The sequence below is a fragment of the Centruroides sculpturatus genome, unplaced genomic scaffold (assembly GCF_000671375.1).
Source record: "Centruroides sculpturatus isolate CEXI.00-Female unplaced genomic scaffold, Cexi_2.0 scaffold421, whole genome shotgun sequence".
Classification (NCBI taxonomy): domain Eukaryota; kingdom Metazoa; phylum Arthropoda; class Arachnida; order Scorpiones; family Buthidae; genus Centruroides; species Centruroides sculpturatus.
Genome location: NW_019385018.1, coordinates 281,006 through 353,094, shown reverse-complemented (window position 1 = coordinate 353,094; position 72,089 = coordinate 281,006). Strand labels below are relative to the sequence as shown.

At 26.4% G+C, this 72,089-nt stretch overlaps 3 protein-coding genes across 3 annotated transcripts in view; 2 read left to right on the top strand and 1 right to left on the bottom strand.

The window, feature by feature from the left end:
- LOC111633497 (MAP kinase-activated protein kinase 2-like) overlaps positions 1–9,200 on the bottom strand; it is a 57,262-nt gene extending 48,062 nt beyond the window's left edge. Inside the window, exon 1 of the mRNA XM_023378076.1 lies at positions 8,818–9,200. Coding sequence (XP_023233844.1) covers positions 8,818–9,189 — 372 coding nt within the window. The 5' untranslated portion in view covers positions 9,190–9,200. The remainder of the gene's footprint in view (positions 1–8,817) is intronic.
- A 26,090-nt stretch (positions 9,201–35,290) lies between these two features.
- On the top strand, positions 35,291–43,537 carry LOC111633502 (40S ribosomal protein S23). The gene is made up of 4 exons (XM_023378085.1): positions 35,291–35,406; positions 40,366–40,525; positions 41,618–41,738; positions 43,344–43,537. Exons 1-4 carry the CDS (start codon positions 35,403–35,405, stop codon positions 43,488–43,490), a joined length of 432 nt encoding a protein of 143 aa, XP_023233853.1. The 5' UTR covers positions 35,291–35,402; the 3' UTR covers positions 43,491–43,537.
- Positions 43,538–50,424: 6,887 nt separating this feature from the next.
- On the top strand, positions 50,425–62,201 carry LOC111633506 (ribonuclease P protein subunit p14-like). Its single transcript, XM_023378088.1, has 5 exons — positions 50,425–50,603; positions 53,480–53,567; positions 54,994–55,070; positions 59,736–59,814; positions 62,044–62,201. The coding sequence occupies exons 1-5, from the start codon at positions 50,539–50,541 to the stop codon at positions 62,080–62,082; spliced, it is 348 nt and encodes a 115-aa protein (XP_023233856.1). The 5' UTR covers positions 50,425–50,538; the 3' UTR covers positions 62,083–62,201.
- Positions 62,202–72,089: the final 9,888 nt, after the last annotated feature.

Genomic DNA, 72,089 nt, shown 5'->3' with positions numbered 1-72,089 from the left:
TTCAATATTACATTAAAACAGATGATTTAAAATATTGTTCAATGTCAAAGCTAAAAAGAAATCTCTTTCCAGAAAAAATTACTTTTATAAATTATATACACTACAACTCTTAAGAAGTTCCCACATTAAGTTTTCCCATATAAGAAACATTTCAAAAGTTCCAATTTTTTCCATATTAGAGATGGGCATTTTATACGAAAAAATTTATACATAAAGAAAATTTCCTGCTTAAATACACTGAAATCCTTGTTAATAACCAGAAAATGGACTCAATTAAAAAGATTTTTGATTGCTCCTACAAAAAATTTAACACATTTAATTACAAATGAAAAAAACATAAATCATGTATTGTTCCAACCTGCCCTGGTCTCCCTACCTACTTTATATTTGACCTGTTATGTTATCCAAAAATCCAGCAATGTGTTGCTGGATTTTTGGATAACAGTGTTTTTTTTTTTGGATAACAAAATGTGTTGCTTAACTTTCCCAGTAACATTTAGTGGCACCATCTGTTGTTATATTTTATTAAAAAACTTTTTATATTTTTAACTATTATAAAATGTCAAAAAGCTTAATTTTGAGGATATGGGATGGGTTTTAAAAAAGAATTCTAAATGCTAATAATGATTTTACTCATTATTGGCATTTACAATTTTTTTTTATAAATCCTGCTAGAGATATGACACACAACTCCCCTTTATCTCCCTACCTTGTCGACTTTTACCACCAGAATTTAATAGCATCAATCCTCCTAATACACAAACCTCCATTCAAACTTTCAAAAATTTTTCATAAAAAGCACAGGAGTTATTTAGCTTCAAACAGGCTGAACAAAATCATGTCCCCCTCCACACAGAAAAATCTCCAAATTTTCTCAACATTTCATGGTGTTGTGAATCCAAAACTGTAAAAATCATGGAGGATCATTTTCTGACTGATCACTATACTTTCCCTCTGTTTTATGTAACAGCCAAGAAAGTAAAAATGGCTCTCTAGCCTGATGAAGGCACCTGAAAGTAGCTGAAAACATTTGTGCTTCCATTAAATATTAATGTGCTGGAGTAGGTTTGAATAGTTGCAATGTCTTTAATCAACTGTTCCAGCTTTGGAGAGTGTTTAGAAGTTTTTTAATTTGGACCCAGAAAAACTTCTTAACCAAGTTCTATTGTATTCATATTAAAACTTTCAATATGTAGAATATAAAAATATTTTAAAATAAAATTTAATTTATTGTCTGAACAGCTTTAAATGAATAAAGGCATGAATATTTAAAAAAATCTATTAACACAAGAAATTTTAGATTTTCAAATATCTATGCATATTTCTCAATACTTAATTTCCCAACACACTGGGTTGAACATAAAATTGACTTACTTAAACCAAATAACCAGAGTGTTTATGTTCTATTATGTTCACAAACATTCGCAATAATAGAACAAACTCTCCGGTTATTTGGTTTAAGTAAGTTGATTTTATATTTCTTCAATGTATATCTATTAGTATATAATTATGTTACATGGCAATCTTCTCATGCTATTAAACAACACATGCTAATTTGATTAAANCAGTAATTATCATAATAATATAAAAGAAATTTAATAGTTGCAAAAAATTCTGTAAGATTTCACATATGATAATTTTAAAAACCAGTTTCTGAAATAACTCTGTTACCTCAATGTAAATTTTTATCCGATGCAGACTGCTGATATATTTAGTGAAAAGAGTTAATAATTAGCATCAGAAATATTCAAAAACATTCTAGCAATGAGTTGCATAACTTCCCTGGCAAAAACTTAAAACTGTGTGTGCCACCATCTGTTATGAGATTTTATTAAAAACTTTTTATATTTTTAACTATTATAAAATGTCAAAAAGCTTAATTTTGAGGATATGGGATGGGTTTTAAAAAAGAATTCTAAATGCTAATAATGATTTTACTCATTATTGGCATTTACAATTTTTTTTTATAAATCCTACTAGAGATATGACACACAACTCCCCTTTATCTCCCTACCTTGTCGACTTTTACCACCAGAATTTAATAGCATCAATCCTCCTAATACACAAACCTCCATTCAAACTTTCAAAAATTTTTCATAAAAAGCACAGGAGTTATTTAGCTTCAAACAGGCTGAACAAAATCATGTCCCCCTCCACACAGAAAAATCTCCAAATTTTCTCAACATTTCATGGTGTTGTGAATCCAAAACTGTAAAAATCATGGAGGATCATTTTCTGACTGATCACTATACTTTCCCTCTGTTTTATGTAACAGCCAAGAAAGTAAAAATGGCTCTCTAGCCTGATGAAGGCACCTGAAAGTAGCTGAAAACATTTGTGCTTCCATTAAATATTAATGTGCTGGAGTAGGTTTGAATAGTTGCAATGTCTTTAATCAACTGTTCCAGCTTTGGAGAGTGTTTAGAAGTTTTTTAATTTGGACCCAGAAAAACTTCTTAACCAAGTTCTATTGTATTCATATTAAAACTTTCAATATGTAGAATATAAAAATATTTTAAAATAAAATTTAATTTATTGTCTGAACAGCTTTAAATGAATAAAGGCATGAATATTTAAAAAAATCTATTAACACAAGAAATTTTAGATTTTCAAATATCTATGCATATTTCTCAATACTTAATTTCCCAACACACTGGGTTGAACATAAAATTGACTTACTTAAACCAAATAACCAGAGTGTTTATGTTCTATTATGTTCACAAACATTCGCAATAATAGAACAAACTCTCCGGTTATTTGGTTTAAGTAAGTTGATTTTATATTTCTTCAATGTATATCTATTAGTGTATAATTATGTTACATGGCAATCTTCTCATGCTATTAAACAACACATGCTAATTTGATTAAAAACCAGATTTTCAGTAAAGACATATAGTGGAAACTCAATTATCCAAAATGGTTAAAAAAAAAAATGAAGCTTGCACATACCGTAGAGTATAATATACAGAGACAGAACAGTCCATGAAACTGGAAATCACTATGTCATCTGTTAACTGTAGTGCTGTGGAACAAGGTTTTTTATATATATGTAAAATATAGCATAAATTAATTTTTTCATAAAGCATAATGATATTTTCTAAAGTTTCTATTGAAATCAAACACAAAATCAAGTAGAGTAAGTTTCTTCTTATGTTTTTTTTTCCCGTTCTCGGGAATCATTAAACTTTTCTCCGCATTTTTTTTTTTCAATATATTCTGCAGGGCTCTCACCGTAACGAACAGCCAAGATTTATTTGAATTATGCGAGTTAAGATAAAAGAAACGAGATAGACCGTCTCCTAAACGTGACCACGCCAAATCCTTTCAGACGTGACGTCATGACCCACTTCGTCGAAAGTTCGTGACCGTTTTACTTAGACACGAACGTCTTGAGGACAGAAGTAAGAAGCTCAGTAGCTAGCTGAACCATCCAGACTTAGTTACGTAAATGTTTATGCTTCTTAATCATATACAAAAATCCTCAAATCCGTTTCAATAGTGAAAGAATTGAAAGTAGAATTCGTACCCCGAGGCATATGAATTGAAATACTTTGTAGCTCGTTATGTTTTCTAATAAAAAAAAAGTAATTATAGATCACGTACCTGAATCCCAAAAGGCAGCAAATTGTAATAATCAACGAGACGATAGATAAAGAACAACATATGTATGTTAAGTAAGTCATGACTGCATTGTCTTTGTCAATGTTCTTAAAAAAAATAATAATCAATAGATTAAGAAAAGCTTATAAAATTTAAAATAATAATAATAATAATAAAAGAATAATTTACTCCAGAAATGTCCATCAAAACTGCAAAGTTAGTTAAATGAGAGCAACCGCATTTGGTATGAGTCTTATTCGATTTTATTATCGAGCAATTAGTACCATCCCATCTTAACCTAAAAAAAGTTACAAAAAAGAAACATTCCTTGAAAGATAAATAAACTCATAAAGGTATAATTATCACACATTAACGTGTGTGTATATATATAAATGTACACAACTTATTTTTCTCTGTCTACTTTATTCCTTCATATGAAAGTTACAGGAAATGCACTCCTGGAGTGTAGTTCCTGTGGGGAAATTTAGGGGTTGCTACCATTGTTAAAACAGGTTAGGTGGAAACAAGATTAGATTATAGTCTGACAGAACACTTTGTACTTTCTTGGAATAAAAAAAAAAAATGCATTTCTGATCTTGTTTCATATTATTGAGAGAAAGTATATAATGTAGATAAGCTACAACTCGTCGGTTATGTTTTAAAGATAATTTGTTTTTGTTCTNATATATAATTTATATAATACTGTCCAGACGATAGAAATCTCTCCGTAGCGTGGCGCTACGGACGGCGGGAAAGTAGTTCGGCTTCCCGATGACGTTTGAGGTGTTTATAGGGAACTTTTACTATTTTTTACGGATACCGGTAGCAATTTTTTCGTAGTTTTATAGGAATCGTAACTATAGGGACCGTAATTATAGGGGGGTCGACTGTATATAAAAAAAACTATATTACATACAAATAAAAACCCAGCAAAGCAGGTCCTTGCAGCTAGTTGTTCATAAAATTAAATGCACAGTTCTTGATCTTATACCTAAAACACAAAAAACTGAGATTTTGGATTATCTGAAAGAACCTGTGGTCACATCTAGATAATCAAGTTTCCATCATATATAATAGCAAATAATGGCAAAATGTTAAATTATTACAGGTATTTTTTTTTAGTTTATATTTTTTTCTATTTCTCGAAAGCACCTATTAACTCAACTTTCATATTTCAGAAAAACTGTATCACTTGAAAAATTTAAATTCTTTTTAAACAAGCATAATAAACTTACAAAATCAAAATGCTAAAGTTTTTAAAATGTAAAAAATCCTTTAACTTCTTTATTGAAATTTAACTAACCACAATTGCACTAACAAAAAATTGCTTTTTATCACATTTAGTTAGTTAGCTTATCTATAATGATAGATTTTTTAGATGATACTATTTTCAACAACCATATTTAAAATATTACATATTTCTAATATTAAAAAACAAACTGCTTTTACTAATAGTTCAAAATGGCACTTAACTGAAGCCAACTAATCAGTAGGCTGAAAATGTTCCTAATAAATTATTTTTTATTGTAGAAAGTAGTTTGTTTTAATTTTTAAAAGAAAACTCAAAGTATAACTTTTTATAAATTACCCTAAAAATATACAAATACAACTCATGGACAAAATAATTGATAAAGCAAAATATCATTTTATTAGCTTTAATTAGTCTGAATACACAACAAATTGTAAAAATTGAAATGGCTATTGTTCCGTATGCGTATTGTTCCAACCTGCCCTGGTCTCCCTACCTACTTTATATTTGACCTGTTATGTTATCCAAAAATNATGGCTATTGTTCCGTATGCACATAGAGATGACAAAATTTTCAATTGAATTCATGTCTAGACTATTTATAATGTGCTGTATATATTATATAGCACATTATATATATATATTATATATATATGCTCTGCATGCCACTTATATACAAGGTGCATTCCATAAGTAATGCGACCAAATTCATAAAAAATAATTTATTAAACATATTAGTCAAAAATCTTCGAAATAGCACCCTCCTGCATCGATACACTTGTGAAGGCAGTGTTTCCAGGCCTGGAAGGCATTCTGGAAGGCCTTCTCCGGAATGTCCTTTAGAGCTGATGTAACATAAGCCTTGATGTTTTCAATCGAGTCCCAATGTTTCCCTTTCATGGTCCCTTTTAAGCGAGGAAACAAAAAAAAGTCGGTGGGAGCCAGGTCAGGACTGTAAGGTGGCCAGGAAATCATTGACAATGAGCATGCTGTGGCTTGGTGCATTGTCGTGATGAAGTTTCCACATGTCCTTGATGTCACGTTGGCAACACGCGACCTTCCTTTTCAGTCTTTTGAGCACTTCCAAGTAGAAAGCTGCATTTACAGTGATACCTGCTAGGACCACTGTAAATGCAGCTTTCGTGGTGGATAATGCCTCTGACGTCAAAGAAGACGATGAGCATGGTTTTGATCCTGAACTTGCTCATGCATACCTTCTTGAGGTGGGGCAACTTGTGCCATTGGAAAACGTGTGATTTGGACAACAATCACTCCCAAAGGCCTGCTGAATTAATGTAAAGGTTTCAGTGGTGGACTTCCCAAGTTTAATGCAAAATTTGATAGCGTAACGATGCTCCACAAAATGATCCATTGCGCCATGTTACATTATCTCAAAACGGGGTTCACAGGAACGAACGTCCTCACCCACCAGCAGCTTAGAAGCAAATGAGACCAAGAGAGTTTTGCTAACACCCATGCCATCTAGTGAAGCTAACACCCATGCCATCTAGCGCAGCAGGTTAGAACTAGATATGGCATATCATTGCATCATGAAAAAATTGGTTGCATTACTTATGGAACGCACCTTGTATATATATATATTACACAGCATATATAAGTGGCATGCACCAAGAAAATCATTCATACATTTAGTCTGAATACATGGAGCATTGTCATCTTGAACCATCATCTCTTCATTTTCATACTGATCTTTAATCATTGATAACAAGAAACATTCCAAAATTTACATATATAATTTGGCTGTTACACTTGTTTTAAGACTAGCAGGAAAGGACAAGGAAAGGACATTTTCCTTGTCCTTTCCATGATATTTATCTTTATATCAGAATGAACTGCAGAAATTTGGAAGATTTCTTGAAGCACAGCTTGGGGAATTTTTCTTGCTCTTCCTCCAGTCAAATACATCATTATCATCATCATGCTTCAAGTAAATGTACAATTCATTGATAAAGATAATATATTCCTACCTCTCAGGATTCATTCTGTACACTTTTACCCATTTCAGTCTGATACATAACAGTTTCTTCAATATATCTGGTCTCTTCTTTGCCTTTCAAGTACTATAGCCTATTGCTTTGCTATCATCTCTTACTGTTTTAATCACTAGCATTAACTCCACTCTGTCTATTCAAAATTTAATTCTTTTGACATCATAAAATAATTGTTAGAACAAATTCTTTGTAACAGCCTGTTGTCTTTCTCACTACTCTTTCATTTTCTGCATGACCTTTAGATTTATACTGAACCAGTAAGTTGATCTTCTTTCAAGGTTGATACTGAACTTTGAGCTTATTCAAATGCTTTTGTAACTTCTGTTTGTGAACATACTTCCTGCAATAATCTTTTTGCATTCTCTGACAGTTATGATATGTAAGCCATTTTGAGGATACAACCATGAAGGTAAATGGTTTATAAATACTAGCTAATTTACACATCCATATATAACAATCAAGCTAATTTGCATGCTTATTTACACAGGAATTACTAATATCAATTACTTTTGTCCAAGGTGTGGCATTACAATTTTGTGATTATAAACATTAAAAGTGTTCTTTCAATACAGTTCAAACATTCATTATGTTATTATATCATTGCTATAAGGATATAATAACAGCAAGTTTAAGTGATACATTTTATTATGTATTCAAAAAATTTAAAACTAACAAAGTAATAGTTTTTCATTATCAACTATTTTTGTAGTCAATGTTGCATTTCTTCAGAGAACATTAAACAATGTAAGATATCTTATTTTAAATAAGAGTCTTTGAATTATTTAATGTTTACTTTTTTCAATTTTTATATTCTACAAGTTCTTTTTTTTTATATGTAATTTAAACATATAAGAATTGAAGTGTTTTAAATTACTTTAGATATAGTTTCTATAATAAAAGAATACATTTTTATTATGATTTATAAACATATATAACAACTAAGAAAAGAAAGTTGCATTAATTAATATAGAATTGTTTTTTTTCCTTTTACACAATATTTAAATTGGTTTTGTAGATTATTGACATACATTCATGCTATTAACAGTGTTGTATTAAAAACTGATTCATCCATTCCTATTAAAAGACTATTTACTATCTTCAGATAAAACAAGAGAGATTGATTATCTGATGAGAAACTAAGTCACCCTGAACAAGTTGATATCAAAGCAAAGAAAAAAAAAGAGAATTCACTTTTCATATTATTATAAATTCTTACACTTTTTACGAACCAATATATTTACAAATAATTAAGTATTACATTAATATAAACACACAAAATCAGTAGATATCTCAAATAAATAAACTTATATGAAATATCTACCAATTTTGTGAGAGATTAGTAATAATAATTCAAAAATGTTTGTATTAATTTAATTAACATTATGTGATATGTAAACAATATAATAATTTTATTACATTATGCATACATAATTCTAATTGTAATGTTTGTAATTAGATTCATAACTATAACAAATTCATGAATTTATATTATTGTGTTACTCAAATAATACATTATTAAATAGTGAAGTTAATTATCTAACATAAACATAGACCCAGGATAAGAGATTTCTATTTAAACTTCCATTACCAATATATTTACACTAATATTACTCACAAATGAAATAATCTCAAACTTATCTATAATATTACATTTTTAAAATATATATGTATTTGAACGTTCAGACATTTTATTACTCAATTTAAAACGAAATAATTGTTCACAGCAGTGATGATGACTAACATTAATTAAATTTGGTGAGCCATTACTTAGTTGGATGCTGATTAGTTGGAAGTAGCATTACTAAATTATTAAATATTTCAGGAAATAAACTGTTTTATAAATGAAATAGACGGTTCAGCATGAAAATAACCGAGTTAATCTAACTTCCGCCAACAGTAACTCAATTTCTATTCTTGATGTGAAAGGATGTAGAACTAATTATTACAGCCTACTTACCTTAAGTGCGTATTTTTGTCTTGTTTTTTTACTATAGCATTCTACAACTTTCCCGTTAATTCCTAAACCGAGTACTTTTTCCGAAATAATATATTCCTGCGTGAGTGGCGATGATTTAGGAACAAGAGTCGATCGTGCATTGCCTAGTTTGTCGTAATCGCACATTGTATTAGAATTTATCTTGGGTAATAGACACACACAAGCACTAAAAACCAACTGAAATAATTCACTTAATAAACGAAATAAAGCGACGACTTTATATTCATGAATGACAATTGGAAAAGGATCAAAAACAAAATACAAATTTAGAAAATACACATCACTAACATCCATCCACGGCTGCGAGTTTTCATAGCAACTCGCCACTCGCATAACCCCCAGAGGGCGACTTGTTCTCGTTGGTAGACGAAACGATTGCATAAGAAATTTCTCTTGTGACGACACAATATAAAACTGCCAATTGCATATGCTTTTTCTGTGTAGGACGGAATTACAGTATTTTTTCATTTAACTCTATAATTGGAAGTGTGAATATAGTCGATTTCTTCTTCAATTTTTATATTTTTTTACAATCCTTGACATATTTATTCAACAAAAATAAATCGTATATTTCGAATATATTTATTTTATTTCGTGTTTATAACAAGATATTTTCTACGCATTATGCTAGTAAAAAAAAAAAAAAACTTTTCTTTATGTTAATAATCTTCTCGATTATTTAGAATTTATAAAATACTTTAAAAGCAATCGAATTTAAAATTTTGTTTCAAATCACGAGAAACATGTTTTCTAAATTAAAAACAGAGAATGTTTCCAAAAATAATTAAGTGGGATTTTTCTAAATTTCTCTCGAAAATAGTGAGTCAATTTTTTTACTTATATATTTAAAATAATTATAATTTTTATTCGTTATAAACTTCCTTCTATTGTTATTGTGCCAACTCTGCGGGAATAATAGAAGGTAGTGTGCATTTTACACCAGATACTAGAAACTTTAAACTAACTTAATTTGATATGACATCATTACTTCGTTGTATACGTATTTATGATTTAATTTATTGTAATCGATTTATGATACATCTAAAAATTTGACAAATGAATAGAATTTATTCATTTCCTGAACTTACACTCTTTATGAACATATCTGATATTTTTTTCTCTTTTATAGATATTTTTGTTCATATATATTTAAGTTTTAAAACAATTTTACATTATTTTAAGAAAGTTTTCAAGCTACAAATCCATTTTTTTTATATATTGTGTAGGCTAATAAATTTAAATTTTATTTTTTAGACATTAATAGTATGTATATAAATATGTTTTGGTGTTTATATACCTGCATATACCTTCGTCTGAGTGCATAAAAAAATGAAATGATAATCTTATTTTATGTATATAGAGAAAGCATGATGAATATTTTCTAGCATTTCATTATTTATTTCATTGTAAAACAATCTATATAAGCTTTGATTGGATATTTTACCTGGAAATGTGACTTCAAAATCAGATTAATTTAAAAATTGAGTGTTATAAAACAGAAAATTAAACTTTCAAAGAATGGATAAGATCAAAATCTATAAAACATTTTACAGATTATTGAGCATATAAGTTTTACAATTTATATTCAATAATTTGTTTTTATATAATCTCATTCAGTAACAATCTTTGTTAAATTTATAACAATGAGGTGAATACCTATACTTATAATTGCGCAAGAATTAAATGTATTGCTTGTATGTTCATCTGATCTTTGTAAAAATTTTTAATAAGATATTTAATACAAAAATATCTATCCTTATTTCCTATTAATTATATTATTACACTATGCAAAGTTTTATAGAAATGTGCAATTGTTTTTTTTTCTTTTTGTATTTTATTTATTTTTGGAGTTAGGTCAACTTCACAAGCAAATCATTTAAATGTTATAGAAGATGAATCAAATGAAAATATGTGATTCAATTTTATAATTAAATGTAGGCTAATTAATATCTGCGTATGAAGTATGTTCAGTATAAATTATTTAAAAAATGTTTACACCTATCAGGAAGTTGTTTGACTACCGTGCAATATTTCTCGAGCCGAAATGTTAACTAATTCATGTTTAATAACTTAAAACATGGATTTTTTGCTGGACGATTCCATATTGTCGTCTCTTAGAAACGAGGTAGGGAAGGTTTATTGAAAGAAACTGATTCGCATCATCCCATAGCTAATTTTAGTAAATCGAAAAATGCTATATTTTATTAATAATAATAACTGTATTTACGCGTATATTAGGCTAATGCAATACGCACAAAGTGTGCTATTTCGATAATTATCTAGGTAACTAAGGTAGAGTAATAAATAATTAATCATTTTCATTATTTTCATCAGGAAATGACGAGAGAAATGCGAAAGATAAAACAATTGTTTATTCAGGTGTTTTTTTTTAAATGAATTGTATAAAATATTTTTGTTCAAATCTTATACATTATCAAAGTTGACATTTGAAAGCATCGAACATTCATCATTACCTGTGCTTTAAGTTAAGTACGGTATACAATACAGGAAAAGACGAATTATATGTATTAAAGTAAAATATTTTTTCCTTAAAAGAGCAATTTATGAAAAGCATAAGAAGTTTAAAAACAATCGGAAACACAAAAGTCTTTTCAAATCTATCAAATTAGAATTGTTATCAGCAAACCGTTTCTCTCGTTAAATAACAGATTACAAATAATAATACAGTATCTTTGTAGAAATGGTAAATTCATATTAGGCCTGTAGTCCGCGCAGAGAAAGAGTAGACAAGAGTCAGTCCGAGAGGGGAGGGTTAGGTATGGAAACACGTAGGAGTTGATGCATGATCACAGTAATAAAACTTGTAAAAAAAATAAAATTATTTATGATAAAAACATTTTTTAAATGTAAAAATAAAACAGCTGAAAGAGATCAGATCCATGTGTTAACTTTTACATGTCCCCTTCCATTCCATTCATCTGGCATAGACCCAATCAGGCTGATTCATGTCTACTCTTTCGCTATGGTAACCATAGCTATTGTGTTTTTAATCAATAGTCCCATGGGCATGTCTGTAAACTGCTTAGCACAGATATGGGTGAGTATGCAGTTAATCGTTACGATGCGTTACAAGAAAGGGAGATTAATAAAAGCGTTAGGTAATGGTAGGGACTTTAGGTGGTTGTTTATTAAATATGTTAGAATTTAGCTACTGGTAGTTTTTGGCCAAATAGCAATAACTTCTGATTTGTCTATAACTTTTGCTGTATAATTCTCCAAAAAACGAACATGAAAGAAAAAGGCGTTGCATAGCTAATATTGATAGTACAGTACCGTTCATGTTACTACTTTGTATATGTAATTAATTAATAAAATAATATAACATTCAGTGCCCGTACTATGTGCTATTTCTTAGTATAATTAAAGAAATTGATAGAAAAAATGCAATTTATAATTTTGGGGAGAGTTTTTATTAAACTTTTTCTGTCCTGTTGGTAGCAAGAGCACCTTTTAGTAAGCCCATTATGGATTCGGTCAATGGGGTGGCCGGCAGGTGTCCGACAATTTAGACGGACTACCCCAAATTTCCTGAGGTGTTTTGACCAGTCCGGATTTGATCCTGGGTTCCCATAGCGGTAAGCTATTTACCGCTTGTCCATCCGGCTGTCTTTTGCGGATGGTATGCGTGACAGCGTATGAAGGGATTCCAGAGGGTTGGGATGTTAGTTGAAAAGTATAAAAATAGCTTTACGTAATTTATGGGCAATCTCATATGTAATAGGTGCCTGCTGTGTTTTTATTAGTTATTATTTTACTAATTTTCAGTGATCCAGAACCATATATTCCTCAATTTATGAAATTTAGATATGATATAATAAAGGTTACTAATGAAGCTTTAACAAGATTAAAATTTAATGAGAAAATATTTAATAAAATTTAATTTTATGTTTCTTATTTGTTTTCTGGCTTCTGCTTAATGTAGACAAGATTTTTATTAGAATCTTCAATATTTATAAATATTTCAGATTTGCAGTTTAATTTATCAATATTTGTAATATTTTTCACGGACACCTATATTATGTATTTTTAAATATAAAATTCAAAAATGTAAATTGTGAACAAGTAGAATGGCTCACTTCTTTGAGAATAATGTTATGAAAGTTTTTGGAGTATGGCGACAATAAAATGCAGAATTATCATTAATTGATCGTCGAAGAATGTTCTTTCCAAATGCTGCTATTGTACGTATTGTGGAAAACTAATTTATTCTATCATTTGAAAAACATTTATTTTCATTTAAAATTTTAAACTGATATCGATTGAGAAAACTTCATTTTAATTCTTGTAAAGGAATGACAATGCAGTTATTTTTCAATCGCATTATTTGATTGATTGAATTTAATATTTAATCGTTATCTTCCAGAAAGCATAAACGCTGCGTCAGTAAATGTATTGTAGTATTCTCTGCAAAAGATAATGGCTTTATTAAGAGTAATAGTTTAGTTTATTTGTTAAAAGTAATATTATCTATAACTAACTACATATGAAAACATACAATTATTTTATTACTTTACATAAGAAAAAGATTTAACGTAATGAAAGCTCAGATGAATGGGTAATGAATAAGCTATTTCTATTTTTAAAAGAGAATAATTTTCTTGTTATTTCATTTATTTAAAAAAAACGTATTTTTGTGATAGATTTTAATCGTTTTATTTCTATGATTATGTCTATTTATTGTTTTTATCCGTTAAACTTTGAAAGAGCATTGCCAAAAGACCAAAAAATAAACATTAAATGAACATGAGGAGCGAGAAACAAAATGACGAAAATATATAAAGCTTCAGGAGAAAGAAAAGCATTTTGGTGAAAACAAGAATAGCTCTAAAATATTAATTGTGTATTAAATTAAATCATTAAAAATATTTCCTTCAAAATACAGTTGAACCTATCTATCTCAAACATGCTTATCTCGAAAATCTCTCTATCTCAAAATTTATTTTTTTCCTGCATTTTCATTCTAACTTAATGTATTTTTCATATTTATCTCAAATAATTTTCTTCCAAAACTTCTATATTTCAAATTATGGACCGAAGTGTCAATTACAATTTTAAAGCTCAGTGACTGCATTTTGGTACTATTGCAATTGCAGTTGAGAAACATCTCTTGCAATACAGTATATAGTTTCAATTAATAAAGGTATATACAGTACTTGCTATTGTATTAATACAATACCGTACCTCCAATCAAACCTATTACTGTTTACTTATAGGAAACTTATATTTCGAATATTTCCTCGTTTCCGTGAGATTCCAGATAGAGAGGTTTAGCTATAATTCATGTAATTATAGGAAAACTTCATTTCATTTTTTTTCAATTTTCTCTATGTTGTATCTATTATTTCATCGAACTTAACAGTAAATTGTTTTGTCCAATATTTATAAATGTTCATTAGATAAATCTAATTGGTTAAAATTACAGACAGTTGTTACATCTTTGGTCGCTTATTCAATTAGTCAATGAAATAATTGAATGAATCAACCTATTGTACTTCATCTATATTGTATTATTTAATGTACAGTACTATTTGATTTTATATGTGTTGCATTTTTTTTAAACTTTTCCGATCTATTAACACTAAGAGGGTCTCTTTTAGTAAGTTCATTATGGGTCATCTGCCAGGACAGTGCTCGATATACCCGAACGGACTACTCCCGAAAAATTCTTGGGGTTTCTCGACCTGTTCGGATTACATTCTGGTAATTCCAGCGGTAGGTTGCCACCCTAACCGCTCGGCCATCCGGGCGTCTGATGATTTGTATTATATATTAAATCTTTCCAATAGACTTAATTTATGATTTATAAGAATATGAAATAAGTTTGTGAATGTAAATTCATGTATGAATATCAGATTCTTATATTATTCAGATATTATTCTTAGATTTATTGGTTTCAAAATATACCCAAATCATCTGATGAATTGGATTTACCAATTCATCAGATGATTGATCACATTATTCACATTGCCAGCGAAAATTGCTGTTGATCGGATTATTTTAGGCATCAAATTTTACTAGATTTTCAATTTTATGTTGAGAAACAACTAATTTATTTTAGTAATTGAAAAGTAAGTTTATTTTGTTAACTTAAATCCTACTATATCTTAAAGTTCGACATGATTTTGTTAATGTTATAGGACTGAAAGACTATTAGCTCTTTATATATATTAAAAAACCATTAGACAATTAGGCTATTTGTTTATTTGTTAGACTATTTTTCAATTTTCTCTTTAATTACATTTTGATGATCCATGTCTTTTTTTTTCCTTTGTTCTCAGAATATTGTTGTCAATTAATATAATTTTTTTATTTATTCTTTTTGGTTTATTATAATGAAGTCTTAATTTACTAAATTTATATTTTTATTTAAGTTATTATTTCCAAATTATGTAATTTATTCTTTTAGTAAAACTTCTTTTAATACAGTATTTTCAGATGACTGATATTGTAAACATAACTTTACACATTATATTTATATGCTTTTTCATGGTTTATATGGAAAATATGTACGATATCAAAATTTTTAATATAAATAAAACTAAAAACTATTTTTTTAAGAAAAAATAAGTATTTGTAAATTTTTAAAGAGAAAAATTAAAACTAGAAAATAACGTAAATCACAATAAACTTTTTCTAGAGATATTTGGATGGTCTATGAAATATGAAGGAAAAGTTTTAATTGTAAGAAAAGACAATTTTAAATAACATAACAAAAGCAGAGCCAAGATAAAAATAAAATTATGAATATAAAACAGTTTGTAGCCTTTCTTTAGCTTTATTTTTCCCCTGGGAAGAAGGAAGTCTAGTCCAGGTGAGAATCATACCCGAAGCTTCCCGATGTGACTTAAATAGAACACATGCCAGCCACTTCAATTGTCTCTTTCTGAATAACAATTCGTGAATAGTTTGTCGCGACAGTCTAATATGGAAAATTTAATAATTCTATCGGAAACAGATACAAAATCATTGTTCAATCTTCAGATATATCATCTATCTACATGTTAAATATTTTGAAATTTATCTTTATATTTAGGATTAAAGTACTGTATTTCTATATGTGACTGATAATGTTTATCTCATTGTAATCTACTTTATTTTTTCAAGTTTCCTTTAAGCGTGATTTCTTTTGAATAAAATCTTTTGTCCTATTATCACAATAAAAAGAAAATAAAAAGCGTTTTTTGTCACTATTCTTTATTGTAAGTTTACATTTTTTTTCTTTCTTTCCTTCTTTCTTTATTATTCTTTTATTGTTATTACTTTGTAATTGTAAAAACAAACACAGAAAAAAGACAAAACAAGAAGAAACTAATGAGGTAAGTTATTTATTAATGTTAATAAAATCAGAAGTTGCAAGGAGGTAATAACATCAAGAAAAGAGACACAAAGCATTTTTGTTTCCTTTTCTTAATATGTTTTAGATAAGAGGTAAAATCATTACAATAAAATCATTAAAATTACGAAATTATTAAGATTATTTCATATTATTTAATTCAAAATAACGAATGCAGAATAAAAAATTCCTAATTGTTTGTCTTCAAGCTTTGCCATTCTGGAAAATTTTCTGCTGATCATTTGTATCGAAGTTAAAAATGATCACAAAATTTCAAGATGTGATAGAAAACATTTCTTCATAAATAAATAACTTCGAGTGGAAAACTGTAACAATCACAAGTGATTGATTAACTAGAAGTGAATAATATTTTAATGTAATAATATTTGTCTGATTAAAATATATTACAAATACAATATAATGTTCTTAGTTTGAATAATAATAACATACGAATTTTTAATTTTCTGAAGAAACCGAATATAAGTTAATTTCCTCATACAATTATATCTGTAGATGTAATATTTTACTTGGCAATTAATCAATTTTTATAAATATTAATATTTAANATTTTGTTTTTTTATGAAACTTTTAAGTTGAAAATTTTATGAAATTTAAGTAAAATTTTATTTATACGTGAAAATAACTATGTTAAATAAAAAATGTGTTGAATGTTTTTATCTTTCTCTCTTTTTTTTGTTATCATAAAATTTGTTTTAGAAAGGATTACAAAACATTTTTAACATACAGGTAAGTTTGTGAAAAACACTTTTAAAAAGGCTTAACCCGATTAGCCTTTTTTTTCACTCTCTTCCTGCGCCTCTGAAACGATCAGGCTGTTAAAAATTTACAACACACCACTGAATACCATATTTATTAATGAAATCGTATCATTTTATTAGTTAGATACAGTATATAAAATATATTGTTACAAATATCTCCGGCCTTTGCGTTGTTATTTATAAAATTCATGTTAAGAAAATCGCAAATATAACTTAAAACAATTTGTTTTAAATACATAAAGTTACTGCATATCATTGTATGAATAAAATAACAAATAACTTCAAAGATTTTCATTGTAGCTATAATTAGGGAAAGGTGAGATTCTATTCACACATATAATCTATAAATTTTAAATAATGCATTTTTTCATTTAATAATACTATTTATCAAAAATTTGTTTCGTATTATATCAATTATATAATGAATTAGTATTTAAATTTAAACGAACTTTTAAACTAGCACACTATGTACTTCATAGCTTAATGTATAAGGACGGCTCGATGGTCGAGCATACTACGCCAGGATAGCCGAAGCGGCTAGTCTGATGCCTTAACCCTCTTGGCCATCCCGGAGACCTAAATAGAATCATAGCTGATCGAAAAACTCCAAAAAATTTTAAGGGATGGTCTGCTCTGGTCCCGTCTGCTACCACACGACCACTCTATTGTAGACTTGATCGAACCCACGAGGAGGACGGGCCTGAAGAAATGCTCTCTTAATGTTTACAGGGCAGAAAGAGTAATAATTCAACAAAAACCTAGTAAAATATTTTTAAAAATTAAATATATTCAGTGATGCATTGGAACTAGCTCGCGCGAGCCGGGTGTTACATTTGATGAATGGATACGTGATAAAGGATAAACAGTGTTTTACATACTAAAAGCTTGACTTCTATTTGTTTCTGCAAACAAAAAAAAATACGACCTATTTTTTCTGAATTAGAACTTTACGAATGAACTACACGTTTAATATTTTTATCTCCTTAATTAAGAAACTAAATTTAGGAAAATTTTTCTTAGTCTTTTACTATTTAATGAAGAAAAACTATTTAAAAATAAATTCCAGTGTAGTACTATTTGATTTACTAGTACTATTTGATTTTATATGAGTTGCATTTTTTTAAACTTTTCCGATCCATGAACACTAAGAGGGTCTCTTTTAGTAAGTTCATTATGGGTCATCTGCCAGGACAGAGCTCGATACTCCCGAAAAATTCTTGGGGTTTCTCGACCTGTTCGGATTACATTCTGGTAATTCCAGCGGTAGGTTGCCACCCTAACCGCTCGGCCATCCGGGCGTCTGATGATTTGTATTATATATTAAATCTNAGTCTATATCTGAATTTATGACAATCAATTTACTAGGAAAAAAATTAAAAGATTGGTAGACTATACCTTTTGTAAAATCGTGGTAATAGATTGGCCGCAGACAGTACAGTAGAATACATCATAAAAGACTTGTAGTGCGAACCAAATTGTTATTTGAAACTTATTATAAAATACAGTAATTTTGTTTTTTTTTTTTTTTATGAAACTTTTAAGTTGAAAATTTTATGAAATTTAAGTAAAATTTTATTTATACGTGAAAATAACTATGTTAAATAAAAAATGTGTTGAATGTTTTTATCTTTCTCTCTTTTTTTTGTTATCATAAAATTTGTTTTAGAAAGGATTACAAAACATTTTTAACATACAGGTAAGTTTGTGAAAAACACTTTTAAAAAGGCTTAACCCGATTAGCCTTTTTTTCACTCTCTTCCTGCGCCTCTGAAACGATCAGGCTGTTAAAAATTTACAACACACCACTGAATACCATATTTATTAATGAAATCGTATCATTTTATTAGTTAGATACAGTATATAAAATATATTGTTACAAATATCTCCGGCCTTTGCGTTGTTATTTATAAAATTCATGTTAAGAAAATCGCAAATATAACTTAAAACAATTTGTTTTAAATACATAAAGTTACTGCATATCATTGTATGAATAAAATAACAAATAACTTCAAAGATTTTCATTGTAGCTATAATTAGGGAAAGGTGAGGCAAAGTAGATAGATGAGGCAAAGCGAATCACGGTGGTTTTTAACCATACAGTTTAAAAGGTGGGCACCAGTGCTATTATCTAAGGTTAAGTTAGTACCTAAACCTGACGAAAAGCACAAAATAATTTGAAAATTTCAATATTCTAAAATCCATCGGCAAATTTGAGACACCACCAGTGCTTACTTGAATTGAAAAAATAATAATAACGAAGTTTACACTTAAAAATTATGAAATTTTGTACGGAGGATTTCCAAAGCTGTGTTAGAGCGAAACCGGGAGTCGTGTTTTATGAGGATATCTTCAATTTTCAAGCCGTGTTGAGAAGTACCGTGTTGTACCAGGGATATCTGTATGTGCAAATAAAAAAATTTATTCTTTTTGTTATTATGGATTTGTTTTATTTTATTTCAATATTTAGTATAATTATCTATAATAGGTACAGGTTTTCTATGTTAACTTATGGGTCAACTTTGCCTCTTACTAGTGATCCGCTTTATCCACACCGTGGGAGAAAGTGGATATTTTACATAGTTCTAGAAAAACCTAGTATGGTATGCTAACGCGAAAACGTATGCAAATCCACAAAGTAACAGAATAATTTATAATGTTTAGCTCGTGAGTGGATAAAATTTCAGAAGCCAAATGTATTTCAGTGTTAAACTTTACCGATTCACTTTGTCCCACCTTTCGCTGTATGTTCCGGTTTGTAACTAAACTGAATTTTAATATGTACTGTATAAATGCATAGTTTCAAAGATTTTCATTGTAGCTATATTCATACAGAGTCAATAATTAGAGAAGGTGAGACATCATAACACCATAAAACATTATTAGGCAAAACTTTACTGATGAATTAAAAATGATAAAAGATATGGCTCCTGCAGATAACTACAAGGAAATATCTGTCATGCATGTGTGCATTTTCGTTGTTACAGAATTATTTCGTCACATTAAAAACCTGTTTTAAATCTTTTCCTGTAATTTTAAAGCATTTTTTACAATTATTTTCAGGAAAATAATAATAATTTTAAACAATATTTTTTTATTTCTGAGTAGTCTAGTCAGAAGCTTATAACATCAAATGCACACAAGAATTTTAAAATTACATAAATAAAAATACAAAAATTATTAGACCTATAATATAAAAAGTCATGAAATTTATTACTTTTTTTATCTGTTGAAAGATGAATATAAGCTTGTCTTTCCGTGTTCCCTTGAATATATAGGCTTACTCCAGAACAGCGGTCTGCAACCTTTCTGACCTCACGGACCACTAAACTTACAATTTTGAATCCCACGGACCACTATCATAAATTTTTCAAACAATACAAAATCTGTAGAATAATGATCATAAAAGTTCAATTTTACTATATAAATATGAAACTCGCTCGTTTAATTATAAAAATTAATGCAAGCCTAAAGTTCATTGCTGTTTGAAATAAGTTTATGGATTCTTAGTGCATTTCCACGAAAGAAGATACTCACAATATTGTTTATTGTTCATTATTTATTGATAACAGTCACTTCGTACTCGGTTTTAGATTCGAATAAAAATCCCCAATGAGTGAAAAAAGCAACTAAGTATTTTGCATTTCTTTCGTAATACTTCGCGTAACCTTCAGTTGATCAATGTACAGATTTCTCCACGGACTACCCAAATTTTCTCGCGGACTATCAATGGTCCACGGACCACCGGTTGTCGACCGCTGCTCCAGAAAACCAGCCAAATATATATGCCCATATATATAATCAATTAGGCTATATCCATGTAAAGTACTAATGTTTAGGAAACCCATTTGTGTTATTAATGAATTTACGTATTCTTTGTATAAGGTTCCTTAATCTTGTACAATGACATCATTACATAAGGTTAGGGGACCTTATTTTTAAGCAGACGAAAGACAAGTTGAGGAATTTTTTAATAATTATAATATTTTTGTTATGATGTCATACGAATGGAAAGTAAATAAATATAACTTCTTTGCTAAATCAATTCATATTTGGCTTATAGCAAGAAATGAAGTAGGCTATAATTTTGGTTTCGTCGATGGCTTTTAATGAGCATGAACACTTTATAATCATGTGCCTTTAAAAAATACAAAATAATAATATAATCTATAATTGTTATCAATTTATATTAATATAAAATAATAATTTCAAATTAATTTGTTTGTGAAATCATTTTTACAATTCATTTATTTTAATTAAAAAATTTTAAAAAGAAGTGTAAATTCTTCACATACAAGAATAAAATGGAAACCGACAAGTGTTTCAAGTGTAATGAGAAAAAGTACGTCATCACATACTGTGTTGTGGTTGATCCAAAATACGGACCTTACAGTATTTTTATAAAGGATGCTGCTTATAATTTTTGCCCTTAAAGTAGCTCTTCTAACCTGTGGTGTCGCAAGGTAAGGTCAATGGAGAACTTTTTGCGCTATGCGAACTCTACTATTTCAAAAAAGTATCTAGTACTATAGTAGTAAAGTATATATACTTTCCATTTGTGCATATTATTTACAAACAAGAAAAAATTATGCTAATAGAAAATGCTATTCATGCGTTTTTTAAAACTAAAATAAAGTAAGAATTGCGGACGAATAATTAAATTACACAGTAGTTTAAATATTTATTCGTACTGTTTATTATATGAATCTTTCGTCAGTTTTATTTATCTTTCATAATTTCTTATTTGCTTCATTAAAGCAACATTTTGTTGTTTTTACAAACATTTAGATTTTAAAAATTTTAAAACCTTTAAGCCTTCTTCATTCTATATTTTCAATTGGAAAAGATACTTTTGTAATAAATGAATAATGTCCAGAAAAATACAAAAACAAGGAACTTGTCAAACAATGGAATAAATAACTAATAGATTGCTTTAGAAAAGTAATAAATAACTACTAAAAAATTAAGTTATATTTAAAATGATTTAAAAAATTTTTAAAATAAAGAAAGATTAAAAAAAATTTTTAAAGTAAAAAAGATTAAAATTGATTTTTTGTATTTATTAATATAAAGTTTTGTATAATAATTAATTTACATTTACTTTATACTTTCTCTATAGGCTTACAGTTAACTTCATACAAAAGACAAAAATTAAGGAAAAACTGATTTTATAATGTAAAGTTATATTTAACAATTATGTGTTTTCATTCAAGGAAATGTTACACATGTCAATATCCTAAATACATATTTCAATAATTTTAAAATGATTTCCAAAGAAGCACCCACACTGAAAAATTTGTTATTATATTCCAACTTCAAAAAAACTGGAATATAATAGACCTAACAAATTTTTTAAAACTAATGTGATTTGAAAAATTTTCTCTATATGATTCATGTTTTTTTTTCAATAATGAAAAAATCAAAATAGTTTATATAGACTAACATCATTTCAAATTACATTGTATAAATAGACATAGCATTTATTAAAATGATGATCTAAGCTTATGTACAGGACTAATATTTTTTAATTCTTTTTTTTTCATTAATTAAATGTGTTATTCAAATTAAAAGAATTTTGGATGAGTCACTTTTTGACCGATTGTCGTACTTTCCCTATTATATATAACAGCCGGAAAAGTAAGAACTAAAATCTGTTTTTGACTCTAGTTAATTTTAATTATATTTATGTAAGTCTAGGTCTATAATTTTATAATATGTAACCTATAAACATATAAAAGCTACATAGATAGTTTCTCTATGCCATTTAATAGACATCACATAAACTGGCATTATAGACTAATATAGAGACAATGGCATTAAGTAATGACTTTATGCCATTAAATGGCATAAAGTCATTAGTTAATGTCATTCAATACTCAATTACATGACATTTGTGTCCCTGGTAAGCGGCAAATCAGAATAGAAACATCCGGCAAGGGCTCTTGCTCGACTTTCCCGGCACTCGAAGAGGAGATTAAAAGGATCATTAGGAAGTCTGATAATTTTCAATTAGCCTATACTAGGATATAAAATTTAAATATAACAAAAGTTTAAAATGAGTAATCTTGTTGAATTATGATAACAATCTCCATTTAAAAAAATATTTAAGTTTAAAAAACAATACGACACTAGCGGCAAGTTAAAATTTTGTGTGGTGCCATCTGTTATGAGATGTTATTAAAAATATCTTTTATATCATTAGTGAGGATGCAGCCCAAGTTTTCATCTCTTAAACGTGAACGTCGAACGTCGACGTCGAGTCGCCGCTTACAAGATAGCGGCGCTCGACGTTCACGTTTCAGAGATGAAAACTTGGGCCGCAACCTTGCTATTAATTATTATAAAAAGACAAAAAAGTCTTAATTTTGAAGGAAGAGATGAATTTTTTTTAATTATTACAAATTCCAATAATGAGTAAATTTTAAATTCGACCCCACTCGAGATAAGACAAATGATCCCCTTCATCTTCTCATCCTTCTCTTCCATATTCCAAAATTTAATATCGTCAATGTCCTTATATACAAGTTATCATACTAAATTTCGTTTCTTAATCTTTACTCGATCCTGTGATATTAAACAAAATAAACTCCAACACACATCTCTGGAATTTTTTCCCGTGTATTGACTTTTTTGAGCTTCAGGGATCTCAAATAAGACCCGGAAGGATTAAAATTGACAGGATTAAAATACATTCCCAAGTTATAACAGCTGGAAAAGTAATAATTGGTTCAATGTGTTATTGGTAATTGTCATAGATTACATTTTCTATAATAAAATGTTTAATAGTTTTTGTCCATTCACTCTTTGAAATGATTACAAAATAAATAATTTCACTCGAAGATAAAGAATCTAACATTTTTGACACATTGTATCTTATTCTTGGAATACTGAAGACAATCGTTCAATTTCTTTAATTTTAAAATCTTATTTAAATATTCAATGAAATCAGCATGTACTAATCGTTATAATAAATTCATGTAAAATGTGAACTTTTTACTTCAGAAGTTCTCGAAACTTACAAGAACTCGAATTCAATTAATCGACTATAAAGAAGATTTTATCATCTTCTGTCACTATACCCAATCGTACTCGGGATAGAATATGTCTCATCATTCTTTTTTTTTTGTTTTTGTCTCAAAAAAATTTGTACTTCATCATAGCTAAATAGATGCTTTCATAACTCAACCGAAATTAATGAGCCTAAATACTTATCTATTGCATTTTGTGATAATGAAACAAATGGAGATCGTTCATGGATCGAAGGAAGTTGTAATAAGCTACCAAGTAGATATACAAGAATAAAATGGAAACCGACAAGTGACATCCTGTAAGCCTAGAAGTTTGACAATGGCGTTTGAAACGTCGAGCATGATTCCACTGACGTTCCAAACGCCATTGTCGAACTTTTAGGCTTACAGGATGGCGGCGCTGAATGTCTGACGTTCACATTTTCGCGATGAAAACGTCGGCAGCAACCTCTCTAATAAAAGATGCTTAATGATAATGAGGCACTACGACCATGTTCAATCGTAAGTTGTATAAGCCTGTGAATAGTCATACCTTCAATGTCAAATGCCGCAATATCTTTTTTTTTTTTTTTTTTTTTTTTTTTTTTTTTTTTTTTTTTTTTTTTTTTTTTTTTTTTTTTTTTTTTTTTTTTTTTTTTTTTTTTTTTTTTTTTTTTTTTTTTTTTTTTTTTTTTTTTTTTTTTTTTTTTTTTTTTTTTTTTTTTTTTTTTTTTTTTTTTTTTTTTTTTTTTTTTTTTTTTTTTTTTTTTTTTTTTTTTTTTTTTTTTTTTTTTTTTTTTTTTTTTTTTTTTTTTTTTTTTTTTTTTTTTTTTTTTTTTTTTTTTTTTTTTTTTTTTTTTTTTTTTTTTTTTTTTTTTTTTTTTTTTTTTTTTTTTTTTTTTTTTTTTTTTTTTTTTTTTTTTTTTTTTTTTTTTTTTTTTTTTTTTTTTTTTTTTTTTTTTTTTTTTTTTTTTTTTTTTTTTTTTTTTTTTTTTTTTTTTTTTTTTTTTTTTTTTTTTTTTTTTTTTTTTTTTTTTTTTTTTTTTTTTTTTTTTTTTTTTTTTTTTTTTTTTTTTTTTTTTTTTTTTTTTTTTTTTTTTTTTTTTTTTTTTTTTTTTTTTTTTTTTTTTTTTTTTTTTTTTTTTTTTTTTTTTTTTTTTTTTTTTTTTTTTTTTTTTTTTTTTTTTTTTTTTTTTTTTTTTTTTTTTTTTTTTTTTTTTTTTTTTTTTTTTTTTTTTTTTTTTTTTTTTTTTTTTTTTTTTTTTTTTTTTTTTTTTTTTTTTTTTTTTTTTTTTTTTTTTTTTTTTTTTTTTTTTTTTTTTTTTTTTTTTTTTTTTTTTTTTTTTTTTTTTTTTTTTTTTTTTTTTTTTTTTTTTTTTTTTTTTTTTTTTTTTTTTTTTTTTTTTTTTTTTTTTTTTTTTTTTTTTTTTTTTTTTTTTTTTTTTTTTTTTTTTTTTTTTTTTTTTTTTTTTTTTTTTTTTTTTTTTTTTTTTTTTTTTTTTTTTTTTTTTTTTTTTTTTTTTTTTTTTTTTTTTTTTTTTTTTTTTTTTTTTTTTTTTTTTTTTTTTTTTTTTTTTTTTTTTTTTTTTTTTTTTTTTTTTTTTTTTTTTTTTTTTTTTTTTTTTTTTTTTTTTTTTTTTTTTTTTTTTTTTTTTTTTTTTTTTTTTTTTTTTTTTTTTTTTTTTTTTTTTTTTTTTTTTTTTTTTTTTTTTTTTTTTTTTTTTTTTTTTTTTTTTTTTTTTTTTTTTTTTTTTTTTTTTTTTTTTTTTTTTTTTTTTTTTTTTTTTTTTTTTTTTTTTTTTTTTTTTTTTTTTTTTTTTTTTTTTTTTTTTTTTTTTTTTTTTTTTTTTTTTTTTTTTTTTTTTTTTTTTTTTTTTTTTTTTTTTTTTTTTTTTTTTTTTTTTTTTTTTTTTTTTTTTTTTTTTTTTTTTTTTTTTTTTTTTTTTTTTTTTTTTTTTTTTTTTTTTTTTTTTTTTTTTTTTTTTTTTTTTTTTTTTTTTTTTTTTTTTTTTTTTTTTTTTTTTTTTTTTTTTTTTTTTTTTTTTTTTTTTTTTTTTTTTTTTTTTTTTTTTTTTTTTTTTTTTTTTTTTTTTTTTTTTTTTTTTTTTTTTTTTTTTTTTTTTTTTTTTTTTTTTTTTTTTTTTTTTTTTTTTTTTTTTTTTTTTTTTTTTTTTTTTTTTTTTTTTTTTTTTTTTTTTTTTTTTTTTTTTTTTTTTTTTTTTTTTTTTTTTTTTTTTTTTTTTTTTTTTTTTTTTTTTTTTTTTTTTTTTTTTTTTTTTTTTTTTTTTTTTTTTTTTTTTTTTTTTTTTTTTTTTTTTTTTTTTTTTTTTTTTTTTTTTTTTTTTTTTTTTTTTTTTTTTTTTTTTTTTTTTTTTTTTTTTTTTTTTTTTTTTTTTTTTTTTTTTTTTTTTTTTTTTTTTTTTTTTTTTTTTTTTTTTTTTTTTTTTTTTTTTTTTTTTTTTTTTTTTTTTTTTTTTTTTTTTTTTTTTTTTTTTTTTTTTTTTTTTTTTTTTTTTTTTTTTTTTTTTTTTTTTTTTTTTTTTTTTTTTTTTTTTTTTTTTTTTTTTTTTTTTTTTTTTTTTTTTTTTTTTTTTTTTTTTTTTTTTTTTTTTTTTTTTTTTTTTTTTTTTTTTTTTTTTTTTTTTTTTTTTTTTTTTTTTTTTTTTTTTTTTTTTTTTTTTTTTTTTTTTTTTTTTTTTTTTTTTTTTTTTTTTTTTTTTTTTTTTTTTTTTTTTTTTTTTTTTTTTTTTTTTTTTTTTTTTTTTTTTTTTTTTTTTTTTTTTTTTTTTTTTTTTTTTTTTTTTTTTTTTTTTTTTTTTTTTTTTTTTTTTTTTTTTTTTTTTTTTTTTTTTTTTTTTTTTTTTTTTTTTTTTTTTTTTTTTTTTTTTTTTTTTTTTTTTTTTTTTTTTTTTTTTTTTTTTTTTTTTTTTTTTTTTTTTTTTTTTTTTTTTTTTTTTTTTTTTTTTTTTTTTTTTTTTTTTTTTTTTTTTTTTTTTTTTTTTTTTTTTTTTTTTTTTTTTTTTTTTTTTTTTTTTTTTTTTTTTTTTTTTTTTTTTTTTTTTTTTTTTTTTTTTTTTTTTTTTTTTTTTTTTTTTTTTTTTTTTTTTTTTTTTTTTTTTTTTTTTTTTTTTTTTTTTTTTTTTTTTTTTTTTTTTTTTTTTTTTTTTTTTTTTTTTTTTTTTTTTTTTTTTTTTTTTTTTTTTTTTTTTTTTTTTTTTTTTTTTTTTTTTTTTTTTTTTTTTTTTTTTTTTTTTTTTTTTTTTTTTTTTTTTTTTTTTTTTTTTTTTTTTTTTTTTTTTTTTTTTTTTTTTTTTTTTTTTTTTTTTTTTTTTTTTTTTTTTTTTTTTTTTTTTTTTTTTTTTTTTTTTTTTTTTTTTTTTTTTTTTTTTTTTTTTTTTTTTTTTTTTTTTTTTTTTTTTTTTTTTTTTTTTTTTTTTTTTTTTTTTTTTTTTTTTTTTTTTTTTTTTTTTTTTTTTTTTTTTTTTTTTTTTTTTTTTTTTTTTTTTTTTTTTTTTTTTTTTTTTTTTTTTTTTTTTTTTTTTTTTTTTTTTTTTTTTTTTTTTTTTTTTTTTTTTTTTTTTTTTTTTTTTTTTTTTTTTTTTTTTTTTTTTTTTTTTTTTTTTTTTTTTTTTTTTTTTTTTTTTTTTTTTTTTTTTTTTTTTTTTTTTTTTTTTTTTTTTTTTTTTTTTTTTTTTTTTTTTTTTTTTTTTTTTTTTTTTTTTTTTTTTTTTTTTTTTTTTTTTTTTTTTTTTTTTTTTTTTTTTTTTTTTTTTTTTTTTTTTTTTTTTTTTTTTTTTTTTTTTTTTTTTTTTTTTTTTTTTTTTTTTTTTTTTTTTTTTTTTTTTTTTTTTTTTTTTTTTTTTTTTTTTTTTTTTTTTTTTTTTTTTTTTTTTTTTTTTTTTTTTTTTTTTTTTTTTTTTTTTTTTTTTTTTTTTTTTTTTTTTTTTTTTTTTTTTTTTTTTTTTTTTTTTTTTTTTTTTTTTTTTTTTTTTTTTTTTTTTTTTTTTTTTTTTTTTTTTTTTTTTTTTTTTTTTTTTTTTTTTTTTTTTTTTTTTTTTTTTTTTTTTTTTTTTTTTTTTTTTTTTTTTTTTTTTTTTTTTTTTTTTTTTTTTTTTTTTTTTTTTTTTTTTTTTTTTTTTTTTTTTTTTTTTTTTTTTTTTTTTTTTTTTTTTTTTTTTTTTTTTTTTTTTTTTTTTTTTTTTTTTTTTTTTTTTTTTTTTTTTTTTTTTTTTTTTTTTTTTTTTTTTTTTTTTTTTTTTTTTTTTTTTTTTTTTTTTTTTTTTTTTTTTTTTTTTTTTTTTTTTTTTTTTTTTTTTTTTTTTTTTTTTTTTTTTTTTTTTTTTTTTTTTTTTTTTTTTTTTTTTTTTTTTTTTTTTTTTTTTTTTTTTTTTTTTTTTTTTTTTTTTTTTTTTTTTTTTTTTTTTTTTTTTTTTTTTTTTTTTTTTTTTTTTTTTTTTTTTTTTTTTTTTTTTTTTTTTTTTTTTTTTTTTTTTTTTTTTTTTTTTTTTTTTTTTTTTTTTTTTTTTTTTTTTTTTTTTTTTTTTTTTTTTTTTTTTTTTTTTTTTTTTTTTTTTTTTTTTTTTTTTTTTTTTTTTTTTTTTTTTTTTTTTTTTTTTTTTTTTTTTTTTTTTTTTTTTTTTTTTTTTTTTTTTTTTTTTTTTTTTTTTTTTTTTTTTTTTTTTTTTTTTTTTTTTTTTTTTTTTTTTTTTTTTTTTTTTTTTTTTTTTTTTTTTTTTTTTTTTTTTTTTTTTTTTTTTTTTTTTTTTTTTTTTTTTTTTTTTTTTTTTTTTTTTTTTTTTTTTTTTTTTTTTTTTTTTTTTTTTTTTTTTTTTTTTTTTTTTTTTTTTTTTTTTTTTTTTTTTTTTTTTTTTTTTTTTTTTTTTTTTTTTTTTTTTTTTTTTTTTTTTTTTTTTTTTTTTTTTTTTTTTTTTTTTTTTTTTTTTTTTTTTTTTTTTTTTTTTTTTTTTTTTTTTTTTTTTTTTTTTTTTTTTTTTTTTTTTTTTTTTTTTTTTTTTTTTTTTTTTTTTTTTTTTTTTTTTTTTTTTTTTTTTTTTTTTTTTTTTTTTTTTTTTTTTTTTTTTTTTTTTTTTTTTTTTTTTTTTTTTTTTTTTTTTTTTTTTTTTTTTTTTTTTTTTTTTTTTTTTTTTTTTTTTTTTTTTTTTTTTTTTTTTTTTTTTTTTTTTTTTTTTTTTTTTTTTTTTTTTTTTTTTTTTTTTTTTTTTTTTTTTTTTTTTTTTTTTTTTTTTTTTTTTTTTTTTTTTTTTTTTTTTTTTTTTTTTTTTTTTTTTTTTTTTTTTTTTTTTTTTTTTTTTTTTTTTTTTTTTTTTTTTTTTTTTTTTTTTTTTTTTTTTTTTTTTTTTTTTTTTTTTTTTTTTTTTTTTTTTTTTTTTTTTTTTTTTTTTTTTTTTTTTTTTTTTTTTTTTTTTTTTTTTTTTTTTTTTTTTTTTTTTTTTTTTTTTTTTTTTTTTTTTTTTTTTTTTTTTTTTTTTTTTTTTTTTTTTTTTTTTTTTTTTTTTTTTTTTTTTTTTTTTTTTTTTTTTTTTTTTTTTTTTTTTTTTTTTTTTTTTTTTTTTTTTTTTTTTTTTTTTTTTTTTTTTTTTTTTTTTTTTTTTTTTTTTTTTTTTTTTTTTTTTTTTTTTTTTTTTTTTTTTTTTTTTTTTTTTTTTTTTTTTTTTTTTTTTTTTTTTTTTTTTTTTTTTTTTTTTTTTTTTTTTTTTTTTTTTTTTTTTTTTTTTTTTTTTTTTTTTTTTTTTTTTTTTTTTTTTTTTTTTTTTTTTTTTTTTTTTTTTTTTTTTTTTTTTTTTTTTTTTTTTTTTTTTTTTTTTTTTTTTTTTTTTTTTTTTTTTTTTTTTTTTTTTTTTTTTTTTTTTTTTTTTTTTTTTTTTTTTTTTTTTTTTTTTTTTTTTTTTTTTTTTTTTTTTTTTTTTTTTTTTTTTTTTTTTTTTTTTTTTTTTTTTTTTTTTTTTTTTTTTTTTTTTTTTTTTTTTTTTTTTTTTTTTTTTTTTTTTTTTTTTTTTTTTTTTTTTTTTTTTTTTTTTTTTTTTTTTTTTTTTTTTTTTTTTTTTTTTTTTTTTTTTTTTTTTTTTTTTTTTTTTTTTTTTTTTTTTTTTTTTTTTTTTTTTTTTTTTTTTTTTTTTTTTTTTTTTTTTTTTTTTTTTTTTTTTTTTTTTTTTTTTTTTTTTTTTTTTTTTTTTTTTTTTTTTTTTTTTTTTTTTTTTTTTTTTTTTTTTTTTTTTTTTTTTTTTTTTTTTTTTTTTTTTTTTTTTTTTTTTTTTTTTTTTTTTTTTTTTTTTTTTTTTTTTTTTTTTTTTTTTTTTTTTTTTTTTTTTTTTTTTTTTTTTTTTTTTTTTTTTTTTTTTTTTTTTTTTTTTTTTTTTTTTTTTTTTTTTTTTTTTTTTTTTTTTTTTTTTTTTTTTTTTTTTTTTTTTTTTTTTTTTTTTTTTTTTTTTTTTTTTTTTTTTTTTTTTTTTTTTTTTTTTTTTTTTTTTTTTTTTTTTTTTTTTTTTTTTTTTTTTTTTTTTTTTTTTTTTTTTTTTTTTTTTTTTTTTTTTTTTTTTTTTTTTTTTTTTTTTTTTTTTTTTTTTTTTTTTTTTTTTTTTTTTTTTTTTTTTTTTTTTTTTTTTTTTTTTTTTTTTTTTTTTTTTTTTTTTTTTTTTTTTTTTTTTTTTTTTTTTTTTTTTTTTTTTTTTTTTTTTTTTTTTTTTTTTTTTTTTTTTTTTTTTTTTTTTTTTTTTTTTTTTTTTTTTTTTTTTTTTTTTTTTTTTTTTTTTTTTTTTTTTTTTTTTTTTTTTTTTTTTTTTTTTTTTTTTTTTTTTTTTTTTTTTTTTTTTTTTTTTTTTTTTTTTTTTTTTTTTTTTTTTTTTTTTTTTTTTTTTTTTTTTTTTTTTTTTTTTTTTTTTTTTTTTTTTTTTTTTTTTTTTTTTTTTTTTTTTTTTTTTTTTTTTTTTTTTTTTTTTTTTTTTTTTTTTTTTTTTTTTTTTTTTTTTTTTTTTTTTTTTTTTTTTTTTTTTTTTTTTTTTTTTTTTTTTTTTTTTTTTTTTTTTTTTTTTTTTTTTTTTTTTTTTTTTTTTTTTTTTTTTTTTTTTTTTTTTTTTTTTTTTTTTTTTTTTTTTTTTTTTTTTTTTTTTTTTTTTTTTTTTTTTTTTTTTTTTTTTTTTTTTTTTTTTTTTTTTTTTTTTTTTTTTTTTTTTTTTTTTTTTTTTTTTTTTTTTTTTTTTTTTTTTTTTTTTTTTTTTTTTTTTTTTTTTTTTTTTTTTTTTTTTTTTTTTTTTTTTTTTTTTTTTTTTTTTTTTTTTTTTTTTTTTTTTTTTTTTTTTTTTTTTTTTTTTTTTTTTTTTTTTTTTTTTTTTTTTTTTTTTTTTTTTTTTTTTTTTTTTTTTTTTTTTTTTTTTTTTTTTTTTTTTTTTTTTTTTTTTTTTTTTTTTTTTTTTTTTTTTTTTTTTTTTTTTTTTTTTTTTTTTTTTTTTTTTTTTTTTTTTTTTTTTTTTTTTTTTTTTTTTTTTTTTTTTTTTTTTTTTTTTTTTTTTTTTTTTTTTTTTTTTTTTTTTTTTTTTTTTTTTTTTTTTTTTTTTTTTTTTTTTTTTTTTTTTTTTTTTTTTTTTTTTTTTTTTTTTTTTTTTTTTTTTTTTTTTTTTTTTTTTTTTTTTTTTTTTTTTTTTTTTTTTTTTTTTTTTTTTTTTTTTTTTTTTTTTTTTTTTTTTTTTTTTTTTTTTTTTTTTTTTTTTTTTTTTTTTTTTTTTTTTTTTTTTTTTTTTTTTTTTTTTTTTTTTTTTTTTTTTTTTTTTTTTTTTTTTTTTTTTTTTTTTTTTTTTTTTTTTTTTTTTTTTTTTTTTTTTTTTTTTTTTTTTTTTTTTTTTTTTTTTTTTTTTTTTTTTTTTTTTTTTTTTTTTTTTTTTTTTTTTTTTTTTTTTTTTTTTTTTTTTTTTTTTTTTTTTTTTTTTTTTTTTTTTTTTTTTTTTTTTTTTTTTTTTTTTTTTTTTTTTTTTTTTTTTTTTTTTTTTTTTTTTTTTTTTTTTTTTTTTTTTTTTTTTTTTTTTTTTTTTTTTTTTTTTTTTTTTTTTTTTTTTTTTTTTTTTTTTTTTTTTTTTTTTTTTTTTTTTTTTTTTTTTTTTTTTTTTTTTTTTTTTTTTTTTTTTTTTTTTTTTTTTTTTTTTTTTTTTTTTTTTTTTTTTTTTTTTTTTTTTTTTTTTTTTTTTTTTTTTTTTTTTTTTTTTTTTTTTTTTTTTTTTTTTTTTTTTTTTTTTTTTTTTTTTTTTTTTTTTTTTTTTTTTTTTTTTTTTTTTTTTTTTTTTTTTTTTTTTTTTTTTTTTTTTTTTTTTTTTTTTTTTTTTTTTTTTTTTTTTTTTTTTTTTTTTTTTTTTTTTTTTTTTTTTTTTTTTTTTTTTTTTTTTTTTTTTTTTTTTTTTTTTTTTTTTTTTTTTTTTTTTTTTTTTTTTTTTTTTTTTTTTTTTTTTTTTTTTTTTTTTTTTTTTTTTTTTTTTTTTTTTTTTTTTTTTTTTTTTTTTTTTTTTTTTTTTTTTTTTTTTTTTTTTTTTTTTTTTTTTTTTTTTTTTTTTTTTTTTTTTTTTTTTTTTTTTTTTTTTTTTTTTTTTTTTTTTTTTTTTTTTTTTTTTTTTTTTTTTTTTTTTTTTTTTTTTTTTTTTTTTTTTTTTTTTTTTTTTTTTTTTTTTTTTTTTTTTTTTTTTTTTTTTTTTTTTTTTTTTTTTTTTTTTTTTTTTTTTTTTTTTTTTTTTTTTTTTTTTTTTTTTTTTTTTTTTTTTTTTTTTTTTTTTTTTTTTTTTTTTTTTTTTTTTTTTTTTTTTTTTTTTTTTTTTTTTTTTTTTTTTTTTTTTTTTTTTTTTTTTTTTTTTTTTTTTTTTTTTTTTTTTTTTTTTTTTTTTTTTTTTTTTTTTTTTTTTTTTTTTTTTTTTTTTTTTTTTTTTTTTTTTTTTTTTTTTTTTTTTTTTTTTTTTTTTTTTTTTTTTTTTTTTTTTTTTTTTTTTTTTTTTTTTTTTTTTTTTTTTTTTTTTTTTTTTTTTTTTTTTTTTTTTTTTTTTTTTTTTTTTTTTTTTTTTTTTTTTTTTTTTTTTTTTTTTTTTTTTTTTTTTTTTTTTTTTTTTTTTTTTTTTTTTTTTTTTTTTTTTTTTTTTTTTTTTTNTACCAAGGTCACGATGAGACTGGACATAGTTTATTTTAGAAGAATCAATAAATATGGAAGGGTGGTTGGGATTGCGAAGTAGAGAAAAACACATAATGACAGTTTTATGAATGTTGATTTTTAGATTATAACTGGCAAGATTAGAACGTAAAGAATTGACAGTGATCTGAAGGGAGGAAGGATCATTGGATAAAATTTTGATGTCATCGGCGTAGGCAATTACTTTAGAGTGGTGGTTGGTTAGTAATTTATCTATATAAGCTGAGAAAAAAAGCATGCTTAGTACAGATCCTTGAGGTATGCCACAGATAGGAGAAAAAGGGAAGAAATCAAAGTCACCAATGTGAATCTTACATAGTCTGGATAAATAGTAATTATTTAACCAACAGTAAAGAGCGGGATCTAAATCAAAATAATTACTTAGAGTCTGAAGTAGTAATTTAGGAATGATAGAATCAAAGGCTTGGGAGATGTCAATATAAATTATATAGGTGGATTTTTTGTTCTCAAAATTTTGCAAAATAGTATAAGTTGTTTCAAGTAGGTTAGTAGTAGTCGAAAGGTTACGGATGCCACAGTGTTGATGACGGTTAATTTTTGTTAATGTCACAGTGTTAATTTTTGAATTACTAAATTATTAAAAAAAAAAATAGTAGTTCCAGAAAGAAAGCATAATGTAATATAAACATAATAAAAGCATGCAGCAAAACAATTTTGAGAATTTTATGGGAAAGGAAGTGTGCAGCAAAATAATGTTATGATTTGTAAATTTTCATTAAGTGTTTCGACAAACAATGAACTATGAACATAATCAAAGTATTTATTTATTGAATAAAAAATATGGTGAATACAAATTTCACTCTGATTTGTAATTCAGACTGTAGCTTTAGATGATGATTACAGAGTAGTATTTTCAAACCTTTCTCCTTATGAGTATTACAGTTTAATAAATGATTACTTCCATTAGTTTTTAGTGGCAAATGTTTGCACTTAAGATACATTTGAACTTCCAATAATGTTCACCTGTAAATAGCAGTCATTTTTTCAAGAACATTTTTTAAACAAAAATGCATGCAAAATGATGTCTAAACAATGATCTTTTTCATGTTCTCATCAGTAGCATTGTTTAGAGATTGGATTGTAATTTGATAAATGCTATTATGTACTTTCAGTGTTTATCAAATTATTTTAAGAAGTGCAAACCATAAGTTTGACACTACTATTATAGTCATGTATAGAAGTTTGTTTTTGGACATTTTTTATTTTAATAGTTTTATAAATACAGTAAACCCCCCTATAACACAGTAGATACATTCCGTGCTCTATGAATTCCGTGTTGTATGAGTCACTTAAATACATGGTCCAATCATAGCCTGGCACGTGTGCAATTTACGGACTACGGCATATAATACAAAAGATTTTCTGCCATAAAATCAATCGATTCTTGACTAATTTCACTCAACATTTCCAAAACATGTATAATTTTTGGGAATAATCCATATAAACTATGCTATAAACAAAAAATTGTAGGATTACTTACCAAGTGTGCATCGTTTGACAATGCCATTGCTTAAACTTGTTTTTGTCGCGGAGCAGCTCATCAAACAGAGGGCGCATGTTTCTTGGTANACTTTTTTTTTTTTTTTTTTTTTTTTTTTTAACTCTCCACCCTGTGGGCACTAAAAATGCCTCTTTTTAGCAGGCCCATTATGGGTTCGGTTCAGGTCCACAATGGGGCGGCCGGGTGGTGGGGGATGGAGCCCGAAATAACCGGACGGCCCACCCCCGAAAAATTCCTGGTGAGTAAAAACTTTAGACAAAGAGGTAACGGTAAAATAACCTGTTGGTTATTTTACCGTTACCTCTTTGCCTAAAGTTTTGGTTACGCAGACCTTCATTGTTTTGACTAAGTAACTTTTACCTGTATCATCTACTCCAAACTGGTAAAACATGAAGATTCGTGAAGATTCATTGATTTCCACTGCCGCACATTCCCACATTATTTTATTTTTTTGCGACAGAAAAAGTATCGTGACTATTTTAAGCTTAATATATTATAGAGAAATTAGATACATATTTTATTCAACTTTATTATTATTATTATTATTATTATTAAATTTTTAAATAAAACTTTATGGTACAATTTTTAAATTATGTTCGGCTATAATTGGGCGATATTTTATCAAGAGAATAACTAAGCGCAGGAACGAGATTATTTCTTTTAATCTTTTTGTGTAAATCCGGCATTTTTCATCGAACACGTTGTCGTTGCAATGGGTAAATTATTATTTTAATATAATCCGAATTTTTACTTATTTCGTTTTATCAATTGATTATTTAGTTGATATTAAACATTCATTTTATCATACTAGTTATTTAATTATAATTTATCGTGATTTACGTTTAGAGTTAAGATTCGCATAATGAAATTAGGCTTGTGTTTAAGCCTAAATAGAAATTCTAAGTTATACAAGAGTTGAAATTTGTTTTTCAAACATTGTTAGAAGTATTTAAAGAACTGTAATTATGCAATAAACTATCTTGTGCAGATAATGAAACAGAAAAACTAACTATCTTGTGCTACATAGTTTTTCTGTTTCATTATCTGTACACTTATATTCAGTTAGTGTGGTCGCATGTGTTAACGGGTTACACTGCCTGTCGCAACATTTGCGAAAATTATATTCATCTGGCGATTGGAGTGACGAATAGCCATCAAGCAGTCCCCAAAAAGAAAAAGGTTACTCAGTGAAACAGTGACTTTTTTTTTTTTCCTTTTTGGATTATGTTAATTTTACTGATAATTAACCAAAATAAAGTTGCTTGAGAAACTCTATCATAAAAACTGCTTTTTTTTATATTGTCAGTTGTCCTCTCATTTCTAGTCGACACAAAAAGTCATGGTAACCAAAAAAGTAACCAGTAAAAGTCCATTTTTACTACATGGGGCGTTTTTTTCTAATTTTTCTTTTTTAAGACACCTCTCTAGTAAACATTCTAAACACACAGAAATTTTTGGGAATGATGCATATAATAAGAGCTATAAGTGAAAACTCATCGGATTACTTGCCGACTCTGCACAGTGGAAGCCACCATTGCTTAACCTTGTTCACATCTCAGAGTAGCACGTTGGATGGTGGACACTTACAATTCGTGTCATGTGACCCAATTTTGACGTCACTCAATCACATACTAGTTATTGATACTAGTGTGTTCAAGAATTACACTGAATCAATAACTAGTGACATTAAACAATTGGCAGCCTGCTGGCGGCTCCACTCCAGGAGGAGTCTGTTGGGAGCACAAATAGTTGTAACCAACGCCATGATGGTGCACATAAACATAAATTGGTAAAATTTTACCTATTATTGTTATTAATTCATTTAATATGACTAGTAACATAATAATAAGTCATTTCTAATTACAAAATACATACTGTAGTATATTGTGATATATTATGTGACCGGATAGCAGTGAGAAATACATGTCACATGACACTTTTTGTACACGTTGCCCCCAAAAATTTCTGTATTTAGGAAGAGAGATCTATTAGAGAGGTGTCTTAAGAGAGTAAAATTAGAAAAAAACACCTCATGTAGTAAGGATGGACTTTTACTTAATTTAAGATTTTAGGTTTATCTTCATTTTGCTGATGTAGGCCTATGAGTCAAGTTCAAATCATTCATTAAAATGTGGTCACTGGAATCCACTGAAATCCTGATTTCTTTGGCAATCTTCTACAGTCAATTATCAATCATTTCTTGATTTTATAATGTGGCCAACCATCTAGAATATGGATTGTTTTCAACATGTATTATGTGATGGGATGTGTTTTAAGTAATGGAACCATTCAAACATTTACAAACAGCCATGGTATCATTTCTGTAGACTATTTTCAATAATTCAAATGTTTCTTTAGTAGTGTTACTGATTTTAATGTAGAACTACATGCATATATGTTGCTCTGTACTATAGCATCTCAAAATCTCCACACGAGATCAACTTTGATTTCCATTGGCAAGTTGAATGCTCATACAAGTCCTAAGTTGTCAAAAGCATTGTTGAGATTTAAAAACATTTCTAGTGTGAATGAACTGGCTGGTATGCTATTGCCTTTATGCTACAGGACCAGTCCAGATATTTTTTGAACAAACCACTCATGGTAGTATTCAGTTTACATCAAACATGTTTGGGAATTCACTAGAATTGTAGAAAATGGATATGACCAAAGTTAATTTTATTTGACTAGTATTTTGATTCTAAATATAGAACATAACTAAAGTGTTATAACAGACTTCTCAAAAATGCTGGAGTGATAAATAAACAATCACAAACAAAACCTTTTTTAACCAGTAATTAAACTTTAAAGTAACTTCCAAACATTTTCGGCTTCACTAAGGCCTGCTTCAGGCAATGAACTAAGCTGACTTCCAAACTGGAATGTTATAACGATGATGTTTGACTTTAAACTTTGTATATATCAAATTCATGCGGATGATTGACTTTGTTTGAATTTCTTGAACAGCTATTTCCGCTTATGCGCCACTGTCTCGCAGTCTTTAAAGTTACAGTTGGAATTGGTATAAAAGCTTTTTCTGTTGGTTCAGGCAATTGGCATTGTGATAGATGATTAGAATCCAAAATCAAAACTGGGGCAGATAACTTATAAAATCAAAACTATTCACACTTTTCAAGCAAATGGGTTTAATAAAATAATATACAAAGGTTTTGATTTTATAAAAGGTCATTACTTCATTGTATTTGCAAACATTATTGCCTTGTAACTGCAAGACTATTTGAAGGCAGTAATTATGGTCCAAATAATTGGGTGATTATTTGGACCAAATTAGTGATGAATTCTGCATGGCAGGTTTATTGTCTGATTAGAGGCTGGCTAAACTCAGACAAGAGTTACAGGAACTGAATGTTTCATTGTGTTATCTCTAGGTTTTGAAATGGTTCCAATGTGGCCAAGATGTTCAAAGGCAATACAATGAATGTTTTCCCACATTTATTTCATCTCTTAAATGATATGCTGTATTGTGGGATTCTGTGGAATATTATACAGAAAAAAAAACAATACCAAAATTCAGCAAAAGCAGGTAAAAAAACTGTTATAGCAAATGCCGGTTTTTGGTATTGTACGAGGGCAAGGTGAAAAGTTCTCGGCCTAGTAGTGAAAAAATGAGTTTTTTATTTTAAAAGTGCATTTATTTCTCAATGTAGTCTCCCTTTAGTTCAATACACTTTGTCCAATGTTTCTCCAATAACAGTATTCCATCCCTGAAATGCGATTCTGGAAGGTCTTCAAAATATCCATTTACCGCTGCTATCACCTCTTCACTTGATCCAAAATGTTCTCCCGCCAAAAATTTTTTAAGATTTGGGAATAAATGAAAGTCAGAGGGAGCCAAATCTGGCAAATAGGGAGGATGTTCCAATAATTCATACTTCAAATCCCTCAATTTTCCCATTGCCAAAGCACCTTTGTGAGCGGGTGCATTGTCCTGGTGAAAGAGGATTTTTTTTCTTTTGCAAACCAGGCCTTTTCTCTCTAATTTTTTCATCTAGCTGGTCAAGATGTGCATAGTATTCCCCATTAATTGTTTGACCCTTTGACAGGTAGTCAGTTAAAAGAATTCCTTTGGAATCCCAAAAAACACTAGCCATAACCTTTCCAGCTGATGCAATTGTCTTTGCTTTCTTCAGTGCAGAGCCACGAACTTCTACCCACTGCTTGGACTGTTGTTTTGACTCAGGGGTAAAGTGGTGAACCCATGTTTCATCCATTGTAACAAATCTGTGCAGAAAATCAGTTGGATTTTTCTTAAAATGGCGCAAGCATTGATGAGAAAGTCAATTTCTCATTTGTTTATGATCAGCATTTAACAAATGCGGCACCCATCTTGCGCAAAGCTTTCTCATACTGAGTTCTTCGTGTAAAATGTGCCTTACCCTTTCTTCTGAGATGCCTACAGCCTTAGCTATCTCATACACCTTTAATCGTCGATCATCTAGAACCATATTGTGTATCTTCTCGATATTTTCTTTGGTAGTTGCAGGTTTTGGGCGTCCTTCACGTGGATCATCTTCAATCGATGTACGACCACGTTTAAACTCCGCTGCCCATTTTTTTACTGTTGATAACGAAGATGCAGACTCCTTATACACTTTTACCAACTGGAAAAATTTCTGTTGGCGATAAACCATCCAAAACGAAGAATTTTATGATGGAACTATATTCAAGTTTATTCATTTTGTCAAAAAAACACACAATGCTTACTTTAAACAGCCGTATAAAAAAAACTATTTGTCTGATCAAATTCACACTTGGTATTTACTTTTGTAACAAGTTTGGAAACATAATCAGACGATACTTTCATTTGTAGTAGCGCCATCTATGGGTTAGGCCGAGAACTTTCACCTTGCCCTCGTATATGTTTTTTCATTATATGCTTTAGTTTTCTTAATTGCTTCATATTAAACAGATTTTTCCTCCTTTGACTATGCTTCTATATGTTGCTGTCATAACCATTTTGTATTTTAGACAAAATGTGAATATAGTGTTCTGAAATTCTGGTTATTAATTTACAGGATAGATTTCTTAAGAAAACTAAGATAAAAATGTTGATAATTTTTAAAATAAGGTCTTTATTAAGGATTTAGACATTTAAAGTTCAGTGACGTCACTTCTGGAATTTGATGCATGTGAAAAGATTACATAGTCTTAAACTTACAAAGGCTGTATTTAAAGTTGTGTTGAATCAGTGTATCAAACTAGAATTAGATTTTTGTTAAAAAAGAAAATGAATGTAAGAAATATAGGATTCATCTATAAAACTTCCTTACTATAAATCTATAAAAAATTTTTAAGTTTAAAAATTATTTTATAATAATAATAATTTTAAATTGCTTTGAAAAGTATTAAATATATTTTTCTTGCTAAAAGATATTTATACTGTATTTAGTTACAAAATCTAATTATGGAATTTGAATCTTATTTTGGCAGACTTTTTGGTTATATCAAAATTTTATTTATATCTAATCATTATTAAAGTTTCTAGTGGATGTGGCATGCATACATATTATGTTATAATATATAAATGTATACTTTCATGTCTTGTTTTTATTATAATTTTAAAATTTCACAGAGTTCAGTTATTTCTAATGTAATATAATTTTTTTTACTTTAGAATAATTATCATTATAAACATTTTAAAATTCCTTTAAATATAGGTAAGCCAAGAGGTTTGAGAACAGCTCGTAAACATCGTGATCATCGACGTGAACAAAGGTGGCATGATAAAGATTTTAAGAAAGCTCACTTGGGTACTCGATGGAAGGCTAATCCTTTTGGTGGAGCTTCACATGCAAAGGGAATAGTTTTAGAAAAAGTGTAAGTGTATGCATTTTAATTGAGCTATTTATTATATTTTTATTTCAATAGGTTAAATCAGCAGTTTCCAACCTTTTTTGACCTGTGTACCCCTTGACAACCCATTTTTGCTAAGTTTTATTTTGCATATTTGTTAGACATTGGTGTCTTGGTCAGTTATACAGCACTGTACAATTACATGTAAAATATTTTCTTAAAATTGAAAGGCATTGCAGGAAGGACACAGATTATATTCTTTTTTAAAATTAAGCATCAAGTATCGTGACATCACCAAAGGCCTCAATGCAAAATCCCAAGTATTTTTATAGTACATCCACCTTTATTAATTTTTTCACATAACCCTAAAACACCAAGTATGTACCCCTGGTTGGGAATTGAGTAGATATAAATCCTTTTTATTCAGTTAATGTTATAGAAACCAAATGTCAATTCATTTTATACATTTTTGAAATATGACTTAGATCTTAAAAGCAATAACTTATTAATAATAATCAAAAGTTGTAATTTCATATCTATTTGTTAGAATTATCTGAATTAACATTATTTGTTTTATCTAAAAGCTACTACACTTATTAACTTTTTCTAATTAAATATTAATTTCAAAAAAGTAAAATAAAGATAAGCATTGCATTTTTTGATTCAGTTGTGTCAAAATTTTTTGAAATTAATCCTATTTTGAATTATAACTTTTCTGTGATGTCAAATGTAAATTTAGTTGGTTACAGCAAGAGATTGAACTTTAAAATTTTCATTTGTATATTTGTATTATACTGCTTATTTATCTCTGTGATGATCATTTACAATCCAACGCATAGTATTAATGCTGACAAAAGTATGATCTGAGAGAATATAACAAAATAATTTGAAAATTTAATTCTTTACTTGGTAATATACAAGGTATTATATATTTCTAAATTTTGTTATGTATGCAATTCACATTCATATAATTGATTACAGAAATAAGATTTAGCTAAACCATGTTTTAAGCCTTTCTTTTCAATCAACAGACTATAGTTTTTAAACAATCAAATGACAAAGAATGGTGTAATTTATAAATTTTGTTTTAATACTATGTATTGTTTTTTAATCTAGTGGTGTTGAAGCAAAACAGCCAAATTCTGCTATTCGAAAGTGTGTTAGAGTGCAGTTGATAAAAAACGGTAAAAAGATCACAGCATTTGTACCTCGTGATGGATGCTTAAATTTTATTGAAGTGAGTATGTTTTTAAATTTTATAAATGTTAGTTCAATTTTACAGATGGTTTTAAAAATTAAAAATTTAGTATATTTTGGGAATCATATTTAAATTTGTCTTCTTTTTATTTTTAACAAATTTATAGACTTTTGCTTTTAATCACTGCTGATTCACAGAAATAAGATTGTCTTATTAGATTGTCTTGAAGTTCAACAGCATTACTTTGTGTAACATGCTACAGATTAATTTTTGAATTACTAAATTATTAAAAAAAAATAGTAGTTCCAGAAAGAAAGCATAATGTAATATAAACATAATAAAAGCATGCAGCAAAACAATTTTGAGAATTTTATGGGAAAGGAAGTGTGCAGCAAAATAATGTTATGATTTGTAAATTTTCATTAAGTGTTTCGACAAACAATGAACTATGAACATAATCAAAGTATTTATTTATTGAATAAAAAATATGGTGAATACAAATTTCACTCTGATTTGTAATTCAGACTGTAGCTTTAGATGATGATTACAGAGTAGTATTTTCAAACCTTTCTCCTTATGAGTATTACAGTTTAATAAATGATTACTTCCATTAGTTTTTAGTGGCAAATGTTTGCACTTAAGATACATTTGAACTTCCAATAATGTTCACCTGTAAATAGCAGTCATTTTTTCAAGAACATTTTTTAAACAAAAATGCATGCAAAATGATGTCTAAACAATGGTCTTTTTCATGTTCTCATCAGTAGCATTGTTTAGAGATTGGATTGTAATTTGATAAATGCTATTATGTACTTTCAGTGTTTATCAAATTATTTTAAGAAGTGCAAACCATAAGTTTGACACTACTATTATAGTCATGTATAGAAGTTTGTTTTTGGACATTTTTTATTTTAATAGTTTTATAAATACAGTAAACCCCCCTATAACACAGTAGATACATTCCGTGCTCTATGAATTCCGTGTTGTATGAGTCACTTAAATACATGGTCCAATCATAGCCTGGCACATGTGCAATTTACGAACTACGGCATATAATACAAAAGATTTTCTGCCATAAAATCAATCGATTCTTGACTAATTTCACTCAACATTTCCAAAACATGTATAATTTTTGGGAATAATCCATATAAACTATGCTATAAACAAAAAATTGTAGGATTACTTACCAAGTGTGCATCGTTTGACAATGCCATTGCTTAAACTTGTTTTTGTCGCGGAGCAGCTCATCAAACAGAGGGCGCATGTTTCTTGGTAAGTTATTTTTCTGTGAAAAATTTGCTGAACTTTGGAGACATCATTAATATAAATATAATTTTTTGGCCATCAAATAATAAATGGTTTTTAGTAGGTCTAGTGCTCGTTTAAACTCAACGGTTTGTGCAATATCCGCTATTGGTATAGATTCAACCAATCCTGTCACAACACGAGTTGGCGATGACGTTTTACCGTGTTATACGAACAGGATTGCAATTTTTTGCCGTGTTATAGGGGGATCTACTGTATAAATACATACATAATTTGAAATTATAATTTATTTTTTCTGTTTTTAAAATCTAGAAAATTATATAAATTAAAAATAAAGCATTTTGTTATGAAATGAATACATTAAGATAATTATTGCAGGAAAACGATGAAGTTTTAGTAGCAGGATTTGGAAGAAAAGGTCATGCAGTAGGTGATATTCCAGGTGTACGTTTTAAAGTTGTAAAGGTTGCTAATGTGTCACTCTTAGCTTTGTACAAAGAAAAGAAAGAACGGCCACGTTCTTAAAATTGATGTAATCTTGAATGACTAATAAAACACAATGAAAAGTTGAATACATTGTTATCATTAACAGCTTTGAATATTCCAATTATTTGTTTTAACTACATGAGGAAAGTCTGAGACTAGATTTCCAACCCTGCTTAACAATACAAAAAATGAACTAAAAAGATACCGCATAAAAAAACAATAAAACTATCACAAAAATGAACATAGGCAGAAAAAATACTTGAATGATTCTTTACAATAAAAGGTAACTGGAATTATTCTTAAAAGCTATTTTTTTGGCCTAAGGTCTTAAACTTTCTAAGAAATCAACTTGAGTTTCTCCAAGTTGTAGTTTCTTCATAGTCTGTGGAAAGAATCAATTTGGGTATTGACCACTTAGTTGTAAGTTACTTCCGCTTTCTTTCTCATTAAACATTTCCTCACGGAAGTTTTAGGTCTAGTATCGGAATACGAAGAAGTTTGCTACATTAGTAGTAAAATGTGTGATTCGTTATTTTGAATGACCAAAATAGAAACCCGGAAAAGTCGTTCTGCCATCTAAGAAAATAAAGTAAAATTCAAATATTGCCTGACATTAAGCGAAAAGTGCGTGACGTTGCTTTCAAGTCGATTCTCCTTTCCATAGACTAGAAAAAAAAAACTAAAATTATGAAACAATCTTAATATTTAAACGTTACCAATAATGACTAGTTTATTTTAAGAAATAGCAACGCGTTATTTTATCGATTAAGGATGTTTAAATTTATTTTAGGACTCCGTGCAATTCCGATATGAATTAAGATATATCGGCATGTCTGTTAAGCCATTCGGATTCGTTCGAACGTAATCAATAAAGAAACGAAAAAAAATTCAGAAAATGTGTTTATTGCATTAAGAATTGTACAGTCGTCAGCGGTCGACGGACGGACGCTGCGAATAAAGAAAAACAAAACCAAACTGAAAGTACGTAGAGGAAAACGACCGCCTAGTATGAAATTAGAAACACTCGCCGATCGTCCGGCTTGGCCGGGCGAACTCCTGTCGGAGATGCGGTAGGCCGCGAAGGCGCCGGTCCGTCCGATCCTCCGAAGTCGAATCTTGCGTCGAAGGGCTGAAATATGCAAGTGTTAGCACTTTAGAGAAACCCACAAAGCCTCGTTTCCCGATGACGGCGCCCGAGAACCGCGTCAAAAGCACCATACCTAGGAGCTCCCCAACTGCGCACTATAAGTTATTTTTTTATTGATTTGCATAATAATATATATAAAATAAACGTATGCAAACACAAATGTAAAGTTCACTTTTTGTGACGAAGGTCCTGACTTCTGAAATTCTTATTTTTTTACAATGAAATTTCTTTTGTCACTTTTATCTTTCCTTGAGCAAATGTCCGTAGCAGAAGATCGCATCCAAAACGCTTCTTTTTGCTTTTGCACTCCTTTCAAAATCTGGATCATTAGCTACAATTTAATCAACAATTTCCGTTAGTTACCAAATTTTTACTAAGGAAATCCGTAGAGAAATTTTTTGGGTTCTTCATTTTCATAATCTCTATTTTTCAGTTATACGTGAATTCCATGTTCTGCCAGTTCTTGAAGATGGTCGTTGGTAAGGCTCTCACCAGAAACCTGCGGTAACTCCTCAATATCCTGCTCGTCTACATTAGTCCTGCTCGTCTACATTAGTCCTGCTCGTTGTATCGAATTAGGTTGACAAATTGTCCACCTAACGATACAGCGATAGGCTCTTCTCGTTGAGAATTCTTGAATACCTTCAGCCATAACTTCTTCCACACTTCGTCCATTTATTGGTTAATTCTTGCCTAGCGAAGCCGATATTGCCTATGGCATCCATGATGTTAAGCAGGGTCTTACTATATTATATTACTGTTCAATGCATGACAAATGAGCTTAATTCACATTAGACGTAGGAAGGACAAAAGACACTACTTACACTATCGCATTTATTCTGACAGTAGGGTAGCTTTACACAGGATTGCGAAGTCTGATAGCCGCTTAAAATTCGTCCATCTCAGACACTTACACAACATTAGAATCGATTTTCAATGGGTCCCGGGTCATGCGGAGGTTCTCGGCAACGAGACTGCTGACCATCTTGCCATACAAGCTGCAAAGTCATCAGTCACTAATACTTTCAGTTACATTTCTACCTCGTACATCACAATCACGTCAAGAAGCAAATCATTCTCTGGCAAGACAGCTGGGACCATGACACCACTGGTAGGCTCACTTACACTTTCATCCCCAAGGTTGACACTACTGCGATTCTTCGTCACTTTTACCCTAGTTACACCCTCGCTCAGCAACTTTAAGCAATAGAGAGGTTGCGGCCGACGTTTTCAACGCGAAAACGTGTACGTTGGACGTTCGGCGCCGCTTTTCCGTGAGTATAGAAGTTTGGCAATGGTGTTTGGAATGTCGAGCGTGATTCCACCGACTATCCAAATACCATTGTCAAACTTCTATGCTTACGGGAAAGCGGCGCCGAACGTCCGACGTACACGTTTTCGCGTTGAAAACGTCGGCCGCAACCTCTCTAATACTTGCATAGATTTAACCTCGGGGACAACCCACAATGCGATTGTATTCAGGAGGACCGAACACAACTTCACTTTGTTTTTCGCTGCAATAGGTACAATCACATTAGGGATAGTTTAATGAGAGCTGATATTCTTGAAGGGTACAATTGGCCTTGCAACCTGCACCAACTTATTCACACGCGTACAATGTTCCTTCATCTCTAATAGCATTCATATTCCTTGGTGCTCTTGAGATCACTAACTCCGGGGACACGGATGGCAATTAACTTTCCGTTGTTTTGTTTCAACTGTCGTTATATAGCTGCCTTTCAACTTGTGTATTTTAATTATTATTTTCTGTCTTCTTTTTTCAGTCTAAATTCAGTTAATCCTAGTTAGGGACTCAGCTTGATTTCCGGTTAGGTTAAATTAGATTAGGGTTTGGTAGCTTTAGTCGTCTGGTTAGGTTCATCCTAGGTTATGGTAGGTTAGTTTAGTTAGTAAGTTAACATTTAAATAAATAAATAAATTTTGGGAGTCGTTTGTCATTGTGTTTGTTTGCTTTTCGCGTTGTCTGTATAGCTGTTAAGTACTATTAAGATTTGCGATAAGTTTTATTAGTATTAAGTAGATATAAGTCTTCCTACTAACAGTCACTTGGCACACTTAGCTATTTGTGGTGGCACTCAATTATTGGTGTTCGCTACACTCAGGTTCTCTTTTAGACCCTTCGGGGACTACTGCCTTGCAGACAAAAAACTGCACGCCAATATCAAACATAGAGGGTACTGTAGCCATATGTACTCTGTTCAGAGGAATCCTACTTTTCCCTACTTTCTATCTCTTCTTCCCCTCCCCTTTCCATTACCCTCTTCTGCCAGCTAAACACTTCGTGTACGGCCGATGTCTTGTATGTATGTATGTATGCATTACTGTTCAGATTAACTGAAGATGAATTGTGGATATTTGTTTTGTATTGGCATGATTAGAAAGTCAGAGCATAAGTATTTTTATTTGCATTTTATGAAAAACTACTTAGGAATAAGAAAGATCTTCGTCTAACGTCTTGCGTTAGAGGAAGATCTTTCTTATTCCTAAGTCGCGGTGTCAGAACGCCATCTGGGCCATTCTGATGTTGAAGGAAGTGGATATATGCCACAGCAGGCAGGCCTTGGACGCTCCAGACAGACCATCAGTACTTATTTTAAAGTTAATTTAGAAAATTTAAAACAAATTATAGATGTTTAAATGTTGTATATAATACAAATTATTTTTTATTTTATTTTATTTTTTTTTTAACTCTCCGCCCTGTGGGCACTAAGAGGGCCTCTTGTTGCAAGATATAATACAAATTTGCTACGCGAAAAATATTCCAGTAACTTTCATAATGTTAAACGATTAATTAAATACGGACATTTATATTTACTGAATATATTTCAATTTATTAAATGCTAAACTGAAAGTTAGGAATTTATCGAAAATCGAACGACAATAAAATAAATGCTTTTTTAAAAACATTAAAATACTAAAACTCAGAATTAAAATAATTTATTCAATTTATAGTGAAGAGTCCCAATAATTTATTATTTATTTTAAAATTTTAATTTAATTATATTTAATCGTCGATAAGTTCTATTTATCTTCAATTGAAGAGTAAATTTTGTCACTCTCTTCTTAAATGGCAATTCACTAACAAGAAGTTCTTAGTGTCCACGGGGCAAAAAGAGTAAAAAAGTTTATCCTCCCAGGGGAAATGATGCACTATTGTGCGGGTGAAATCAAATAAATAGATAATAATAATCACTATAGATGTAAGCGCACATTAAAATTAATTAAAATTGACTCTATTTCCATGAAAGGAAAAACGTTGTCTAAATGTGTTATACTTTTTTTTAATACTCTCCGCCCTGTAGGCACTAAGAGGGCCTCTTATAGCAGGCCCATTATGAGTTCGGCCAGGCCCACAATGGGGCTGCCGTGGTGAGGGACGGGGCCCGACATATCCGAACGGACCGCCCCTGAAAAATTCCTGGGGATTTTTCGACCCGTTCGGATTCGAGCCCGGGTCCCCCAGGGAGGTAGGCTGCCATCTTTACCGCTCGGCCATCCGGCCGCGTTGAGAACGGTCTATAAAAGAGCACCCAATATCTATAGCGGGGGTGGCCAACAGTTTTTTACCCTGGGCCAAATTGGAAAGAAAATTTTTTTCACGGACCGAACCAGAGGCTGCCCTAGGAAGATTTTGAGGTGGTGCGAGATCTCATTGTGGTGTCACCCCGTAGAGACTAAATTGTACATAGAGATTACAGATACATTTTTCACATTATCATGTATAATCAACGTCCTACGCTGTGCTGAAGACATTTGTAATGGAGCGTTAACTCTAAACGCACAGTCAGTCAGTCACTCTAAACCCACAGTTAGTTGTTGACCTTTTTTGGGGGTTAGAATTTTTCACCGATGTATTCTGACTTGAGTAGCTAATGTTGAAAGATCAATCGCGGGCCACATAAATCTATTACACGGGCGACATCCGGCCCGCGAGCTGTATGTTGGCCATGCCTGATCTATAGCTTGCTACGGAACGATAAAGATAGCATAAAAAAGGAAGAGAAAGCTGGGGTATATAAAATTTCATTTAAAAATCAACAGTTAGAAATCAAAAAGATTATGTGGGTGTGACTAGAAGAAACCTGGCGGTATGTATGAGAGAACATAGATACAACGTTGACAAACGACACAACAACACAATATTAGCGATTACGGCGCAGACTGAAGAAGCGATTGTAAAATGGGAAGAGGTTAATTAAATAATGTAAAATATTTAAAAACGGTACATTCCATTTTGGAACATTTATAATATTAAACCTGACAATTGCCTATATTAAATAGGTTGAAAACGTTTGTAAAAATAAAAGAATTTTAAGCTCAGAAAAATTAGGTGTTGGTGAAACTGAAGTGAATTAGTTGCTAAGAGGTGGATAGATACAAAGTTATGTTTTAGCATTTCCTCTCCTTATAAGACATCTTTTTTGATCACCCACATATTCTAAAATGTCACAAAGTGTAATCATCATGACTTAAATGGCTACGAAATCAACTAGGATTAATATCGGACACAAATGCGGATAAAACGTTTTGACTACAGAGAGAAAAGATATTAAAAAAAGACAACACACATGTAACTCTTGTATGTTGCAACGTACGCCATACCCTTTGTGGCAGCCATTTTGATCAACTCATACGCCACCCATATTTACTGGCACAAGCGAATAGATATGGGGTAATGAAAAACTTAAGGACGTTGTATCGAGGAAAATTGGTAAATTACATACTGGAATCTATTGAAGAAAACCTAATGACAAGTTAATGAACAGCCAGAGAGATCAGTGCAAAAATTTCCATTTTGCAAGCCATACAGTTTGTCGCTGACAGTTGGCAAGCTATAAAAAGCGGCACAATACAAAACTGCTTTGCTGCTTGCGGTTTAAAACCTTTGAATGTTTTTGAAATTTTGAGCAGTGAGGAAAATGAAGGCATACTGCGAGTTCCTATCATTAATAATGAAGAGTTTTCAACAATAGATGACAATTTACCATATTTCGACGAAAATGAAAATTTCGAGGATGCAATTGTTGACGTCATCAAAATTCAAACGTCAAAAATTTGACAAAGAAAGCGATGGTGAGGACAATGACCCACCTGTGCTTGCGACAAATCGTGAGGCAAAAAAAAATTATAGTCGGGTACAGCGTTATTTTATGCAAGAAGGTAACGAAGAAAGCCCCACATCTGCACTGAATAGAGGCCGGATGGCCGAGCGGTCAAGGTGACAGCCTACCGCTCTGGGGGGACCAGGGATCGAATCCAGACGGGTCAAGGAATCCCCAGGAATTTTTCGGGGGTGGTCCGTTCGGATATGTCGGGCCCCGTCCCTCACCACCCGGTCGCCCATTGTGGGCCCGGCCGAACCCATAATGGGCCTGCTATAAGAGGCCCTTCTAGTGCCCACAGGGCGAAAAGAGTAAAAAAAATATTTGCACTGATTTTGTAGAACTGCAAAATTTTAGAAGTAAAAAACAGACTACACTTGATGCATTTTTGCGAAATTAAAATTTAAAATTGTAAAATTTATCATGAAAAGTAAGTGTTATTTTTTCTGCACAATTTATAGTACGAATATTTTCTGTATTTTGCTTTAATAAAGTCAATTATCATTTTTTTACTTACTTAGTTATTTATTTACGTATTATATATTTTATTTTAGAAATTATTATTAGTTTGTTTAATCTGGGCACCCGCTTAATTGGGCCAAAATGGATTAGTCCCAACGTGTTCCAATTAAGCGTAATCCACTGCATATATATTTTTTATTCAAATCTTTTCTAACTTGGGCTAATTTTTGGCTATTTTCAAACTACATTTGATAAATTTGTTTTCGAATGTTTTGATGTGCCCAAAGCCACGTGCTTTTCATAAAAGCTTGGTTTTGAGATTTGATGTTCATTTCTAAAAGCTGAAACTGTAATAATGGAATTTTTGGAAGAAGCTAGTCCGTATAAAGACAAAGAATTTTGTTATTTAGATGTGTTTTTGTATGCATCTTGACAGTAATCGATTTATAATTCATATTTCATATTGTACTGTATATAATAAGTTTTATGACATAATGATTAGATTCAGTTATAATAGGCCCATTTATGTGAATGGCCAACTTTACTCATATTCAGAGCTGCATTAAGCTTTTTATAGATCCTAGGCACTTTTTAACTTTTTTAAATATAACCTTTTTCTTTTATATTTTAAAATTATTTTTGGATTGCAAAACATTACAAGAATTATTCCTGCTAGAAAAGGAACAGAATTTAGTATCCAGCTTTCCTAATACGAATATTGCTGATAGAATATACTTTATATGCAAATCTTATGATTAAATTCTGATGGAGAATGATCTTTTTTTAACATCACATTAAGAATCATATAAGATCTAATTTGTTTCAAATAAAATTATCATATTTAACAGTACTTTCCGTAGAAAGTGAAATATTAAAACAGTTGCCAGTTGAGGAAATTATTAAAGATCTTGCATGCATAAATTGTAGAAAACTCTACATAAATAAACAGATTGGAGCAAAGTTTAATGTTTTATTTTAATTTTCATAACTTCTATTTCCTCAATTTTTAATTTCGTAGGTTGTAGGCACTGTGGCTAAAGTGCCTAATGGATAAGATAGCACTCCTCATATTACATAGTTGCTTTGATTTGTTTTTTATTTTTGGAGTTTAAATTTTTGAACCCTTAATTATAATAATGATATTCTAATTTGTTAAAATTACAAAGTGCAAATTTGTTAAAATTACGGGAGTGCAAAACTTAAGTAACAATGTAATTTTTAAGTAGACAGCCATGAAATTGTAGAAAAGGGCTTTTTGCAATCAGTACAATGAATACCCAATTCAGTAGAAAGGTGATTCGTATGCAATTATCAGGAAAAAGACATCACAGGTGATGTGAGGGCACAAAAAATGCATAGTCAGCATACATAGTGCAATACTACGATTAAAAGAAGGACAAAAGGTGCTATTAAAGATATTTGCTACAAGTTCAAGTGAGTTTATATGTGAAATATGACTAGAAGAAACCATCTGGATGACTTTACACATGGTAGAATCATCGGCAAGCATATTGTGACGAGTGTAGCCCAAGAGTTTGGAATCAACAAAAGCATTATTTCATGAGCTTTCAGAGCCTTCCAAACCACAGATACAGCTGTAAGAAAGGTTGGTGGTGGTTGTCAAGAAAAACAATGCTAATGGATGATTGATATGTCCTGCAGGCGAAAAGAGATCAATACCAGTTACCAGGTGACATTGCTCAGTAGCTGCATATGGCAATGGGACAAAAAGTGTCACCATTTAATGTGGCCAGATGCCTTCATAAAGATGGCCTATTCACCTGCTGTCCTGAATGCTGCATCCCAGTGACAACTGTCCATCGGCAGCACCTTTAGATTGGTGTAAGGAACACAAAGACTGAACATCTTATCAATGGAGTCAAGTCTTCTTTAAAGATGAGAGTCATTTCAGAATCACAAGCAATTCTCAATGCTAGTTGATATGGAGAGAGGTAGGAATACATTTTTATTCCACTAACATCATGGAAAGAGACCATTATGGTGGTCCTGGTGTGCTCATTTGGGGAGGCATTACTATGAATGGGTGAACTGAGTTCTAAATTTTCAATGGAAGTACTGTTACCAGAGATTGCTATTGTCAGCAAGTGATCCTTCCATCATGTGCATTTGTTCCAAGGTGTCATTGTTGTAGACTTTGTTTTTATGGATGATAAATCCAGTACACATCAGACTTGTGCTGTTGAAAAGCTTCTAGAAAGTGCAGATATCACTAGAATGGATTGGCTAGTGTACTCCCCTGATTTAAATCCCATAGAACATGTGTGGGATGCTTTGGGGAGACACCTTTTGGCGTGATTATATCTGCTGGAGAACACCCAACAACTGAAAAAGATGCTCATTGAGCAATAATCACTCTTACCTCAACAACTGTTTGATAATCTGATTTTGAGTACGGAGAGACAGTGCCAAGCAATCATTGCAGTTAAGGGAGATCATATCCCTCACTAAGGGACATCTGTTTGTTGTTCCCCCTCTTGGGCTGACAATCATTTGTACCAATGCTACTCTTTCAATTAAGCCTTTTTTTGTTTGATTCCATATTGTATGCATTTTATTCATTTTTGTGCTACTATGCTTTCTTCATCCTTAGTACAAAGTACAAAATACTCTCTCTGTATTCTGAATTTCATGTCCTCCAGGTGATTTCTTACGGAGTTATGGCAAAAAAGAAAATTTGTTGCTTAAGTTTTGCACACCAGTGTAAATAAGATAACTGATTTTTGTAATAAAAATTTACACGTAGAATATAAGAAAAAATTATATTCATAAATTCAACTAAAATAAAAAATACAGGTAACTTCAACATCATTTAATTCATTTTAGTCTTTTGATTTGTTGAGTTAAAAAGACATTTATAAAATTGATTGCTATTTGCATGAACAGTGTGTTGTTTGTTTTACTGCATGTAATTTAATTTATACTTTAATGGAATATAATTTCAAAACATGCAAAATAAAACCAAACAAATTGCAACTATATTATATCTAGTCATTGTAAAATGTTTCTTTTTTTAAAAAAGATTAAAATAAATAAATCTTTTATGGTTTCTAAATATATATTAGTAATGACTGAAAATCTTAATAATTTGTAATTTTTTGTTTTTTGAAATGATTGAAAACCATTAATTTGTTAATTGTTCAGTACCTAGTGTAAAGGATTTTTGTCTAATGAAGCTCTTTTTTAATGAATACATTAGTTTGAAATAAAATCTATTTTAATTTTTAGTTTTGCTAATAATAATAAATTTTTAATTTATAAAATATATTTTATTTCAGAGAATTTGATAGAAATTATGAAAATGAAATAGATGAAAATCATTTCAAATGTATTGTGGTTCAGGCTTTACAACAGATGTTTGGCATAGTAAGAACAGCTTATTAAATATAAACATTAATCATATATTATGATAATTATAATTACAATTTTAGAATGCAATATCAATTAACACTTTATAAAATTAACATACAGTGAATATCTGTTAACTCAGCATTGTCAAGACTGACTTGACAATGCTGAGTTAACAGATGGAAATGATGGAAATTTTTCAGTTTTTTTATTCCCCAGACACAGTTTTACATATCTTCACATGTAAAACTGTACAACTATATTATATTTTCTATGATTATTTAACATGCAATTTCAGTTTGTTCAGGCTATTTCTAACCTTTGTTGGCTTGAAACAAGAACACTTCTTATTTTGTGCTTTGTGCATTATGTATAAATACAAATGAACTCTAAATTATTAAATTACATTAACAATATTGTACTATAGCTGTGTTCCACGATTGTTATTGATTCCAAATATATATATATATATATATATATATATATATAAAAATGGACATGTATGTCCCTATATCTCACTTTTTTGCCAAAACTACNCAATAGCAAGTTAGTCTGAAAATTTATAAAATGGGCTAGAAACGGAGGACCTAATTCTTGCATTCTGTGAAAACGGGTAAGATTGGCTATAATGTAATTATCTTAATTTTCACTATCGTTACTTTTTGCCCAGCGAAGCGGGTCCTTGCAGCTAGATTCTAGATTACTTAGAAAAACAGTCTTTTATATAGGCCTATATAAAAAAACTATATTACATACAAATAAAAACCCAGCGAAGCGGGTCCTTGCAGCTAGATTCTAGATTACTTAGAAAAACAGTCTTTTATATATATAAAAAAACTATATTACATACAAATAAAAACCCAGCGAAGCGGGTCCTTGCAGCTACTCCTAAATATTTCTCTTCTGATATCAAACCCATGCACTAATGTCTTTGGAAAAGTCTTTAGAAAAATCATGCATGAGCTAACTACTTTGACTTAGCATCATCATGTCAACTTGGTTTTCATCTGTGTACAGTACATGATGTTTATATTGGAAGTTGTCAATGGTAATAGTAAAGACCAATGTGCCAATAATTCCCAACAACATGGTGGATATGCCAGCTTATTGATTTGCCAGGTTAATGGAATGTCACTGTATAATAAAAATTAAAAATTTAATAGGACTATATTATGTGTTTTATAAATGCACTATATTTAGATTATTGACTGTATTTTGTATTCATAACATTATTTCTTTATTTTTATATAAAACGATTTTATAAAAAAAAAGAAATTATATTTACATAAAATGTAATTTTTTAAGACATTTTTAAAGTAGATGGAGTAAGTTAAACTTTCATAAAATAGTGTTTTAATTTAAAAAGTTTTATTTAATTTAAATTTGTAATTAATTTTTAGGATAAAGTTAGCATCTTAAAAAATTTTTAAATTTCATTTAACAGGTAGGATCAGCTATAGACATTGATGTCTTAAAGTATAGAGAAGAGGATAGAAGAGCATTTCTTCGATGCCCTGGAAAGTAAATATTAAATATATATATATATACAGTGGAACCTCAGTATACGACCTTAATCCGTTCCCGATGTTTGGACTTATACCAAATTGGACGTATACCAAACCAACCTTTCCCATAAGAAGTAATGTAAAAATGATTAATCCGTTCTCGTGTAAAAAAAATGGCTGGCTTTAAACACCTCGCTTTCCTGGCTAGTTCCTGCTTGATTTTTCGTGAGATCAGCGTGTATCTTTTTAGCTTTCTCGCAAATAATTGCTTCCGATACGCTGTCTCCAGCACTGTTTTTCAGTTATCCAAAGCAAAAGCAATTTCTCGACATGATCTAATGTCTTCGATCTCTGTTTAGAAATTGATTTAACCCCTTTCGCAACGTTAGCAGATTTAATAATGTCTTTATTTTTCGCGATTGTCCATATCGTCGTTCTCGGAATACGGTAAACAACAGTTAAAATCTCGAACACGCGTGCCACCTTCGTATTTCTCAACAATCTCTTTTATCAGTTCCATTGTAATTCTAGTCATTTTTTTAGTTTTCTGTCGCTTTTCATTTGTCTTTTTGTGATTTGTGATTAATAAAAATAATAAAATTTTACTTACGAATTAAAATCAGAAGAAATTTAACAAAGTTATAAACTGTGGCACTGCGAACGTCTAGTCTGGTCTAGTACACTGATAGTGCCACTTGTTCATTGATGGCATGTATAATTGAATTATGTCATATACTGAACAAAAGTCGTATACCGAGCAAAATTTGTTTCGTCCAAACAGGACGTATTCCGAATTGGACATATTCTAAAGCAGACGTATACTGAGGTACCACTGTATATATATATTTTTTTTTTCATTAAAAACCATTTTAATTATAAAATTATTTTTGATTAGAAAAATTATTGTTATAATTTCTTGGAGTTTTATTTATTATTGATAAATAAGTTTGAATTTTATATATAACAAATCCTCATTTAATGTCATCAGTGGGTTCTTGGAAACTGGGATGTTAAGCAAAAAGATGTATAACTAAACCAATCTTACCACATGCTAAATGATATAAACAAGATATAATTTGGTTAATATTCTAATTGGATCATATTTGCAACCTTCAGCATTTATTTTCCATCTCAAAGAATCAAATTTACTGTTTATAAAGAAAATTCAGCAGCAATAATTGTAAATTGCAAATGTACCTTTGTATCTTTCCTCAACAACATTAAGTTAGGACTAGCTATTTTACTTTCAATAATTTTGTACAAAATGCATGTAATGTCTTTTCAAAATTAGGTCAATAAAATAATTTTAAAGTAATAATTCAATTAATTGTAATTATTTTAGTTAAATCATGAAATTATTAATTTTATTTCATTGATATTTTTAAAATATTTAATTCAATTTGTTTCGAAATTGCAATTCTAACTTGTACTCAATATTTTCAAGTTCCATTAAGAAAGAATATCATTAACATAATTATATAGCATAAATATTATATTATGGGTCTGTAGTGGTCAAACTACAGCTCTTCTAGTTCTCTATTGTAACTCCCGTGTAACTCCCATTTATACAGTTTATTTTTATAAACTTGGTACATACTATTTACATATATGTAATATTTTTGTAAAAGAGTTAAACAATGGTTTTAAAATACAGATGTGTTATGTACTGTACAGAAACTCCAATCTATAAAAGAGTTTATGATATTTGAACACTGATGAAGAATTGGACAGAGTTTGATAACAGGATGGTGATTAAATGCTGTTGACTTTTTCTTTTTTGCAGATTTCATTTTTGTCTTAATTCTACTTCACTATTTCTAATTACCGTATTTTGACGAATATAAGTTGCTGTCAAGTATAAGACGCACCCCTATTTTGAGACAAAAAAATTTAGAAAAAATTGTTTTAATGGGATTGTCCAAAGATGCATTTTATTCGTTTTTTTATTTGAGAATATGGCGGATGGGTGAATCGATAACTTTATTAAACTGAAATAATCGTCATTTCTTAATGTAAACTCAGAGGTCACGTGATGACAGTTGACAGAACATGGCGGCGATGACTCGTGTGTCACTACTCTGATAATCTAGATACTCTAGCCATTCGGTTGAGGGACCATCCGCTTAACGGACCACTGCACAGGTTGGTCCCTGGAGTGGATCACTATTGTAGGTAATTTCACTGTAAAAATGGTTACCTGTCGAGTATAAGACGCACCATGATTTTGAGCCCTGAAAAGTAGTAAAAAAAGTGCGACTTATACTTGTCAAAATACGGTATATGTTCTGGTTAAAAAAAATCAAAGAAATGAAGACAAAGGAAAAACAAGATTAGAAAACAGAGAATTGTTTTAAAAAATGAAAAAGAAATCTTAGCTTAAAAATTAAATTCAATAAAATGTAATTTTTGCATAAAAAATCTACTACTAGAAATAAAGGAGTATCCTGTGTTAACATATCAATTTAAATTTAACCTACTTTCTGGAAGAATTTAGACTAAATTTTAATTTAGAAAGTTTCTAGGGATGTTTAAATCAGGGCTGCAGAGTCAGAAACACTGGACTCCGACTCCGGATAATTTTAGTAGGCCAACTCTGACTCCTGACTCAGGCAAAATTAAATTATGTGGGGGTAGAAACACTCATAGGGAGGTACCCTACTCTGAACAGAGCCCAGGCATATATCCAAATACTTTTATAGTTAGTATTTTTAATATTTAACTTACATTAATATTTATTTTTATAAAAAAATTAATTTTTAACAAATATTTAATAAGAAGAGAAAGGGGGCAATAAAATTCTACATTACATATCTTTATTCTACAGCATATGCACCTCAATTTCACTCTTGCAGAAAAGTTAGTCCAACTAAAAAGTGTGCGATCTAGTTACTTCAGCCCCTTGTTCAGAAAAAAAAAAAAATACATACTTTGATCAATTAGTCTGGCTCATTCAAAAAAATAGATTACTTATTTAGAGCAGAGTTAATAAAAGAATGATTCAAAAATATTCAAGTTCAATTGGGTCAAAATAATTTAATCACTAAACACAAATACTACAACAAAAACTACATATTTAATAAATTAAACTGCTGCATTTTGTATTTAAAATAAATGAATTATAACAAAATACAAAACATTTTAAAAAATTAATAAGAAAATTTATTTTAAATAATATTTAAATAAAAAAAAACTAAATTACATTTATAATTTTGAATTTTATAAAATGGTTTTAAGAAACAAAATCACTTCAATTAAATCCTCCTTCATAGATGCCCTTAAATCAGCTTTAATTATTTTCACTGACTTGTGTTGGGGGCATTGCTGTGACATATCTAGCTTCCATAGCCCTGGTTTAAATATATTATAAAATATAAATCAGCAAAGTTTTAGATAATTTATCTATTGTAAATTTTTTAAGAAAAAAAAGGAAAACCTGAGCAAAATCAGTTTATTTCAATGTAATTAAAAAGATTGATTGAAGTTTAATGAGCACAGGCTTTGGCACCAACTTTGCCCATAGACTTAACATTGTGAACTTTGTATATCTCCAGTCACAGATCAAATTTTAAAATGTCCAGACTGAGATGGATTCTGTTTTTATGCAAAATATGATTTAAATTGGTTATGCAGTTTCAGAAGAGTTAACTGTTGCATAAAGATCAAAGTCATCACTAAGAGAACTCTGCTTAATAATCTGACCTATATGAAAAGTCAATCAGATTACAGTTAACAAATTCACAGTAAAGCACCTTTTCTCTTTTTAGTAATATTTTAGAGAGATGTAAATAATGAAGGTGTTTTGGTATGACTTTAATTGATATCTTGTACTAGTTTAGTTTACAAGTTATATATTATTGTTATAAATATACTGTAGTTTTAATAGATGTTAAGCTTGTATGCTATTACTTGTAAAAATGTATTAAAATTTATATAGATAAGAGAAGTCAGCAACATGGATTTGTAGCTATAAGACCAAGCTTAATTTGATGGAGCATCTAACCTTGGCTAGCTAGGATTAGATAATTTTTTTTGGCTGGCCCTTGAAGCAAATGGGCACATCTGTATCTGGATGAGAATAGAGAGGTTGTGGCCAACGTTTTCATCGCAAAAATGTGTATGTCGAATGTTCAGCACTGCCTTCCTGCAAGCCTAGAAGTTTGACAATGGCATTTGATACATTGAGCATGATTCCACTGACATTCCAAATGCCATTGTCAAACTTCTAGGCTTACAGGAAGACAGCGCTGAACGTCCGACGTACACGTTTTTGTGATGAAAACATCAGCCACAACCGTTCTAATATTGCTCTTCAAAATGTTTGATTGAACATGTATTAGAATTGGGCCTTCCCATGAAATATCTTTATAGATAATTCAGAATTGGCACAGAGAGCAAAATTTAATTACTTAAAACAAAGCATAGTAATAGATGGTATCAATGTAATATGACTTCTATTTAATATTTAATATTAAAGTGAATGAAATTTTTAATTATTTTCTTTAATTTTAGTTGAAAAATTTTCAAATTTTTTTATGACTACAGTGTGTGCAGTTTAAATATTCTATTAATTCGTAATGTTGATTAACATATTACACAATGTTACTACAATTTTTTAAAAAAAGTTTAATTATTAAATATTAATTTTGTTTTATTATATTTATTCATATAATTTATTTTAAAGGAAAGTTGAAAAAGTCCGTATTGCACTAACTATATTTTCATCATATGAAAATGTTAATTGTTGTTTCAGGATAAATAAGGTAAATAAATAGTTATATATTTTTCAGTTTATAAATAGTTGTGATGCTTGAAATTTTAAAAAGTTAAATAATATCTTTATTTATTTATGTTTAGTTTATTAGAATGTGCAAACTATATAATCCTCAAAAATTTATAAGATATTTTTTCCATAAAACTAGTAAAAAGCTTTGTTTCATATTGTTACATAATTTTATACTAGTATCATTTCAATTCTTATTTATCTTCTTTTTTATCTAATCTATCTTCTTCTTATTTACTTCTAAGTTGACTTAGGTTTTGCAAACTTATTGACTCCAATCCTTAAATTTATGTTGTTTCAGAAATATATTGGAAGAGTTTCTAGGGGCCAGGAATAATTTATTACTTGATCATATGTTTGGGAAAGTTGTTTTGGGAAGAATGAAGTGATTTGAAGATGATAAGAAGATTGCGTTCTGAAAATATTAATCATACAAACAACTTCTGGCTCCATAAAACTCTTCCAGCATTTTTCTGCATTCCAGCATTCAAATAATTTATTGTTAATACAAATACCAAAAATTAATATTGTGAAAAATATATATACATATACATACATACAGGTATCCCTCTTACAACATGGCATTCCTGCAAAATGGTTTTGCTCTAATACAGTTCAAAAGTTGGAGACATCCCTGTAGAAAATGCACAGTTTTTATGTACAATCATAGTCATTCAATACTTTTTTATTCAAGCAAGCTTGTATGTTGTCTCATATTTGTCCATGGATTTTAGCTTATTGAAATATTCAATGTTGTTTTGTGCCTTTCATCTGGTTTTCTTTAATGAGAATTGATTGTACAATTTTTCTTCTTCCTTGTCTTAGATTCTTATTTTAGGTTTCTTATAAACCAGGCATTGCTATTGTCACTGATAGTGCTGTAAATGAACCTGAAAGACTGACTATCACTGTGTTTTGTTTTTATAGATTAAATTAAAAGTTACTATATGAAAATATTACATTTTTAAATCTCTTAAACAAATGCAAGCAAATGAAAATATCAGATTTATGAAAAAAGTACAGAAACAGCAATATGTTGCTGATACTTCAGATTAAGGTCAACAGGAAAGCTCAGAAAATGATGATATTTTGCAAAAAGAAAATGATCTTATTTAACAGTGTTTATCAGTGAAGAATAAATTAATATTAACATGCAATACTTTTGATTTTTGATTGCTGTAGGAATCCATCTTGTTACCATATGAATGACGGACCTTGTAGGTTTGTCATTCCACAAAAACCACATGAATAAAATAAAACAATAATGTTTAATCAACTTATGGTACAGTACCTTCACTGTAGGAGCTCAATCCTATTCCACAAACTGGAGTCTTACTCTTCTCCTGTCTTCATCAACAAAACTATCCAGTTCCTGCTCAACTGTTCCCCCCCTTTTTTTCTGTCTCTTTCTTTTTTTTTTCTTTTAAACTATCTCCTCCAATTGGTTGAACTCATTGTTCCAAGTCACAAATCAGAGGACTGAATTCTGATATCACTACAATTGCTTTAATAAACATATTTCACTTAATTACAAAAAGAATATATACTTTTGCTAACTTTTTAACCTAACCATATGTTTTATACAAATCCTTTGTTTTGTATATTACATGGATTTGCATAATACAGCACTTTTTCAGAACCTAATTACTGTGTTATATAGGGAATATCTGACTGTATATGTATAATATTAAAAGGTCTGATCAATTATACATATGAAGTTTAGTGCATTCCAGAAAATTACTACACGAATTGGGGAATTTCATTTTAATGGTAAATGTTTAAGAGTGGTTTAATGAAATATCAGATACCACTTTGTAAAGCATGAAAATTAGGAAATATACAGCATACAATGGAAAAATAATGAAAATATATTTGGAAAAGGATTTTGTCATTTAAAATCCTTTTTTAGCTTAGCTTAATATTGGGTTGTTTGGAAAGTAAGTTTGTTTTTTTTTACCACTAGATGGATTAGTTGTATTTTTCCCACCATTTTCATTCTAAACCATATTATCATTATATATTTTGACAGCTAGCATTTTAAGGCTTATTTGAAAGTAAAAATGTTTATATTAATTTAATAACAAGGATTTTGCATCTTTTACATTTATATCATTCAACTAGAGCAAAACTCTAGTTTATAAAATAGTTGATTAAGACTATAGAAACCTTTCCTAATTAAACTAAATTTTAATAATTTATATTGTTGCAGGTGACTCCAGATTTAACATCTTTAAGTAAAAATACTTAAATTTAACTTTTTTGTATCATCATCATTTAAAATAAATACTATAATTGTACAATGTTATTAAATAAAATATATATATTAAGAATAAGTGTGTTCATTTGGCAGGATTAGATGTGTCCTCATGTGAAGGCAGGTTGGGGTGCATGTTGTCACATTTTCAAAATTGCTGACCCAGACATTTTAAAATAAGGATGTTATACTTAGAAATAAAAAATTAGGTTTTTTTTTTTATTCTGAGTAGATAATAAATATATATTTTTTTTTATTAGAAGGTAAGCATGTACAGTACAGTCGACCCCCTATAACTGTTGATAATTCCGTTTTATATGAATTCCATGTTGTATGAGTACCTTAGATTTTACAAATATGTGTGCTGGGCTATGAACGGCTCACATATTTGTAAAATCTAAGTAACTCGTACAACATGGATTCATATAAAACTGAATTATCAACAGTGATATAGGGGAGTCAACTGTACATAATATATTATTAAAGTAATACAGTAATCACATGTGGCATATCCAAAAATAATTAATAATAGTTTGATGTAGATATTAATTGCAAAAATAATATATAAAAGTAAAAACAATAAATAATAACACATACCAACATTAATAATATTAAGTTACAAAAGATACATTGTGCCTAATACAATATATCAATAATATAAATACAAGGCATGCCCAATGTCATTTTACAGCAAGAACTGACAAATTCGCATGCCAGTTAAGGGATTGTGTTGGAACAAACCTAATATTTGCAATTTTAAAAGTACATTTTCTGTCACTCTTAGCCTAAGGATAAGATGGGGATAAGTTTTGGTGGGGTGTGAAGTTAGTCTTTAACTGTTAAAATAAAATACTCGCAAATATTTTTATAAATTTATTTTGTTTAATCATAATTTCACAATTTATACGAAAACCGGACAAATTAATAATTAATCTGGACCACGAATTTAAAAACCGGTCTGGTGGCAACATTATTGGGATGCATGGCACCTAACTAATGAGTAAAAAAAAATTAGCAACGAGTTGCATTCTTTCCCGGTTGTTACGAAATTTTATTTTAAAAATAATATTTATATTATTATTAATCATACTAAATTTGTGTATGACGCCATCTGTTATGAGGTTATATTATAAAAAACTTTTTATATTATTATAAATTGGCAAAAAGCTTAACTCTGAAGATAGTAATGAGTTTTATAAAGAAGAAAATTGTAAATGCTAATAACGAGTAAAATCATTAAGTTCGACCTCTCTCAAGATTTGACACATGATACCTCTCTATCTCACCACCCCTCGACCTTTAATCAGCAAAATTTAATAGTATCGATGCCCCTTCTACACAAGCTACCATGCCAAATTTCGTTTCTTCATTATTACCCCATCTTGCGATATTAAGCAAAATAGACGCTAGCATATACACACAGATGGAATTTTTACCCCTTTTTTGGGTTCTGGTGTTTCAAAACGTGGAGATTTGCAAAAACCTCGGGTGGGGGATCAAATTTGACACGATTCCACTACTTTCCTTGTCATGCACACAACAGCCGGGCAAATTAAACTAGAATCGTCGGATTATTACCCAATATAAATTAAATTCAATTCGAATATTCTCGTTTTATCATCAAAAAGACTTCGCATATTTATAATAAACTGGAAAAATGAAAACAAATAAATTTGGAAAGTATTTTAATAATAATCTTGATTCGTTTTTCAAAAATTTTAAGCCAGTTTTATTTTCCTATCCATGAAGTAATTATTGTAATTACAAATTTAATTATTACTTTTAAATTGTCTATTCGTATCGTAAAGCCAGTTCGTTGCCCTTGTTTATGACGAATCTGATTTCACATTTATAATTTCTTCGTTAATGATTTTATAAATCTTTGTAATACGTAATAAAATAATAATGGTATTTTTAACGTATTACTTATCTGTTTCCGTTCAAAGAACTCCCGACCGATGTTTTATGGAATACATACAATGTGGGCACAATTCACACTAAGTTACTTAAATATTTGCTTTTGTGATAATTTCAATTACATTGATTAGAAAAGAATATTTGTGTTTCATTTAAATAAATAGTTTTACTTGATAAATATAGGTATTCGCATTTTTCGTCCTTGTGTTTTTAAACACGAGGGCGAGCATCTGGGTTTCAATCATTCTTGTATATTGTCAACAGTAAAAATGAATAGCAATAGAAAAAGAAAGCTTTATGTTGCATTCCAAATTGCAATTTCAAAGCCATACGGGAGCCCAATATAAGTTTTCGTCTATTCTTACATGAAAAACAGATGATTATTCGGAAATCAGAATGCGGAGCTCATAAGTATAACCGACAGAAAGACTATTAATTAAGAATTTGCAAAAAGTTTCCCGATTGTTCAGCTTTATATGAACAAGTTATGCTGTCAATTTTAAAAGATTTTTTCCTTAATGTTTAAAATGCCAGTAATTTTGTGTGGGATACAGGATCGGATTTAAGCATTTCGAGACCCTAAGCTGAACGCTGTGTCAGGCCCGTTACCAACCCATCACATCTTTAGAAGTCAATCATAAGAAGAAAAGAATTAACATAAACATATTATCTGCTATTTATTTTGTGTAGTATTTAAAGTATGTTTTGTTGGTTCATAAAAAAAATTATTAGAGAATTTGACTTCAATTTTCTTTTTTGTAGAAATTTTTCAGGCCCCTTGAAACTCGAGACCCTAAGCAAAAAGGTAACATAGATTGCTTGTAAATACGGCCCTGATGGGATAGAAAAATACTGCGAAGATTGCAGCATAGTTTACTATTAAATATTCAGGATGGTCAACAATCACAAAGATCGTAAGACGTCCAATTCATTGCGGAGTTACTTTCAATCGAAGTCAAAAAATCGAAATCTTGTTCATGTATTAATGATACTAGTCTTGAATTGAAACACTAAAGAGGACACGGATCTCGGTGCAAAAATTTCTTATTGAGCCTTACAAATATCATAATTTCATTAAATTTATTAATCAAACTGGTCCTTCAAAGTCCGGAGCTTGAAGCACTTCACATAGCTATATAATTACTGCTCTATGATTTTTGACTTGTACAAACTTCTGGGTTACAGTTGATGTTACTTTTTGCAAATTTTAAAATTTGCAAAAAATTTCACATTACATAAATCTCAATAATTCACAAATCTGAATTCATCTTGCGACGTACTGTACTTAAAATGGATTCGCGACATACGGGTTGAAAATGACTGATAAAGCAAGCGAAAAATCAAAGCTGAAATTCGTTTCATTAAAACATCGCGTGCTTAATAATAATTATTTTATTTCTGTTCTTAGTTAATTTCTTATGCAATTTTTGACGGGTGAAAATTATAGTCTATGGAATCTTATTTTCTATTTAAAAGCATTTTCCTGCTCTGTGTCGTTGTAATTATAATATGCATTTTGGGCTTTTGTTGGATTTAATGAGCTTAAATTCTAAAAAAAGTCATACTACAAAATACCTTTGATTTTCATTAAAAAATTAAAGCTTTACTGCATTTTCAAAGATAAGACAATTTTCTTCTTTAAGATAATTTTTTTTATTATTAAATCAACTCTATTTGAAGAAAACATTCAAATAAGATAGTAAAAATAATATACAAAATTTTGTAATTTATTAAATACGCTATTCATTAGTTCATTTTTTCTTATCGCTGAAAACTGTAAATATCAGTTACTAGAATAATTTATATGAAAATATTTTCTATGTGTACTTCTTTGACCTTTTGAACTATTAATCAACAAAAATAATACATTTCACGAGTTTAAATGACATATTATTCCCCCCAAAGTTCTTTTTTGTTTTTTTTTTAAATTCCAATTTTAACTTCGAATATTTTAATTTACTATTTATCAACTAGCAATTATTTATTGTGAACACTGTCATAATGCCGGGCTCCAATTTTTTTAAATCATTTTTTAAGATGTAAAATTTATTTAAAATGTATGCCTTCCACCCCAAATTAGAATTGTATGCCCATAATACTTTTCCTGTTAGCAACAGTCATGTCGGTCATCTAACTCCTTTCAGGGGAAAATGTTTGAATTGAAATAACATGACTTGGTTTGCATCGAAGTTTGTATATAGTTAATCGGGGCATCCTGCCCCTAAGCTTTCTACATCTGGTCTCGACTTTATCTAACTCCGTTCTCGAAATTAACTAAAGACAGACAGACATGCGGATGACAGTGGGAATTTATAGGTCTACAATTTTTTCAAATTGTAGCCCAATGACATTTCCAGTATTTTATATCTTCCTCGTAAGGCAAAATACAGCTGTGCTACTATCCAAAACAAAAGTATACATCGTAAAAACACGTAAACAGATAATAAAAATATCTTCTTTACTCGCCATGTTCAATCATCAGGAACAAACTATTCTCCATAGCAGAGACGACCTTTCTTTAGAGGCTACGCCTCTGCTAAATTATGTAAAACAGTCTAAAATATCCACAGGTGACAATCCCCTTCACAATTAAAAATATAATTATTCTTTGTACCAAATGATGTTTACATTTACAAAAAGTAAACATCATTTTGACGTATTTTTTCAAAACATTTTCCTATACTTTCATTTCTGCAATTTCAGAATGTGAAATTATTTTTTCTCAGAAATTTTGTTTTACGTAAATCCATCAGCTTCAAGGCGTGTTCTAATTTCATCAACCTATTACGGTATTGCATAAATGAAACAATTCTGAGTGATATAACCAGTCATTACGAAATTCTGAGAATGTATATTTTCATTTTTGACTCCTTTCGCTCTGTGGACAATAAGAGGGCCTTTTTAATCGTATCCACCGTCAGTGCGGCCATGCTTACACTGGTGGCTAGGTCCGAAATTTCTGAGTTGCTGTCTGGATTCGATCCGTGGTCCTCAGAGTGATACGATACCATATCCACCTCGGTCATCCGACCGTCTCTGAAAATGTATTACTTTTTATAATTGTAAGAAACATAGTAAACATGTGTTTTAGGCCTAATCTGCAGATAAATTGATAAATGCGTGTACATAACTTGCAGGCAAACTTTGAAACATTGACACACATTAATAATTGATTCAGAAGTTTGATACAATATTTACAAGAATTTATGTATGCTAAAATAATTACTCCCTTTCGAAATTTGTTATTATTAATTTAGTTCAAAAAGGACGTGTTTTCTTAATATTTAAAAATGTGTTGTTAACTAAATGAATTGATATGAAATTCTAAAGCTTATCTTTAACAAACGAATCTGCAAATAGGTTTTATTTATTTTATATATCTAGAACAGAAAATGAAAACGAAATTATGATTTGTTTTATTAATTAAGTATTTTCTTTTAATTGAAATGGATTTTTTTAAATTTTACTCAATTGAATTTCTCTTTACAACAAAATACATTGATTTATGGGGCAATTATCTAAATAAATAATTCGCTATTTTAAGATAGATTATTTACTGTAGATAATATATCGTCATAACTAATTTTTTTTAGAAAGTAACTTCTTATTGTTAAATACTAATAATCGATTTAATAATAAAAAAAATTACATATCTGCTATTGTCAATACTTATCTAGATAAATTGTTTCACCTCAATCAATGATTAATTTTTGAAATGTAACTGTAGTTAAATTTCTATAAACAAACGTTGGGAAAACTTATCGTGAAATAAAAAAAAAAACATATTTTTCAATTAATTTTAATTACAGGTTTATTTTTTTATTCAACCAGATATGCAACAATAACACAAATTAATTACTGTATTAGTATGAAAAATCAATTAAGCTAATAAGTTTTAAATTCTTTTACGCATTAAACATTCAAAATTAAAAACAATTTATTTATTTATAACAAATTATATACTTTTAATACATAAAATATAACAAATTATAATTTTTTTTATAAACTGATCTATGGCTTTTAATGTGTTAGAGATTCTCATTGTTCTTTTAGTTGTAATACAGTATAACATTTTATAAGTTATATATCTATTAATAAAACTTATGTATTTTTAATACTCTAATTTACATAATATTTAATAACTTCATAATAAATAAGTTCTGGCATATTTTAAAGCTTTGGACCACTTTCAAACAAATTTATATTTTCATTGATTTAATAGGTACTAATGTATAACTTAATTCTTTCCTGACTTTTCCAACTTTCCTGAGATTTTGTTCCAATTATTACATCTCAGTTAAGTATAAGATATTAAAGGAATAGAAAATAATCAAATACATAATTTATACATGCTAATTAAAATTAAATTGGTATATATTATTCATCATTGTAATTTATAGTAAGAAAGAAGCAAAAAAAAATTTCAATNAGAAATACATAAAAATATTTGATACATATTTATTTTAATTTTATTCTTTGAATAAAATTAATTCAAAATCAAATTGTCTTGAAGATAACAGGCTCCTTCATTCAAAGTTATATTTTAGTGCTGCCATAAAATACAATTTGCAAATTAAAATGAAATTAATTTAAAGAAATTATTCTTATTTAGTATATAAATACAATATATACGTATGTGTGTATAAAAATTAATTTAAATGTGAATATTTAAATTAATAACGTTCGTGCGCATTTTTTTCTTTATTTAAATTTCCTTTTGGTTCTGTCAACAATTAAAACAATGGTGTAAGTATTGCTTTAAGATTAACAGTACAGGAGTAAAAGCACTTTCACAATGAAAATTAAGCATAAACATAAAACTTGNTTCAATTCAAGCCGCCTTGTAGATAAAAAAGGCGCCTTTGTTCAAAATATTTTAGCGCTGCCATAAAATAGAATTTGCAAATTAAAATGGAATTAACTTAAAGAAATTTTTTTTAAAATTTAGTATATAAATACAATATATACGTATGTGTGTATAAAAATTAATTTAAATGTGAATATTTAAATTAATAACGTTCGTGCGCATTTTTTTCTTTATTTAAATTTCCTTTTGGTTCCATCAACAATTAAAGTAATGGTTTAAGTAACCCTTAAGATTAACGGTACGGGAATACAGACCCATTCATAATGAAATTTAAGCATAAAGGTAAAACCTTGTATCTATGTTATTTAATGCAACCATTCACAATGAGTTACGCAAGTGTAATCTTAAACTTAATCATAAGACATTAACATAAATAAAGCTTAGGGTTTACAAACTTAAGTTTTTGTACTTTTTACGTAATTTAAAACAAGAAACAATCATAGTGGTTATAGAATTCGCACTGATGAATTTGTCTCTGGTTCAACAGATAAATCCCTCATCACCTGTTGCTTGCACTTTTAAGTTTTCTGATGCAAGATACTTAACCATGCTTCAGGTTTACTTATATCGGTTAACTAACAGCTATACTATCTTTATATCATCAGTCGTCGTGCAAACATCAATCTATTTCATTGCCAACTATTATATTAAAATAATATTAAATTATATTTGAATTTAATATTTTAAAGTGCGCTATCGATCGCCCAAATAATTTGGCCGCCTGCGTGCTTGCACGCACTGCATGCCTATCAGAACCAGCTCTGACTTTGCGAGTTTGCTCAAACCTATAATAAATATGATAAGAGCCCGCTTAGTGCCCAAGAATATAAAAATATCAAGCGAATTGAGATTAATAACCCGTAAATCGCTGTTATCTTATGATGATAAATCAATTAATCATTAATTATTACTTACTTATTTACTTGCCGTTTATCTCTTCGATTATAATAAATGAGTATAAAAACCTGCAAACAGACTAAGTTAGAAAGCTCTGTAGATTTATAAAAACAGTGTGTTGAAACAGTAAAACTATTGAAACTTTAACATTTTGAGTGTCTTTTTCATTAAATATCGATTAAATAGATCACACTGAATCAGGCAACTAATCTTGAGTTGATGAATGTTTTCATTGCATAATCTATCCACAATACCATCGCTTCTCACTCACATAATTAAATATTTACTTTTGTTTTATTTTAAAAAAATACTCGAATGTCAGCGCTAAGTTTTTTAACACTGTAGTATAAACAATATGAATAATCTAAATTTATTCAAAATCATCTAAGAAAAATCTGATCATCACAATTGTAAATACTTTTTAATAAGGTGATACATTTTTTGTGATTGTATTAATGATAAGTGAATCTCCATGTATCATGTAATTTTAGAATCAAAATTTAATGTTCATTCTATGAAATTATTCGAATATTGTCATAGAAAGTAAATGGTATTCTATAACCACTATGATTGTTTCTTGTTTTCTACAAAGAGGTATTATTTTAATAAAATTTGGTCTAATAATAAATACATCAAGTTAAATAAATAAAGAAACTATCAAATTTGTTATAATTTGAGTATATAAATGATAGATAATTCATTACATTAAAGATAGAATTACCTTTAGTAAACTTATAAAATTGACAAAAGATTGATCTTTAATGCAATGAACTCGTACAATATGAGGAAAGAGAAGTACAATTTATGCATTAGCAAACATGCTGTGACAAACTTAATTAAAAAATATATTTGATTATATATTACAGTATTTTTATTTTTAATATTTATTATTAGTTATTATTTATCCCTATATTATCTACCTAGTTATATGTACAAAATACTACAAATATTGCAAATTTTTTGTTTGCTGAAGAGTTTTAATAAAATTTTTCAGTTTTTCATAACAATTATAAAAAATACGCTAATAGAGTTTAGTAAAAAATTCTCTAATTATATACAATATTGTGTTAATAAAAAATAGTAAAAATGGAAAGGAAATTATTTCTAGAATTAAATAAAGTAAAAGTTCTTAATAAAGTGCAATGATATTTTTACTTGTCTCTAAATTTTCTCGGGGTTTTTCTGTAATTCACATAACTTCTAACAAAGTTTCTGATGTGAAGAGGTCGGCATAAATAGCTATTCTGATAATTTTAGCATATCAAGAGAAGGAACATCAATTTAAAACAGTCTGATGGCCATTTTTTATCAATACCTTACTATGAAGGCTATGGGATATGGTAATAAAATATCAATGCATTTCTCGCTTTTGGCGATTCGTTTATGTTTCTTTGGGTTAACAATATGAGAATTCTATGATAGCTGAGGAAACAGGTTATGACAGTAATTCAATAATCGCCAATATTTGATTATTATCTATTTCTTTCTGTATGTAGATGTCAGAGGCTGTATGTATCGTGATTAGATAGCCGGTGATTATATCAGTCTATTTCTGTAAGTGATTCTGGATTCTCTTCCGAATCGATTCCTCAAAATTTATCATGGCATGATAGATGAAGAAACATGGGTAGGGCATGGTTCCCTATATCTGTCACCAATGTTATCTGATTCATTAGACGTTAGCTTTATAATGGAATTGGCTTTAATGTAATAAATATTTGGTTTCTGATCAAAACTTTGAAGTTGTCTATTCTCACTATACGTGATAAAATCCAATCCAATTTACATTTCATAAATATAATAGTATCGAGAACTTGAATAATCCTTTAATCACGCAATCCAATGTGGATTGTGTGATTCGCCGACATCTTATACAATAATTATTAACATTCGGATTGCCTCAAGCAAGCTGTTATCGTCATTCATTAATCTTTCTGTTTTAGCTATTAAAAACTCTATTTCTCGGAATACGGGCCGTTCAAGTATTGGGCCTACATCAACATTAATTTGCCCTTTTTTGATTATCTCTCCCCATCATCACCCGTCATCAGAAATCAATGAGTTCTTCCCTCTATTACAGCATCAGACCAGAAGTTTAAAGCAAAAATTATTTTCAGACAATTTTGTGATGTCCCGGGGAGAAAATATTACGTCATCAATGACTCACCCTCCATCCCCGTCGTCAGCAATCCCATTGTCAGATACGAACGAATTATTCCCCTCCCTCATAAATTGCTGACATAATACTTGATTGCTCCCTTAAAATGTTAATTTTTCCTTTATTTTCCATATCTATAGTCTCTGAAATAGTCCATATCTA

What these genes read in the sequence shown, in the direction of transcription:
- LOC111633502 (XM_023378085.1), top strand. An exon ending in GGAATAGTTTTAGAAAAAGT is followed by an intron (nt 40,526 to 41,617) that starts GTAAGTGTATGC and finishes TTTTTAATCTAG; the next exon opens with TGGTGTTGAAGCAAAACAGC. An exon ending in GATGCTTAAATTTTATTGAA is followed by an intron (nt 41,739 to 43,343) that starts GTGAGTATGTTT and finishes TAATTATTGCAG; the next exon opens with GAAAACGATGAAGTTTTAGT.
- LOC111633506 (XM_023378088.1), top strand. Translation starts at nt 50,539, where the DNA reads ATGGAATTTTTGGAAGAAGCTAGTCCGTATAAAGACAAAGAATTTTGT. An exon ending in TGTTATTTAGATGTGTTTTT is followed by an intron (nt 50,604 to 53,479) that starts GTATGCATCTTG and finishes ATTTTATTTCAG; the next exon opens with AGAATTTGATAGAAATTATG. An exon ending in GTTGTTTCAGGATAAATAAG is followed by an intron (nt 59,815 to 62,043) that starts GTAAATAAATAG and finishes ATATTGTTGCAG; the next exon opens with GTGACTCCAGATTTAACATC.